Below are 72,089 nucleotides of genomic sequence, written 5' to 3'. Positions count from 1 at the left end.
GGCACTGTTGGCAAAACATTGGTGGGTGCAGTTGGTGGTGGTGTTGATTCCTGTTCTGCCATAGGAGTGGAAGGCATATAGTACAGATGATGCAGATCTATATGCTGCTGTGGTGGGTGCATCATCTGCTGTGGAGGATGATGTTGTGGGGGGGTGAATCATCTGCTGCGGTGGGTGCAGCTGTTGGGGGTGTGCTATTTGTTGCTGTGGAGGATGCATGAACTGCCAGTGTTGAGGAGGATGAGTCTGATGGAGTTTAGAACCCATAACATGGTATGTCGTCTCTGAGGTAAATGGAGAAGGGCCTGATACATCCTCCACCTCTTATGCCCTGGGCTGTTGCGTATCACCTTCTAGGAGGCTGATATAGGAGGTAGTGTTGCCATAGACATCCTTTTCCTCCCCAGTGAATGCATGAACATCCTGCTGTGGTGTTGGTGCAACTTCATACTCCTCCTGTTCGTATTCTACAAATAAATAGATGTATACATTATCTATCCAATAGAATATATTACTTTCTAGCATAACAATACAAACAATTATATGCAATATTTTTTGTATATATGTATATACATACACACTCACACACATACATATACACACACACATGCATACGCACACACATACATACACCCACACACATACACACACACACACATACATATACACACACATACATGCACACACACACACACATACATACACACACACACACATATATACATACACACACATACATACACACACACATACATACACACACACACACACACATATACACACATACACACATACATACATACATATAGTGTGTTTGGTATGACCATAACTGATGAATCTTTATAGATTGTGTCTTAAAAGAACATTGTTAATGACAGATTTATTTGAAATGTTTGATATTATTGGATATTATATTATCAATATCCTTGCTTGTCGGAGCAGATATACTATACAGAGTGCTTGCTGAACATATTAAATACAACTATGTAAATTGACATTTACAGCTAAAAACAGATGGATATTTATGATCTACAACATATATACATCATATATTTGGTTATATTTAATATAGACTATTCACCTTCATACACCTCTTCAGGTGGCACAGAGGTGTCTATTTTCCCCTTACATCCTAGGACAGCTTCACCAGAGATGACGTTGGACAGCATCTCCTCCTATGACTTTAGGTGAATCCTCTTACTAGGACCACCACCTGTCCCACGTGCGTATTTGGCCTGCTGTGCCATCTTTGCCTTTGTTTCCCTCCTGCAGTCATGATATCTATGACGATTGCAACCTAAACAGCTAACTGCCTCTCGAAACTCCTCCCACAGCTTATTCCAGAGACTTGCCCTCAGGTTAGGGTTCTCCAGCTGTGGAGCCCTATCCAAGTAGGCCTCAACTAGAGCCTCATTCTCCTCCTCGGAGTACCTCTCCTCTCTTAGCCTGCCCTTCACACCTGAAGGGCAAGGAGACACAGACTCTCCCTCCTGTGACTGGGAAACAGCCCTATCTCCCTCCTCTGTCCCTGCAGGCTGTGACAGGCTGCCACCAGCCCCATCCCCACTTGCCACAGTCTGCCCCACTCTCCCTTTTCTCTGTGTCCCTAGTTAAGGTTGACTCCTCCTCACTCCTCCCACCTCCACTTCTCTTCCACCCTCTCTTCTTCCCTCCTCTGCCAGGGTTTGAGGAAGGACAAATCCTCCACCCAAAGCTCAGCTCCTAGAGCTGCCCATACTATTCCCTCTACCCCCATCTCCACTGCCCTCCCCCTAGCCACCCCCTCCCCAACTCCACTAGGCCTATACAACCCTTTATCCTTCCTTCCTATCCTAAGAATAAAGTCCCTAGCTTACCTACCTACATTAATTAACCTAACTAAACCCTAAATTAAATATCATATAAACTCTTAAAAAAACCTAACACTAACCCCCGAAGATCCACTTACAGTTTTTGAAGACCCGACATCCATCCTCAATGAAGCGGCAGAAGTCTTCATCCAAGCAGCAAGAAGTCCTCAACGAAGCCGTGAGAAGTCTTCATCCAAGCGGGCCGAAGTCTTCATCCAAACAGGCCGAAGTCTTCATCCAGACGGCATCTTCTATCTTCATCCATCTGGCGCAGTGCTGCTCCATCTTCAAGACATCCTGTGCAGAGCATCCTCTTCTTATGACGGCAACTGAAGAATGAAGGTTCCTTTAAATTATGTCATCCAAGATGGCGTCCCTTGAATTCCGATTGGCTGATAGAATTCTATCAGCCAATCGGAATTAAAGGTGAAAAAATCCTATTGGCTGATCCAATAAGCCAATAGGATTAAGCTCGCATTCTATTGGCTGATTTATTTAGATTTATTTTAATTACATTAAAGTTAGTAGGTATTAGGGTTAGGGTTAGGTTTAGGGGTTAATATCTTTAGTATAGTGGCGGCGATGTTGGGGGCAGCAGATTAGGGGTTAATAATTGTAGGTAGGTGGCAGCGACATTGGCTGCGGCAGATTAGGGGTTAATAAGTGTAGGTAGGTGGCGGCGATGTCGGGGGCGGCAGATTAGGGGTTAATAACTGTAATGTAGGTTGCGGCGATGTTAGAGACAGCAGATTAGGGGTAAATAATATTTAACTAGTGCTTGCGATGCGGGATTATGGCGGTTTAGGGGTTAATATGTTTATTATAGTGGCGGCGATGTCCGGAGCGGCAGATTAGGGGTTATTAATTTTATTTTATTATTTGCGATGCAGGAGGGCCTCGGTTTAGAGGTTAATAGGTATGTTATGGTTGTTAGTGTACTTTGTAGCACTTTAGTTATGAGTTTTATGCTACAGCTTTGTAGCGTAAAACCCATAACTACTGACTTTTAGTTTACGGTATGGATATTGACGGTATTGGCTGTACCGCTCACTTTTTGGCCTCCCAGGCAAACTCGTAATACCGGCGCTATGGAAGTCCCATTGAAAAATGACTTTTTGAAATCTGCGGTAGTTACGTTGCGTTACGGCCAAAAAAGTGTGCAGTGCAGCTAAACCTGCAAAACTAGTAATACCAGCGGTAGTGAAAAAAGAGCCATATTGCTGATTTTTCACTCATACCACAAAACTCGTAATCTAGCCGTCTGATATTTATATTGTAGTTATGTGCAAGATCAAAAACTCATTGGAAAGTAGAGAAATCTTGCTGAATCCTTGAGAAATTTTTTTTTTAGCATTATTTTGCAATGTACATGTTTCTCCACATTCAGAACTCCACAAAGAGAGAGAGAAAAGATCTCTCAAGAAAAGAAAAACCTTACCTTTTTAAAAGTCTTTAAGGGACCTCAGAGTACTGACAAGACTTTACATTTGATAAGTGTCAAGCACCTATGAGACATAATAGTACATCTCAAATAAAGAAAAGAAAAATAATACCATAATATTAATAACATTAATAATAATACCATAACATTAATAAGGCAATATCATCCTCTCTAAAGAGCTTTCTCATGTGATTAAAATCTATAAATGAGCTCTATAGTGAATCATCATTGTCATAATTTAGGCTTATAACCAACTCACACCCGGTAATGTATTTTCAAATATCTTTTATTCAAAGTATAAAAACAACTCGTAGGTTATATATTGTTTAGAGCAATAAAGTCAATTTGCTATCTGTATAGATAGTTTGTAACGGTGTCTCCTGGTATCACAATAAAGTTTTAAACTGCAATCCACTCAACGTGCCTGTTATTCTATGTAGGCCTATAAGGTCTACAGACCTTACTTGTCTGATGCAAGATTCACTGTTATGCAAACTGACTTTTCAAAGGGTTTTAAGTAAGTCGTCAAGAATAATGACTTGAATTAAAAAATCATGCAAAAGTTCATTGGAAAAGTGTTTTTTTAAACACTGGAATACCATTACCAGGGTTCTACAGTGCATAGTATTAGAAGGGTTAAAAAGGCGAAGAAGTTCCTTGAAAATTATAGATTGAAACTATCTCAATTTAAGAAACACTTTGATGCTTTAGAGACAATTATTATATTATCATATATGTTATTAGCAAAAAAAAATCACTATGAAGGTTATGTTATTTCCTTATATTAATATAAGTAGGGTCTGTATAGGGCTGCTCATGCTTTTTATGCTATGGAAGTTGAATTTGAAAGGTGGTTACCTCTCAATACTAGAGAATTTCAATTTTCACCTTCAAAAGAAATAATAGGATTTTTGAATTTTCACAAAAAGAGCAAAATTATAGGGTCAGCTGCTTATAGTGGTTGTGATTGCATATTTAATAGATATAATTAACAATACAGATGCTTTTTATGGCTAAACATGACCTCCACTCCAATCTATGGACATTATTGTTCTTTGCATGCTAAAACATTAAATTCTAAGAGCCACAGTTTAACTTGGAAAATGTATATTGCAAGCTTTAGAGAATTTTCACTGACCTAATAGGCAAAACATAAAGGATTGATTATGGCTCCTTAATGTTTATGAATGCAGAATCTTAAATATCAATTCATGCAATCTGTGCAACATTTTGAGGATTTTTATAAGTACAACATAACATTTTATTGAACACCAAAACCACTATGTTTATTTATATGTGAACTAAGCATGAGCAAAAAGTTTAAAATTTAGATTTGTTTTTAAATAGCATAGATATATTGGAAACAAAATATATTTTTTAATAGGTCAAATCTAAAAATCTGCCGTAGAACTGTTTTCTGAGGGATTGGAATACTTTTGTTGTTTTGTCCCCGTAAGATTTATAGAAGGTTTATTCAAAGAACTTGAAAACCCTGTTAAAGGCTAGGAAAGGTACTTGTTGGAATTCTGAAAAAAACTTAAAGGGACATAATATTCATATGCTAAATCACTTGAAACTGATGCAGTATAACTGTAAAAAGCTGACAGGAAAAAATCACCTGAGCATCTCTATGTAAAAAAGGAAGATATTTTACCTCACAATCTCCTCAGCTCAGCAGAGTAAGTTCTGTGTAAAAAGTTATACTTCACCTGCTCCCAGCTGCAGGTAAAAATAAAAAAAAAATATAGAAATGAACAGCAGCCAATCAGCATCAGCAGTGCTGAGGTCATGAACTCTTACTGTGATCTCATGAGATTTGACTTAACTCTCATGAGATTTCATAGTAAGCTTCCTTTACCTGATTAGTGAAATAATATGAGAGTTCACGAGGCTCATCCCCTAAGCTGTCCTAGGACAGACACACTAAAATGCTGCTTAGAAATCCTTTACAATGGTAGGTGGCTACTGAGGAACTTTTGAGGTAAAATGTCTTTCTTTTTTACATAGAGATGTTCAGGAGATATTTTCTAGTCAGCTTTTTACAGCTATGCTGCATCACTTCCAAGTGTTTAAACATTTGGGTATTATGGCCCTTTAAAAAGTGACCATAGTGTCTATTGTTATGAAAAGTGCAAAAGGTTAATCACAGCAATTTCTGTTTTACTGATATATAAAAATTAAATATCGTTTGCATATGCATCTCTGGAGCCATTGCTTTGCAGGTGTTCTGTTGTGTTTGCCTACCGCGTTACGTTTGCCTACCTACGTAACGCTTACGGCCACGCCTACAATAAACTTGCTAATACCCTTTGCACGCATGCGCTCACTGCCGCAGTCGGCAAATATTAGAGCACAACACCTATAATAAACTTGCAACTACCCCTTACACGCATGCGCTTACTGCCGCAGTTGACTAATATTATAGTACACCATCCACAATGTTGGCACTAGCTGGGGACATCAAAATACTGTATCAGTGCCAAAAAAGCCTTCCTACAACTGTGTTCTTTTATTCTGAATATTGAATATTAGTATACTCATGTATTTGATTAAAGAAGTGAACGTATTTAAATAAAGCAGACATAATATAAATAGTTAAAAAATGGCATGTATTAGTGTTTCATCATGAAAGGGAATGTTTGTATTTATATTATGTCGGCTTTATTGAAATATGTTGACTCCTTTATTCAAATACATCAGTATAATAATATTCAATATACTGAATAAATGAACATTTTGCCTTTTTTGGCACTTATATTTTCATGTCCCTAGCTAGTGCCAAAATTGTGGACGGTGTTCTGTAATATTTGCCGACTGCGGCAGTGAGCACATTTGCAAGTTTATTGTAGGTGTGACAGTAGGTAGGCAAACGTAATTCGGTAGGTAAACATAACAGAACACAGGCTCACATGAGTAATTTAAGAAGCAAAGGTCATTAAACCACTGTTTCCTAACCTATCTGCTATGTCAGAAGTGGCAGAGTCAAATTTATCTTAACTTGTTTGACTGGGGTTATTGACAAATCCCTGCTATTACACAATATATTGCACAGGAAGATGGGTGGAGATGAAGCAGATGTTTCTACAATAATAAATACAGGAAGTGCATGCTGCGTGTCTACTATCTGCTCTGTCAGAATGCAGGTGGATAGGTTGCCTAGTATCAGTACACTAGTGTTTACTCTTTATTTTCAAACTATCTTTGCTTTACTCTGCTAAATGTGGGCCTTGGCTCTTGTTGTGCTCAAAGTAATCTGCAAACTAGAAGTTGCCAAATACTAAAAGTTAATTGAAGTACAGTTCATTTCCCAAACATATACATACAAGAAATTTTAATAGGCAAATTTGAAGATGCACAAGATATATATTCATATGAAAAATAGCTTTAATTAATCATCAGTGAATCACACTTGTTTGTAAATAAGGGGTTGCTAATGTATCATTATTTTCTATGGGTAGAAACAAACATACCCAATAATGGCTTACAGCTTAAAAACCAAGGCCTTTATGAATGGCAAGTAGAGAAAATCATTCAGCCAGAAAACCTCATTTTTTAAGACATACGTTATTTATTGATGACATACAGAATTAAATTATCAAAAACATCACTGATCACATAACATTATTTATGATATCAGTAAACTAATGTAAACCAGTGTAGATGCATTATCTCTATTGACAGTTTAGATTTTTATCAACCTAAAATAATTATACTCCAACTGCATGATATCCCATATCAGTCACCTCACATCTAAGCTCTGAAACTACAATCAAGCATGGGTAAGGTATTTATGCATATACTGCAGTTAAAAACAGATTTATATAGAAATATTTATTTAATGTAATATAAAGTGCGCACTAACTCGCACATGTTTAAAGTTTACTTGTAGCTGTGTTTTCACTGGAGCAAAATCACTAAATAGCACGCCACTTTTTATCTAGCCCTGTGTGTTTGAGAGTAGTTGTTTTTCAACAATAAAGACAACATACTATTTTTAGATGCTTGTTTTAGTATACATACTCATTAAAATATATGCTTATTCTAATAGCTATTATTAAAAAAAGAGAAAACTTGATTTAATTTCAAAAGAGAAAATCTTCTTTACACAATTAGATAATAATATCATGTGGATAATGAATACAGAAATAATCAACAATTAGAATGCTCAATTATTTATTATTTGAAAAAAAAAAACTAAGATAGACATGCAACAAAACATTTCTTATCCTATTTTAACATATGTAAAATGACACTATACATAACAAAATAATATTCTAATAACAAAGATACTTCTGGAGACTTAGTGAAATGCTTGGGAAGCCTATTATAGTTCTAATATTGGCAAATTGTAATTAGGTAGCAGAATATTTGTTTATCTTGAAACTCATTAAAGATCACCTTTGGGTTTCACCTAATTACAAGTTTACAACATTTCTCTTGTATAGTTCTGAATTTTAATCGAACCTAATTAAAGTGATGTGAGACTTGGACTTTTTTTGGACCATTCATTGGAAAATCAATCCTTCCCAAAACCTACTCAGCATTTCATTTTATTAAAGTGGCAACCTAAAATAATTATGTCTTTTAAAGTTTTTAGGTAGACAATTATTCCTAGATGATTGGTTGTTGTAGTAAAATATAGATTTGTAATCATATTGATGTACTTTTAAACAGCGTTTTATCAACTGAAGGTTAATAATTAGGTATTTCCACCCTGAATGGGTTTAAATGTTTTTGCCTATTTAAGTGCTGCTATTATTTAAAACTATTGCTAAATAACAAATAACTATGCTATACAATAAAAACATTCACTAGATAAACCTTGAAAACATTAAGATTTTTTTTTTTTAATATTTAACAACAATAATAATTTGGAGTATTGCTGGGATGTCACTTTATATAAAAAAAATCATCTATAATCAATACAGAAAATCTAAATTCTTCAAATAACTTGAATATTAGACTAAATTCTCACTTTACAAATAGGACATTATTAGTTGTTGCATTATTTTATAAATCAAAGAGCATTTCTATTGTGACCTTACCTGTTGTCCTGGAAAAAGCATTTCAAAGTCTTAATTTGTAGATTTTTTTTCCAAAATAATTATGCATATCTATATCGTACTAAAGGCCAGATTATGAATTGAGTGCAAAATATTGCTTGCAACCATGGAAGCATTGTGCTCATGCGAGCATGCTTCCATAGGAATATACATATATATTTACAGGGAACACGCAGTTCCCTCACAGTTTTTAGTGCCATTTTTTCTAACACCCCTCAGCCACCACTTGTAACCCCTAAAAATTGCTCTGTGCAGATTTTTTTATTGATATAAATCCATAAAACAATAAAAAATAAAAGACTCTTTATTTTGGGGCCAATTGGGGCACTTTTAGAAAAATAACCAGAGATCTAATCTCTGGTAATTTTTCTGAGCGCAATGTAATGGCTGGTTATTTATTGATCGATAAATTAGCGCTCCCCTTGTAATCTAGCCCTAAATAAAGTATTTCATAATTGACACTTGGTTCTAACAGACCTGGTATCATGCAGCTTCTACTGTTAAAACTGGAGCATTCCCTTAATCTAGGGAAAAACCAGCACCTGTTGTAGCAGATTGAAAAATAAAACATAAATTGAAATCAGTATGCCTTACTTCTTACATCCTACAGACTAACACTACAGCATTCTAAGGGCCAAATTACAAGTTGCGCAGCAAATCTAAATTTACCATTATTGAAAACACTGCTAGCAAAATGGTTCTTGCGATTCTCTGGATCCGCTGGTATTACAAGCTGATAAAAATATGTTTTTTCACTAGCAGTGGCCCGAGAATTGCAAGCATCGCTAGCAGAGTTTTGGCATCCTATTGGCTGATTTGAATTTAAAGAATCAAATCAGCCAATAGGAATGCAACCCCTGTATAAAAGGTGTACCTTGCATTCAATCTTCAGTGTGCGGCTGGAGACCACATGAAGTGGAGTTCCCTCTCGATGCTCTGAAGAGGAGGACCGGTGTCACAGCCAGTGGGATGAAGATAGATGATGGACCTCCACAACCGGGATGAAGATAGAAGATTGACTGCTGATGGAAGAAGTTGAAGAGCCACCGGAATGAAGATGAAGAGCCGTCCATCATCATTGGTGAGTACCAATTTTGGGGCTAGAGTTAGTTTTTTTTGTTGGGGGGTGTAATCTTCGCCATTAAACAAGTATATGTGTACCTTTTTTGTTTTTAATCCATATTTAAAAGGGTTAAATTAGTTCATATAGTAATGCTTCTATTGCAATGTTATCCAAATTATCTGTGAAAGAAGATCACAAAAGAAGGCTCCTCCTAATGTAATACTGCATACAATTTCACCAATATCAACGACAAGTAGTGAAAATATACTCACAAGTGGAGCAGCACCAAATGTGCTAAGTGGCGCAGGCTGAGACCTTAACAGTTTCCCAGCAAACTGATCCTCCAGAGAATGTAGTAGCCTAGGTGTGTCTGGGATAGGTCCAATAAAGCTCAGGCCTCCATGTTGTTAGGCATAATTTTTATTAAAAACAATATTAAAAACCATTGGTTATGTACATTACCCAAAAGTGATTTAAAATGATAAATGCAACAGATTGCAATGCGTTTCTCAGCTTAAACCTAGCTGTTTCATCAGGCATCTGTTGTTAACATGGATACACTGGCTTTTATACCTCTCCTATGAACTCCCTTAATTGGACCCTCCCATTCCTTCCATTCACATGTGTAATTATCAAAATCACCCTTGTCAAAACTATCTACCATATAATTTATACACATATGTATAATACACACATATCACATTGCATTATATTGTTAATCCACGAAATACCACAATAAAACAGATACATATCAGAATCAAAGTTGTATGTTTGGTCATACGGTATATGTATAATCCTTACATGGTTCTCAAAAGTGCTTTCTCTGTCACATCTCATATAACATAAACTTCAAAGGTAACTTACCCGCTCTATCCATTTCTCAAATAATGAAACTTTACATATAAAATACATCTTTTGATAATCCATACATTATGTCACTCCTTGATGATCTGTGTCAGTGTTATAACCCCAATGTTACTAATAATATCATTTTTAGGTACTCCTTTATTTAAGCTCCTTATTTGGATACCTGTGTATATACCTATCATAATATGCATTAGTGGTGTATAGTGACTGATAGTGTTCACCCAAATGTATTTACTAGTTTTAAAATGATGTTGGAACAACTAATAAAATAAAATAAATATTGGATCTCCTGTTATGAGTGTGTGTTTATCCCTTATTGTGATGACTAGAATGTAAATAAACTGTGTGTGGTGAAATAGGGGTGTGCATTCAGATTGTGGCTAATATGTAGATTACCTTAGGTGTATACCTGCTTACAAGTGGTGATAACACCTTGCGATCTGATACATCTAATCCTAAAAACGTATATACAACTGTACCTAAATGGCGAATAAATATGTTGTTCGGTCGTGATATCACAAAGGTGTGGTTGAAGAACAAACGCTCTATGATAGGGTAGAGTCATAGAGGGGGAGTGTGGGGTGGTGGGGGGGGTGACAAAAGTTTGTAAGCACTATACCGGATGATAATGTTTCAATATGTTTGCTAAAAAATAGGACATCTATAGGAGACTAAGAGGAAGTGATAAAAATAAATGTGTGCTTAAGAGGGAGATCATCATCCTACAATTGTATACTAATAATGTGTCTTGATAGCTACTTAATGTGCTATTGAATCGTAACTGCCAAAAGATATTGGGGTAATATAACAATGCTCTGTGGAGGTGTGAATGATGGTGGGGAAGTGGATAAGTGTAAAAAAAACCATAGAGGTGTGGTTGTGTAAAGAAGGTCTATGATAGGATAGAGACATAAAAGGAAATAAATGTGGGTTTGATCAAGTGACGTGGCACCAAGTCCTAACGCTCTATATGTAGCATATAGCTGTTGTATTTTAATCTTCTAGAGATGATATACTAGAATGTGCGGCAATGTGGTGTTACTAAAGTGCAGCTTTGGGGTGTTAACTGATGTGCTGTTAGATCGTGCTGCCATGAGAATATGTGGTAGAATGTCAGCACTCTGTGAAAGGGTACGTGATAATGCGGAAGTAGATATGTGTAATAATGCTTCAGAGGTGTAGTTATATATCAAAGCTCTATGATAGGATAGAGTCATAAGGGGGAGTGTAAGTGGGTGTGACCAACTAACGTGACTCTAAGCTATAGTACTATCACTCAATATGTAGTATATAGCTACTGCATTTATATCTGCTATAAATGCTGTACAAAAATGTGCGGCAATGGGTTGCTTGCTGGAGATTATATTTAATATAATTTTATATAAAGTGGGATTGGGGGAGTAGTGAAATGTGCTCTCAATGTAGAGAGGCTGGCAAACTAAAATTTCCCTAGCAATATATGAGATAGATGACAGGTGTATCACTACCTATCAAGAACATATGTAGATATCAGAATATGGGGATGAAAAATATATTATACATTAGAAACATGTTGTGAAAATTAGCGGCTAGTAAGTATATGGATGGGGATCATAACTGAGTCAGATGACTAAGGGCATATGTGAATATCATAATATGAGGATAGATGACATATTAAACCATGAAAACTTGTTATGAAAGAGAGCAACTAGTATGTATGTGGATAGGGATAACACTGAGTCAGATGACCATAGGGGGAGATTATAATAGTGAAGAATTCTAAAACTCATAGTGTTATAATGGGCCCTCCCAAAGATACCATTCAGAATGCATTAGGATGACCCTATTAAATTTAATTTTTTACTGGAATGCCGCCATATCTATATTCTCATTTAAACCATCTGGAAAGAGACTCCCAAATTTAAATATCCAAAATGTCTCTCTCTGACGGAGTCTAGTGTATCTGTTAGTCCCTTTCAGGAGTAGTGGAATACTTTCCAGAGGGGTTATCTGAAATTAGCAATGAGCTCCTGGTTGTCATACATTATGATGTCTGGAGACACTGTGCTTATTACTGTTTCTGGTGATATTCCTATGATGTTCCCCCCATTTCCTTCTGATCTTTCTAATGGTACGCCCTAAATATTGGATTCCACATTTGCAGGTTAATACATAAATTACAAATACAAGAAGAGATAGATGCGCCACATGGCCCAATATTGTTTGATCCAGAAAGGACAGATGAATATATAAGGGATAGACTCACATTTGATAAAGCACCTCAATCAGTACTATAGAGGCAGACTGGGATCTATTACAGTCACCCAGCAGACCGAACTCCCGCAAATGTGTGGTATCTGTATTTAAAACGATAAGAGAGACATAGGTGCCCACATGGCTTAGTACAGCAAGAACAATGGTGATATAGAACCAAATGATAAGAGAGGTACTCACAATATTTGTAGCATCTCCCTTGATGCTATAGGAGCAGGATGGGGTCAATTCAGTCACCCACCAGACTTACTTAGAGGCACTCGGGACAGGGTGGATCCAATAGTCAACCGATAACAGGATCCCTTGGCATAAGGGACAACTCACAAAGAAGAAGATAGTGGCAAGTGTTTCAGGATAAAAGTTGTATTAAAAAGTTAAAAATACAGGCGACGCATTTCTCAGCTCAAGGCTGTTTCATCAGGCTTCATAGGTGGAACTGCAATCTAGTCTCCCTCTAATGGGGAATCGATGTTCTGTAGCATAGGAAATTACCTCTTTTGCCCCATCTGAAAGGAACTTGCACATATTGCATCTTTTGATATTACACCTGTAGAATCCATCAATATGAATTTTTTTCTCTCTAAGTAATCTGCTAAAGTTGTTTTTTTGTTGTTTTGTTGAGGGTACCCCTTGTCTCTCCAAATCTTTCCTTAAGAATTGTTGCCTGTTGATCATATAAATTTAAAGTGGAACTGACTGTACGGAATATTCTTTTTCCAGCTCGTAAGATGATTGCTACTGTAATTTAGAAAATTATTTCTGTCCACAGTTTTAAAATACGTGTTTGAGACAATAGAGTTATTGGGGTCCCATGATAAGATTAATTCTAAATATTCAACCGTTTCTTTTTGGATATTACTAGTAAAAGATAATCCATATGTATTGTCATTCAAATGCATCACAAATTTCTCAGCTGATTCCACATTGACCCATTCCAGACAAAAATTAGATTGTCAATGTACCGACCATAGAAGACCAGGTGTTGCCCCCAGTTTTTATGCTATATATAGGTCTCTTCAAACCTACCCATCACCAAATTGGCAAAACGGGGGCAATCCTGGTCCCCATGGCAGTCCCTTTGACTTGTAGATAAAATTGGTCTTGGTATTTAAAATAGTTTTGTTGGAGGATAAACCAAATTAGTTCCAATATATATTCTTTTTGGCTAGCTGGCATATATATATCATTATCTAAATATTGTGTGATCTAATCTATTCCTATCTGGTGAGAAATATTAGAATACAGGGCACATACATCACAAGTCGGACCAGATACTAATGGATACAGACTATTATAGGTGTCTATCTGGGGATCCTACTGACATATTTAGAAATAAATTAATTAAACTAATTGAGGAAGGATATAAGGAGGGGATTATAAATTCCAAGGAAAAGTAATACCTCACTCCATTTAAACCTGATGTTCCGTTCTATTACCATTTACCCAAAATCCATAAACATAATAAGAAACCCCCTGGTAGGCCCATAATAGCTGGGACTAATAGTCTTACAGACAAACTATCGGCATATATTTACATATTTCTACAGAAATATGTCATACAGCTACCTTCATTTATTAAAGATACTACAGATCTTTTAAAAAAATTGGTCAATATCAAAAAAGAAGAAAGGTATATATGGATGACTTGCAATGTATGTGCCCTGTATTCTAATATATCTCACGAGATAGGATTAGATTCAATCACACAATATTTAGATAATGATATATATATGCCAGCTAGCCAAAAAGAATATATATTGGAACAAATTTGGTTTATCCTCCAACATAACTATTTTAAATACCAAGACCAATTTTATCTACAAGTCAAAGGGACCTCCATGGGGACCAGGTTTGCCCCCAGGTTTGCCAATTTGGTGATAGATAGGTTTGAAGAGACCTATATATACCATCAAAACTGGGGCAACACCTGGTCTTCTATGGTCGGTACATTGACAATCTCATTTTTGTCTGGAATGGGTCAATGGAATCAGCTGAGAAATTTGTGATGCATTTGAATGACAATACATATACATACGGTTGAATATTTAGATTTAATCTTATCATGGGACCCCAATAACTTTATTGTCTCAAACACGTATTTCAAAACTGTGGACAGTAATAATTTTCTAAATTACAGTAGCAATCATCTTATGAGCTGGCAAAAGAATATTCTGTACAGTCAGTTTAGTCAGATTAGAAGAAACTGTTCCACTTTAAATTCATATGATCAACAGGCAGCAATTCTTAAGGAAAGATTTGGAGACAAGGGGTACCCTCAACAACTTATTGAAGAGCGATATCTGAAGGCAAGGGCATTAAATAGGAAATCTATCCTCAATCCCCCATGTACAGATTCTTTTAATAAACAAAAGACAAATGAGAAACAAACCATGTCATTCATTACTAATTTCAACTCTAACCATAAATTAATTAAAATGATTATCAATAAACATTGGTACCTTTTACAAAAAGATCCAATTCTTAAGAAGATTATAGAAGATAAACCAAAAATAACATTTAGATGGGCACCCACTTTAAAACAAAAGCTTGCACCCAGCAAAATAGTAATGAACAAAAAAAAACAACTTTAGTAGATTACCTAAAGAGAAAAATTTCATATGAATGAAGTCTACAGGTGTAATATCAAAATATGCAATATGTGCAAGTTCATATCACATGGGGCAAAAGAGGTAATTTCCTATGCTACAGGACATTGATTTTCCATTAGAGGAAGACTAGATTGCAGTTCCACCTTTGTAATTCATGTATTAACCTGCAAATGTGGAATCCAATATTTAGGGCGGACCATTAGAAAGATCAGAAGGAGATGGGGGGAACATCATAGGAATATCACCAGAAACAGTAATAAGCACAGTGTCTCCAGGTATCATAATGTATGCCAACCAGGAGCTCATACTAGTTGCTCTCTTTCATAACAAGTTTTCAAGGTTTAATATGTCATCTATTCTCATATTATGATATTTACATATGCCCTTAGTCATCTGACTCAGTTTTAAATGTATAATATATTTTCATCCCCATATTCGGATATCCACATATGTTCTTGATAGGTAGTGATACACCTGTCATCTATCTCAAATATAGCTAGGGAAATTTTAGTTTGCCAGCCTCCCTACATCAAGAGCACATTTCACTACTCCCCCAATACCACTTTATATAAAATTATATTAAATATAATCTCCAGCAAACACCCCATTGCCGCACATTTTTGTACAGCATTTATAGCAGATATAAATGCAGTAGCTATATACTACATATTGAGTGATAGTACTATAGCTTAGAGTCACGTCAGTTGGTCACACCCACTTACACTCCCCCTTATGACTCTATCCTATCATAGAGCTTTGATATATAACTACACCTCTGAAGCATTATTACACATATCTACTTCCCCATTATCATGTACCCTTTCACAGAGTGCTGACATTCTACCACATATTCTCATGGCAGCACGATCTAACAGCACATCAGTTAACACCCCAAAGCTGCACATTAGTAAAACCACATTGCCGCACATTCTAGTATAGCATCTCTAGTAGATTAAAATACAACAGCTATATGCTACATATAGAGCGTTAGGACTCCAGCTTGGTGCCTCGTCACTTGATCACACCCACATTTATTTCCTTTTATGTCTCTATCCTATCATAGAGCTTTGTTACACAATCACACCTCTATGTTATTTTTACACTTATCCACTTCCCCACCATCATTCACCCCTCCACAGAGCGCTAATATATATTACCACAATATCTTTTTTATACGATTGTAGGATGATGATCTCCCTCTTAAGCACATATTTATTTTTATCACTTCCTCTTAGTCTCCTATAGATGTCCTATTTTTTAGCAAACATATTGTAACATTATCATTTGGTATAGTATCAGATCGCAAAGTGTTATCACCACTTGTAAGCAGGTATACATCTAAGGTAATCTACATATTAGCCACGATCTGAATGCACACCCCTATTTCACCACACGGTTTATTTACATTCTAGTCATCACAATAAGGGATAAACACACACTCATAACAGGAGATCCACTATTTACTTTATTTTATTAGTTGTTCCAACATCATTTTAAAACTAGTAAATACATTTGGGTGAACACTATCAGTCACTATACACCACTAATGCATATTATGATATGTATATAAACAGGTATCCAAATAAGGAGCTTAAATAAAGGAATACCTAAAAATTATATTATTAGTAACATTGAGGTTATACCACCGACACAGATCATCAAGGAGTGACATAATTTATGGATTATCAAAATATGTATTTTATATGTAAATTTTCATTATTTGCGAAATGGATAGAATTTACCTTTAAAAGTTTATGTTATATGAATGGTGACAGAGAAAGCACTTTTGAGAACCATGTAAGGATTATACATATACCGTATGACCAAACATACAACTTTGATTCTGATATGTATCTGTTTTATTGTGATATTTTATGGATTAACAATATAATGCAATGTGATATGTGTGTATTATACATATGTGTATTAATTATATGGTAGATAGTTTTGTTAAAGACAAGGGTGAATTTAATAATTACACATGTGAATGGAAGGAATGGGAGGGTCCAATTAAGGGAGTTCATAGGAGAGGTATAAAAGCCAGTGTATCCATGTTAACAACAGATGCCTGATGAAACAATTAGGTTTAAGATGAGTAACACATTGCAATCTGTTGCATTTATCATTTTAAATCACTTTTGGGTAATGTACATACCCAATGGTTTTTAATATTGTTTTTAATAAAAATTATGCCTAACAACATGGAGGCCTGAGCTTTATTAGACCTATCCCAGACACACCCAGGCTACTACATTCTCTGGAGGATCAGTTTGCTGGGAAACTGTTAAGGTCTCAGCCTGCGCCACTTAGCACATTTGGTGCTGCTCCACTTGTGAGTATATTTTCACTACTTGTCGTTGATGTCAGTGAAATTGTATGCAGTATTACACTAGGAGGTGCCTTCTTTTGTGACTTTCTTTCACAGATAATTTGGATTTGCAGTTTTTAAAGGAGAAGAGCTGCCGTGATTATAACACTCAAACATCAGCACAGAAGACTCTGTCAAGGACTGTGATCTTTTTTATAGGAATACACAGCAAAGACTCAGATAAGACTATATCCTATGTTGCACATTTATGGTTTATTGTGCTTTTTGTCACATCAATTGATGTTTATTACCATATTATGAAAGAAAAAAGGAAAAGAGTTAACTGCACAAATGATACCATATTAAGCCTGTGATTGACAAGAGGAACTCTCAACCTCTAATAAATATGTGAGAAAAAAAAAAAAAAAGAAAGAATAATATGGAATCTAGAAAGAAACCATAAGATTCAGACAACACAGACGCTATACAGCTTAAAATAGAAAAATAAAATAAAAATAATTTTAGTGCATATAACGCCAAATATAAGTGCGAGTGACATCACTTGGTGCAAACCAAACAACCCAAAAAGTGCTGGTAACAAAGGAAATTGTATAAAAAGATATATATTTATTACAAGTGTAGAATAAAATAAAAAACAAATTTGACAAACACAATAGCGCTGATCAGACGCAAGGATAAAGTGTAGTATACAGACAGCAACAATGTATCAGAGCATACAATACAAATGTAACAATGCAGGGAGCGAAGATGGAATATGAATGTAAACGATCTCCTGAAGTGATTCGATATGGCGGTCTTTACGTAAGCCCAGATTGAAGAGGGATTACAATCTTCAGTTGAAACTGGAACGAGACGAAGAAGACCGATAAAACGGCAAAAAAGGCAACAGCATAAGGTTATCACTTATACTTACAGCTTGAAAAAGACCCTGCTTACGGGTTGAAACGCGTTGCTCTGCTTTGTTTGTTTATTGTCCCTCTTCGGCCTCCGTAGGTGCAGTTTCCCAGTTACCTGTGTGTAAAGGTGTTTGCAAATATCCGTGCTGGGCTGAATTAGCTGCTTCCCGCGGTTTGGAGACTTGCACCATTGAGAGGAATTCACAGGATTGAATCACCGACCTCTGGTGTAAGTATAAGTGATAACCTTATGCTGCTGCCTTGTTTGCCGTTTTATCGGTCTTTTTCGTCTCGTTCCAGTTTCAACTGAAGATTGTAATCCCTCTTCAATCTGGGCTTATGTAAAGACCGCCATATCGAATCACTTCAGGAGATCGTTTACATTCATATTCCATCTTTGCTCCCTGCATTGTTACATTTGTATTGTATTCTCTGATACATTGTTGCTGTCTGTATACTACACTTTATCCTTTCGTCTGATCAGCGCTATTGAGTTTGTCAAATTTGTTTTTTATTTTATTCTACACTTGTAATAAATATATATCTTTTTATACAATTTCCTTTGTTGCCAGCACTTTTTGGGTTGTTTGGTTTGCACTTAGTGTTGTCACTCGCACTTATATTTGGCGTTATATGCACTAAAATTATTTTTATTTTATTTTTCTATTTTAAGCTGTATAGCGCTTGTGTTGTCTGAATCTTATGGTTTCTTTCTAGATTCCATATTATTCTTTCTTATTACCATATTATACCATACTCTTTTGTTAAGTATGACCCCATAGAATGCACTTTGGTAATTGAACGTTTACTAAGGGAATTTATTATATGGTTGATAACTACACTAGTCACTTTTTTGTCTTGTTGAGCGCCCCCTAGAGTTGGACACAATTGTGATACCAACAGTTTTTTCTTGTATTACAATGTTATGCAGGTCTATTTTGATTATGACAATATTATTGAACATCCAATCAACATGTGTGTCATTTGACAATCTTGAAGTCCAGCCCCTTTAAAGCCCTTAGAAAGTCTATGCAGAGAGCAGGTGGGACTGCTCTATATATCACAGCCCAGTCACAAGAGGAAATTAAGGGGGGGGCGGAAGAACAGACAATACCAATTAGGATTATAAATTGTGTATTATAAAATATATATTACACTAATAATTATGTGGTTTTACTTGTAAACTAATATAATTTTCATTGAAACATTCTTATAACAGCCAATAGGATTTAAGCAGCTCTCATTCTATTGTTTGATTCATCATCCAATAGAATTAAAGCTGCTTAAATCCTATTGGATGATTTGAACAGCCAAAATGATTTTAGCAGCTCTTATTCCTATAGGCTGATTAAAAATTTTCAGCCAATAGGAATGCAAGGGACGCCATCTTGGATCGCGTCCCTTGCATTGAAGATTTAGTGTATGGCGGTGACCATATGAAGAGGATGCTCCACGCCGGATGTCTTCAGGATGGACCCGCTCCGCACCTCCAGGATCAAGATAGAAGATGCCGCTTGGATAAAGATTGAAGAGGCCATCTGGATGAAGACTTCTCACCACTTGGATCAGGACTTCAACACCGGGATGAAGATCGTTCCATCTGGACTTTAAAAACTTTAAGTGGATTGTCAGGGGGTTAGTGTTAGGCTTTTTAAAGTTTTTTTTGGGTGTTTTTTTATTTTAGTTTAGGGTCTGGGCAGTAAAATAGCTAAATGCCCATTTAAGGGCAATGCCCAAACAAATGCCCTTTTCAGGGCAATGGGTTGCTTAGGTTTTTTTAGAATTAGGTTTTTTATTTTGGGGGTTTGGTTGGGTAGTGGGTTTTACTGTTGGGGGGGTCTTTGTGTTTTTTTTTAACAGGTAAAAGAGCTGATATCTTTTGGGCAATGCCCCACAAAAGGCCCTTTTAAGAGCCATTTGTAGTTTATTGTAGGCTAGGTTTTTTTTTATTTGGGGGGTGGGGCTTTTTTATTTTGATAGGGCTATTAGATTAGGTGTAATTCTTTTTTATTTTTGATAATTTCGTTTGTTATTTTCCGTAATTTAGTGTTTGTTATTTTTTGAAACTTAGTATTTTTTGTTTTTGTATTTAGATACTTTTTAATTTTGAGAGTAGTGATTTTTTTAATGTTTAGTTTAGTTTAATTTAATTTAATTGGTAGTTAGTTTAATTTTAGTTTAATTATTATATTAGTTTAATTGGTAGTTTTTTAATTTCACAGGTAAGTTTTAATTTAATTTAAGATAGGCAAATTATTATTTTAATATAAAGTTAGGGGGTTGTTAGTTTAATTTAATGTGGGGACTTTCGGTTTAGGGGTTAATAGTTTAGTTTAGTATATTTCGTTGGCAGATCAGGGTTAATACTATTTAAATAGTGTTTGTGATGCGGGAGTGCCTTGGTTTAGGGGTTAATAGGTAGTTTATAGGTGTTGTGAGAACAATACAGTAGAGGGGAACTCTAACTGAAAAGACTACATAAATAGAACTCAAAGGGTTAATATGGAGTAGATCATCATGTGTGAAAGGCACTATTAAATTAAGGCAACTTAGGTAACTGAATTAACTAAGTGAGCAGGTTTGCTCTACGTTAAAATATAACTTTTATTATTCAAATTGACATAAAAATACTGGAAAATGCAAAGTTAAAAACGCACCCAGGAGCTGCAAACTGGTCAAATGACCTATTTAGGGTTGGTTGAATGTGTGATTATAGTAGTTACATACCACCAACTAGTAATCTGCTCTTACTCAAGTATATCAAAGGGTTAAGTTGTATGTGTCATTTATACTAAGTTACACCATACTGTTAAATGTAATAAAATAAATATGTAAATATCAAAAAGAAAATACAACTTAATGTGGAGCTTTATTTATTCACAATACTTCAATACAGTTAAGACAAAGTATACTGTCAAATGCTGCTGAATGGCAAAGCTGTGTGAGTTAGGTTCACAGTATTTGACACTTGGTCAGCTTTATTTATCCACAATACTTTAATAAAAATAAGACATTGTATACTGTCGAATGCTGCTGAATGGCGAAGCTGTGTGAGTTTGGTTCACAATATTTAAGTGGTCAGCTTTATTTATCCACAAAACTTCAATAAAGATAAGCCATATTATACTATCAAGTGCTGCTGAATGGCGGAGCTGTGTGAGTTTGGTTCGCACCATTTAACAATTAGTTAACTTGTGTGCATATGTATAGCTAATTCCTCTCATAAGACATTCAGTAAATAGTTAAACAATCAGACACTACTAAAATATGTCTAAACTGCCGTACACCCTGATATGTGAACAGCAGAGAAAATTGAAAAATATATCTCTATTGTTGTGAATCTATTCGATTCAAATGTTATGAGTTATGGTCATAATGAGGCAAAAAACCCTGTGTCATAGAATGGAGTGTGTAATTTGACAGCCGGTGATTGCAAGAATTAGAGTTAGATATGTACACCGTATGGTTAGTATGAACCTGCTGGGCTAATATCAGAGGCTATAATGTTTCACTCTTGTCGGAATTGAAACAACTATATTTTCATCAATAATATGAATAACGTTATAGAAACAAGCTTGGCATGCTTATGACATAATGAGTACCTCTCTGGTCTAGTCTATTGCAATGTTCATATTACAGCTGGTAATGGATGGAGTTTATAATGTATCCAATGCTGGTTACGTGTATAATTTATACCTCCCAGTGTAATAAATTAAACTGCAACATTGTTTATAGGTGTTAGTGTACTTTTTAACACTTAAGTTATGAGTTTTATGCTACAGCTTTGCAGCGTAAAACTCATAACTACTGACTTTAGATGGCGTTAAAGATCTTGTTGTTTTAGGCTGTAACGCTCTCTTTTTAGCCAGAAAGCAAAACTCGTAATACCGGCGCTATGGGAATCCCATTAAAAAACATCATTTTTTAGAAGTGCGGTACTGATTTTGCATTACAGGCTAAAAGGCTTGCGGTACACCTATACCGACAAGACTTGCAATGGCTGCATTAGGGAAAATGGTGTGTTATGGGCCACAACGCTGTTATTTGACTCATAACTCAAAACTCGTAATCTAGGTGAATGTGAGACACAGATACATAAATTCACAAATGCATACAATGAGAGGCGCTGGGCACCCTATCCTGCTGCAAACAACAATAACAATCACATTGAATGGATGCATGAATGTGCATAGTTGTAGGGTCTAAAGGAATCACAGAACCACGACAACGACGGCACCTGCGGGGTGGCCTGCCTCTGCCTGTCATTTTTTTTTAAATGTACACTTACACTACTATTAAACAAGATATGAGTGGTGGCACTGGGTAAGTGGGCACAGTATACGCTGTGAGCCTGACACAAGAAAGCAGACTGATGTTTAACAGTCCAAAAAGTTTTTTTTTTTTTAAATGTACACTTACACTACTATTAAACAAGATATGAGTGGTGGCATTGGGCAATTGGGCACAGTATACGCTGTGAGCCTGACACAAAAAAAGCAGACTGATGTTTCAAAGTCAAAAAATTGTTTTTTTTAATATACACTTACACTACTATTAAACAAGATATGAGTGGTGGCACTGGGCAAGTGGGCACAGTATACACTGTGAGCCTGACACAAAAAAGCAGACTGATGTTTCACAGTCCAAAAAGTTATTTTTTTTAAATGTACACCTACACTAATATTAAACAAGATATGAGTGGTGCCACTGGGCAAGTGGGCACAGTATACACTGTGAGCCGGACACAAAAAAGCAGACTGATGTTTCACAGTCAAAAAAGTTTTTTTTTTTTAAATGTACACTTACACTACTATTAAACAAGATATGAGTGGTGGCACTGGGCAAGTGGGCACAGTATACGCTGTGAGCCTGACACAAAAAAGCAGACTGATGTTTAACAGTCAAAAAAGTTTTTTTTTTTTTAAATGTACACTTACACTACTATTAAACAAAATATGAGTGGTGCCACTGGGCAAGTGGGCACAGTATACGCTGTGAGCCTGACACAAAAAAGCAGACTGATGTTTCACAGTCCAAAAAAGTTTTTATTTTATTTTTTTTGTATAAAGATTTTTATTGAGAAAAATAAGTGCAAACAAATGTAAATGTAGACATATGCACAGTCAGCATCCACGCAGGGATGGCATTGGTTCCAGAAGATACAATTTCTCTTTCTTATTCTCAGATAACTTTAAGTTCATATAGTCCAACATAAAGAAAGAAAAATAATAAAAAAATAAGGAAAAGGAGTTTAGTCAATAATACATTGCGTCAAACCTTAACAGTAGGGTTCTGCTAACAAAAGACTATCTAGAAGAAAAAAAAAAGAAAAGATTGCAGGCCCAAAACAATTGACTGACAAGATATTGACAAATAAATGTCTCAAAAGTTTCATAAATGATTTCTCATTTTCTGAGGGTTATTACTTATGTGCAGGGACTTGTATTTTCATATTCATATGACTCTCGTAAGTTCTCATGGTTCTTGAAAGAAAAAAAAAAAAAAAAAAAAAAAAGGGAAAGAGGGGGGGGGGGGGGGATAGGAGGGGGGGAGGATAAGAAAACAGGAAAGGACCATATATGTAGAGGTAGGGATGTCCGAGAGGGAAATTAGGTTCCTAAGGGAGTAAATTTCTCTACCCATGGGCGCCATATTTCAAGGTAGGTGTCAGATAAATCTAAGGCCGCATATGCATAGGATTCCATTTTATGTATAAATGATACAGTGGCTATAACCTGTCTGATAGAAGGGGGGGATGTCTGTTTCCAGGCCTTCGCTATCTCTAATTTGGTGGACATAAGTAGGTATATCGTTAGGTATTTTTGTGCTGTAGTAAACGGTGGAAATTCTAAATGTAGAATACAAGTCTGGGGGCTTAGCGGGCAATTGATGCCTAATTGTCCGAGTATGTGAAAGAGTTGGGTCCAGAGGGGGGTGATAAGTGGGCAAAACCACCAAATGTGACTCTGTGTGCCCAGTTGACCACATCCCCTCCAACAGGTAGGTGGGTGGGTAGCATATATCTTATGTAGAGTAACTGGGACAAGATGCCATCTGACTGTTATTTTGAAATGTAATTCCCACAGAGTGGCACAGTGTAAATTTTTTCTGGCCAGTAAGATTTCTCTATGCCAAGTATCCGTCTCACAGGTGAAGTAGAGCTCTTTTTCCCAAGCGATATGTTGGGATAATTTATGACGTGAGTAAGGATCAATAAGTAGATTATAGTGATATGAGAGAGCTCCTCTAATCTTTATAGTGAGCGACCATCGCCTTTCCCAGTTTGTTATGTCCCTTAGAGCTGTGTTGGGGAATCCCCACGATTTGAGAATAGAGCAAAGATGAAAGGCCTCAAAAGTCAAAGAGCGGGGTACTTGAAGGTTTCTGCATAAGTTAGCGTGGGAGAGTGTATTAGACTGGCCATATAGGTCAGAAATGAATTTAACATCATAATTAGCCCATGTATGTATATGGGAATCCGGTAAACAAATGAGTGTGCTTGAAATTGTCTGCCGTGGGGAGGGGTGGGGGGCTATGTTAGTAGAGTGCCTGATCTGATCCCAGAACTGTAGGGTCTCAAAAATTACTGGATGAGTTAATTTAAGGTCTTTTCTATAGTGTGTGGGTACCCATGGTAGGTCTCTTAGCTGAAGACCATCAGGGAGTAGAGATAATTCTACTATTCGCCAGGAGGCTGGGTTGGATGAATAGCTCCAGCTCAATAAATGAGTAAGGCGAGCAGCTTGGTAGTATAATATAATATTGGGAAGACTTAAGCCACCATCTGATACATGTCTTTGGAGGGTATGTGAGGCTGTCCTGGGTTTTTTGCCTTTCCACACATAGGATGTGATAAGGCTCTGCATTTTGTTCAAAATGGATCTGGGGATGTTTATTGGGAAGGACCTGAAAAGATAGATTATTTTAGGAATGAATGACATCTTGATTGCTGCTATCCTACCGGTCCATGATATCTCCCGAAATTCCCAGGACTCTAAAAGCCTACGCCACTCCGGGAGCTTATCTGAGAAATTTTTGGAGATAACAATGGAAGTATCCATACTAAGGTGGACTCCTAATAGTTTGACGGACTGCACAGACCAATGAAAATTATATAATCTCTGTAAGCGGATGAGGTCAGAAGGCGGTATGTTGACGGATAGAGCTTCTGTCTTAGAGAGATTTAATTTGTAGTAGCTCAGAGTAGAGAAGTGTTGTAGTAAGTCAAATACTGCAGGAAGGGACCGGGAGGGTTGTGTTAGAAGTAATGTGATGTCATCAGCATATAATGAAATTTTATGCTGTGCTCCCTGGGAGGAAAATCCTTTAATATTTGGGTTTAGTCTAATCGCCTGTGCCATAGGTTCTATTGAGAGCGCAAAAAGCAAGGGTGATAGAGGGCACCCCTGCCTAGTGCCATTGGATATTTTGAAAGGGTCAGATTGAAATCCCACGCCCCTGACCACGGCTGAAGGGTTTGTGTAGAGCGCCTGTATGGCCCTAATGAAGGGGGCTGGGAATCGATAGACTTTCATGGTTTCCCATAGATAGACCCATCTCACCCTGTCAAAGGCCTTCTCGGCATCAAGTGACAGGGCGAGCATGGGCATCCCTGATTCCGCTGCTTGAACTAGAATGTCTAATACGTATCTGGTTGCGTCGGGTCCTTCTCTCATGGGAACAAATCCGACCTGATTGGGGTGTACCAAGGTAGGAAGTAGTTTGGATAAACGATTAGCTAAAATTTTAGCATATAGCTTTGTGTCGAGGTTCAACAAGGAGATGGGTCGGTAGCTCCCACAATCTAAAGGGTTTTTACCCGGCTTAAGAATAGTAGTAATAGATGCCATTAAATATTCAGAGCGAAAGGAACCTTTTCCCATCACCTCATTGAAAACTCTGCATAGAACAGGGGCTACTATGGCAGTATACGTCTTATAGAACTGGCCTGTAAATCCGTCTGGGCCTGGAGACTTAGAAATTTTAAGGTCTTTAATATTATCACTAATTTCTTTTAGGGTAATTTGAGCAGTAAGGTCTTGACGGAGCTCGGGATTAACCGAAGGGAGATTGAGAGATTCTAAAAATCGTTGGATCTCTTGGGTTTCAAGAAGAGGGGACAAATCCGAATCTGATAGATTATACAAATCTGAGTAGTATGTTTGGAAGGTCTCCCCGATGTCATTGGGTGAAGTGACCACTCCACCTCTTGAATTAATTCGTGTGATTTTGGTCTGTGCAGTTCTGTGCCTTAGTTTAGAGGCTAAAAGAGAGGAAGTCTTATTACTTTTGTAGTAGTAGATTTGTTTAAGTTTTTCCAAATTTGCCTGTGCCCTTTGTTATTCTAAATCCTTAATCTGGCTCTTAAGATCAGATATTTGAGAGTTTAAATCTATGGTATAAGAGGTAGCAAGATTACTTTTAAGTGACCTAAGATGACAATTTAGAGTGGCAAGGGATGAGTTTTGTGTCTGTTTGAGCTGAGCATCTTTAGTGATGTAATGTCCCCTCAAAAAAGCTTTTAGAGATGCCCATAATATTTCTGCAGAAACCTGAGGTATCATTGACTGCCAGGTAAGTTCTTATTAAGTCTAAGAATTCAAGTTTGAGGGTTGGGTGAGTGATTAAATAACTTTTAAGTCGCCAGGAATAAGGAGGAATGACTGTGGGGTGTAGACCTAACGCAAGCAGGACTGCGTCATGATCTGACCAAGAAATTGGGTGAATCGTAGCTAGAGTTACCTGTTTTAAAGCCCGCGAGCTCATGAAGAAAAAATCAATACGACTATAAGAACGATGAGGTGAAGAATAAAAGGTAAATTCCTTATCAAAAGGGTGTAATGCCCTCCAAACATTGTACAGATCAAATTTTGCAATCAGGTTCTGAAATGATACTGAGAGAGGGTGTGTAGATCTCTCACCTGATGAAATATTTGGGCCTAATCTATCTAACATGAGGTCCCATATTATATTCATATCACCGCCTAATATTAGCTCACCCTGTTGAATTGTCGACACCAAATCTAGTAAACGTCTGAGAAATCTGAGTTGTTTTGTGTTGGGTACATATGCGTTTACAATAGTGAAAAGTTTATCATTCAATCTACAAATTAACACAATGAACCTAGCCTGCGGATCAATTTCTATATAAAGTGGTTCATAATTTACCTGGGAGCTAATCAGTATAGCAACCCCCCTGGATTTAGTATTGAATGATGCTTCAATAATTACTGGGTATTTCTTATATCGGCGGGAGGTGACTGTGTTGGGTAGCCAATGTGTTTCCTGTAGTAGAGCGATATCTATCTTAGTGCGTTGTAGCATAGTTAACATAAGGCTGCTTTTGGTAGGGGAGTTGAGTCCTTGAGTGTTGAGGGTTAAAAAACGTAATTGGTCCATAATTGCTAAATGGGATGGATAGGGAAGGTGAGAAGGGTAGGGTATAGGGGAGGGAGGAAGGGGAGAGAAGAAAAAAAAAAAAAAAATTCTATTCTATTCAGCTATAAAACTCTAGAGAACCCACAAGAGCAATGAGTTGAACTATATGCACCGTAATACTGTTAACATTCAAAGTAAAGGGAGTGGATGGTCAGCGGACAAGAGCCGCTCAAAAATTATGGAGTTGGGAGGTAATGAGGGGTTTAGAATAATGCAAATCTAAAGTAACTATTAAATTAAGTGGGGTGGTTAGAGTAGTACTTTATTTTTGTAAAAGGAAGTGGGGGATGAGGTGTGAGGGGGTTAGAAAGAAACGTAATTATAAATATAACTAGGCCAGAAAAAAATAAAGATATAATAAAGAATTTTATTACGAATTCGTTAAATTATAGTGATATTCGTAAACCGAGTGCTATGGGGTAATAGAAGTGGAGGGAATTAATCAAGTTGAGGTGCTTGTAAATTCGAGCTACTAATATTGAATATTAGTATAAAGAGGAATAGGAAAATATGGCTATAAGGTGGGGGGAGTGCCGGAATCTAATATGGAGACACACTGGTCGTGAATTCTATGTGTACAATATCTAAACTATGTATTTTTCCCGAAAGAGACCAGATTAAGATTAAACAGGAGCGGGGGGGGGAAAGATATGTATATCAATCAAATTCAGATAACATATAGTGGATCAGATAGCATATATCAATGAAAGAATATAAGAAAACAAAGTACATAAACCACAATAGCTATTATGGCAATTTGATAATCACATAATAATCTTAAAAAAAAAACTTAAAATAAAAAGAAAAAGACTAACAAAGGGCATAAGAGACAAGAAAACATAGTAGTAAGAAGTGAATACAGCGCCAACAAGAGGCCAAGGGATAAATATACTCACAGAGAGATAAAAGAAGATTATTTAATGAACCATGTTAAAAAGCATCAGTAATAAAAGACTATATATAAAAAATGTAAAAAGCACATATAAATAAAATTACAAATACAGGAATATCTTACAGAAGCGGCTCGAAGGGCCAAAACTGATAATTACAATAAAAACAGAGGTAATAACAGGTGATCAGTGTGAGTGGTACACCAGAATAAGAGTGTATACTAATAAAACAGAATTAGCCTAAGTACAACTGTAGCAAGTGCATCAAGCAAAAAACTAATAAACAATAATACAAACAATAGTGTTCAAAATTAGTGTTACAAAAATAGTGTTCCAAAAAATAGAAAAATGCACAGCAGTGCAAAAAAAGGGGGGTAGCAAAATAATTGTATAGATACAATCAAATAGTGAGTGAGTGCAAATGGATATAAAAAAGCTAGCTACTTAATCCAGTGAGGTTAAGATATAATTAAATAAAATACACAATATGCAATAACATAAAAAATAAAATACACAATATGCAATAACATAAAAAATAAAATATAAAATATAATCAAAAAAAGTGTTCAAAAAGTTGATCAACAAATGTTAGTGAAGAACAAAAATAAGTCAATCAAAACTAAAAAATGGAAAAAATGGGTGATGAAAAGCAAGGTGAAAGTGAGGAAATTGATTCCTTCCAATGTTAGTTACTTTAACAGATCCAAATTCCTGAGTGTGGTTGCTGAAGTAGCTGATTGGATCCTAGCACCTGTCAGCTGCTCCTATGGTATCCTAAAAAGTGTCCCTGTAAAAAAAGAAATTCACAACATAGTGTATCCAATATGAGAATGAAGTAAAGATTAAAGTAATGCTTACCAATATGTCAACGCGTTTCTGCCCTCAAAAAAGGGCCTTTCTCAAGACTAGCCATAAGGTTAGGCTATAAGGTGGGGGGAGTGCCGGAATCTAATATGGAGACACACTGGTCGTGAATTCTATGTGTACAATATCTAAACTATGTATTTTTCCCGAAAGAGACCAGATTAAGATTAAACAGGAGCGGGGGGGGGGGGGGGGGGGGGGGAAAGATATGTATATCAATCAAATTCAGATAACATATAATGGATCAGATAGCATATATCAATGAAAGAATATAAGAAAACAAATTACATAAACCACAATAGCTATATTGGCAATTTGATAATCACATAATAATCTTAAAAAAAAAACTTAAAATAAAAATAAAAAGACTAACAAAGGGCATAAGAGACAAGAAAACATAGTAACCAACATTACAATACAATGTAGTCCCCAATGCGATGTCAACAGATGATTTCTTAGGTGAAGATTGATTAAGTTATATTTATTCAGCAAGAGAGAGGGGGGAAGTATTTAATATGCTGAGGGTTCTGTCTAATTTTTATCCATATCACTTAACTGACAATTCGTGTAATGTATATCTAGCTATGTGGGGACTCTGATAGGAATAGTAGTGTGGTCTTTAAGAGAGTATAATAGGTTAAGATCGTATGGGTCATAAAGCGATGCTGGGACATAGTCATAATTATGTAACTAGACAATATAAACATAACTGATAGTGCTTTAACCATATAACTAGTAAAAAGAAGAACAATAACAAATAAACATGAAAAAACATGGAAACAAAGTTAACTTCACTACGTTACCATCTTCAGTGTGGTGTAGTCATGTGGTCTCCGGGAAGACTGACTAACTAAACTAAGTTCACTTGTTAACAAAATAGAAGGAGGTAGTCAATGAGTGGGAAGGTCTGCAGATATTTGACCCACATCAAAAACCTCCTTACTGATTGTGAAGTTCTTTTCTTTTAGCTTGATAGCTGAATCGTTGTGGAAAAGGCCTCCACTCTGGAGCGGTGACATTAAGCTTCTCGGGAAGAGCTGTGGAATCTTTAGGTGTATTTGGAGAACGAAGAAGTCCTGCTGTATGTAGGATTTTTTAGCCTTGTTCGATAGTGGAAACAATTTATGATTGCTCTTCAATCTGAAAGAACAGCTTGACCGGGAAGCCCCATCTATATTTGATATTGTTTTGACGTAATGTCTGAGTTATTTGTTGAAAGGAGCGTCTTTTGTTCAGTGTGTGGGTGGATAAGTCTGGAAAAATCTGAATAGATTGGTATGGGTCATTTAGCTGTTTATTTTGAAAAGAGGCTCTGAGAAGTTTCTCTTTGAACGTAAAATAATGTAACCTAAGGATGACGTCTCTGGAGGAACCAGAAGGTGCTGTTCTCGGTCGAAGAGCACGGTGAGCTCTATCAATCAGAGCTTCTTGTTCCTGCACTGACCCTAGAAGCTCTTTGAACAGATCTATGAGATATTTGGGGAGGTCAGCAGTGCTCACTTCTTAAGGGATGCCACGTATTCTTATATTATTGCGGCGGGACCTATCTTCAAGGTCCGCCAATTTCGTTTCCAAGTCTGTAATCATTTCTGCAAGCGACTGCGTGTAAGTCAGAATGGTCTAGATGTAGATCCTCTTGTTTTTTTTCTAGGTTTTCAGTTCTTTCACCAAGAAGAGAGATGTCTCTTTTGAGTTCTGAGACTGAGGCTTTTAATTCTTGTTTTAGTGAGGAATGATGAGAGTCCATCTTGTCAGAAAGATCTCGTATAGATTCTAAGATAGAGGAGTGTTGGTTCATTAAACCAGCAGAGTGATGAGAAGTAGATCTATGAAGGTCTTTCGTGGCGGTAAGGGACTCCCTGGAATCTTCGTCTGACATGTCCTGTTCGTATGTTGACTTATGAACAAAATGATCAGAGAGGGTTCTTTTTGGGGGGTTAGCATGCTTTGTCTTCTTTTTTTGTGAATGAGACATGTTCAGTGTTCGGTATGTAAAAGGTAATGTTAGAGATTCAAGCTGATAGGTATGATCTCCAATGATAAATATTGAACGTATAATGTAGATTCGGCACTCCTCCCCTGCAGAGTGCTCTCAGCACATCATCATTTCAGGATAAAAGTTAGTGAAATAAAATGAAATGGGGAGGGTAAGGGTTATTATTCCTGTGGGCCTACAGGGAAGGGAGATGAGGAGGTAATTAGGTTATGGCCTTAGGACCTGTAACAGAGAGTTCTTATTCAGAAGTGTGACCCTTTAAGAGCTGTCAGAAGGAATATTCAGTAGGTCTCCTGAGCCTAAGTTGGTGGCTCAAGATTAAGTTAATCAATGACAGAATCATATGTAGATAGGTCAAACCAACAGCCTTTAATCACATACAAGGAAAAATTTCTTCTTCCTCTCTTTTCTTTCCCCCCTCTTTTCTCCTTCTTCCTTTTCTCCCTCTCCTAATTCTCTTTTCCTCAGCTCTTTTCTTCCTTTCTCTTCCTTCTTTAATTAGTAAAAGGACTGTAGCTGTGTGCTTTGATACTGCTGATTGTACAATAAAACGACTTTCTTCCTAAAATTGTAGCTCTCCTTATATCTAGGTTCATAAGATGCCTTTATCCATAAATGCAAAAATATCTCTATCCAGGATATAGTGATACCTCTATCAAGAGTACCAATTTAAGGGTTTCTGCTAATATAGTTAAGGGGTTAATGTCCAAGTAATTAGTGCCAATGAATTTAATATTAGTCCCAATTGCTTATAGAATTGCACTGCCCTGTGTGTTCAAATAAGGCCTTATTAAGCAGCCACGTGGGTATAGTTCAGGGGTTGAAGAAACAGGTGCGCCTCAGTGCTTATTGAGAGTTCTCCCCTTATGTAGTGTAAAAGTACCTGTATTTGTAAAAGGCAGCTGGGATCTTCAAGATCGGGTAGGTCACTGAGCTTCAGGCTGTTCAGCCAGAGCGGTCCAGGTTAGTTGTAACGGGAAGTATGCAGGCCCGTTTTCTGTTAGGCGGAGTGCTCTCAAGTAAAAGTTGGACGGAGCAAAGAAGATGTCGCAGCTCAGCAGAGCCAGGTAAGGAGTCCCGGGTTCGGGTGTTAGATGCTCCGGGCTGCGGTACTAGTTATTCCGGATTACTGGATGAGGAGACCGGGGGCCGCGGTAAAGTGAGTACTCCGTAGCAATCAGGAGTAGTAAGATGCGGCTGCGGCCTGACCTCCCGGTGCTTTGATGGTACTCGTAGCTAGTCCGCTGCGTGTTCTCAGACGGGCTAATTCAGGGTATAAATGTCTAAAGACTTAGGGTAATGAAGGAAACTGGGGTATTTAGGTAAATAAAAGGGGTTTGAAGGAAAAATTAGCACTCGGGATACGGAGACCACTAGAGATGCGTCTTCTCAGTAGCGTAGCTGGCTCCGCCCCCACCCAAAAAGTTTTTATTTTTTAAATGTACACTTATACTACTATTAAACAAGATATGAGTGGTGCCACTGGGCAAGTGGGCACAGTATACGCTGTGAGCCTGACACAAAAAAGCAGACTGATGTTTCACAGTCAAAAACGTTTTTTGTTTTTAAATGTACACTTACATTAAATGTACACTTACACTACTATTAAACAAGATATGAGTGGTGGCTCAATAACCTGTCCGAGCAGGCGGACACACATCGCCGGAAATCGAGTACGATCGGGTTGATTGACACTCCCCTGCTGGCGGAGTCTGCAGGAGGCGGCATTGCACCAGCAGCTCTTGTGAGCTGCTGGTGCAATGCTGAATACGCCGAGCGTATTGCTCGCCGTATTCAGCAAGGTCTATATATATATACACAGAGCCATGGGTATGACCATACTTCAATCTGATATTTACAATTTGAAGGAAAATAAACAGACAGTGTAGTAAGAATCTATCTAACAGATCCTAAGTGTTTTTGAACCTAACAAGTTAACTTATAAGTTAAAAATTAAATTCCTGAGACTTATGTGATTCTCCTTAAAGTCGTAGATCATATGGGAACTGAATAAGCTCAAACACAATAGAATTACTACAGAGAGAGTATATAAATTTCTCTTAAAGATACAGAGTATTTGGGAACTGAAATAGTCCCCTTAAGCTATACAGTAATTATCATGATAGAAATACGGGAATCAATGACTTCTAGGCAATTACTAATAGCTTCTGTGCTAATAACAGTTATGTTAACATTCATATTAGTTAATTTGAAGACTTATCTTCAACACAAAGCCTATATATATTAATGATCTGTTAACCCTTATATAAAGACTAACGTACATAGTCTGATTTAGACTGACATAAACACCCATGACCTCCTTTTTATAGAGTATTAGTGCCCACATCACTCTTTATCTATATGATAAGAATTGATATGTATGTATCCTAACTATGAATTAATATCAATGTCCTAGGTGGCAGAGATCATACTCATTTTCATAGTACTTACTAGTTGGTTATATAGTGCATTGGAACTTATTACCAGACAATCCCCCTGTGTTTTTAGAATCTGTATGTGTTTGTATGTGGAAATTATGTTTGTAATTGCCAAATAAAGGTTTCTATTTTTACCCCACAACATTTCCCTTCTTCCCCTAAACCATCAATAAATGTTGTCTAATATATAGCCCCCTCTTCATCTTAGAAAAGTAAATGCTATATAAGTGTACATTCTATCAATCCTAGGATTGATTTTCTTTGTGCTAAATATATAAGGGTGTGGATTAGTATACACTATCAACATCTATATGGGAGTGCCCTTATCTAGGCCAAAAAACCCTTATCAACACAGTAAAGGTGCATCTGGGTGAATTAAATAGGACTGGTGTTTAACACAGTTTGCATTAAAGAATTGAAAATATGAATATACTATGGATAAATTCTCTTGCCAATGTTTTGACACCACATCTTAAACTAGCAACCCTTCATTAAACAAAAAGTGGATGGCATCTTGGAATAATAGTAAGTTGTGTAATAAGCCATATAGAATAAAAACATAACAAACGAACATGTTGCTGTGCTTGTCGTTCTGCTACTGCTTTGCTTTCACTGGCTTTGTTTGTTTTGAAAGCACCAACATGTGTGCTCCATTCTGACACTTGTGTTAAGTCATTTTGCCTGTATCTTAGAATTTCTGTTTGACTATCTGTTAACGTATCTGCTCCTGACCTTGTACCTATATTTTTTTTTATTATGGCCTATTGTCTGACAATTGACCTTGATAGTTTGGCCTATTGATTTTGTGCTTTTATCGTCACCTTGATAATATATTTATTTTTAAGCAGCTCTTAAAGGGATACTAAACCCAAATTTTTTTTTCTTTCGTGATAGAGCATGCAATTTTAAGCAACTTTCTAATTTACTTCTATTATCATTTTTTCTTAATTTTCTTGATATCTGTATTTGAAAAGCAGGAAAGCAAGGGCTTTCCAGGGTGCTGACCCAAAAATGGTCCGGCACCTTAGCGTAGATTCCTGCTTATTCAAATAACGATCGCAAGAGAACAAACTAAAATTGATAATATGGAGTAATTAGAAAGTTGCTTAAATTGCATGCTCTATCTGAATCATGAAAGAAAAAATTGGGTTTAGCATCCCTATATATATATATATATATCCAAATAACAAGAGTATTGCATTGAGCAATGATACTTTTTTATTGGACTAACTATAAATTCATAGTTAACAAGCTTTCGGAAGAGTACCTTCCTTTATCAAGTCTAAAGCAATACTTTAGACTTGATAAAGTAAGGAACTCTTCCGAAAGCTTGTCAACTTGTAGTTAGTACAATAAAAAAAGTATCATTGCTCAATGCAATACTCTTGTTATTTTGATATCTAAATCTCTGGACTAACACGGCTACTCCAATCAATGTATATATATATATATATATATATATATATATATAATATATATATATATTATATATATATATATAGTGAACAAGGTTTGTTCTAATAGTGCTTGCAGAAAATGTTCCTCATAAGCATGTGATGGGGAAAAACAAGATGAGAAATATCCCAAAATGAGTGATGAATAAATAAGATCAAAATGAATGATAATAAATGCTCACCTGTTGGATCACAGGGACCAGCAATCAGCGACGAATGAATACTAGTGGTTTGTGTAGACACCAAACAGGAACACCACATATGATGAAGAGAGGAGTAGAAGGAGTATATACACCAAGTGGTATAGGTGAGTGTATATAGATTAATATAAATTAATATAAATAATCTGGACCGAGAGGCAACCACTAGGCAACAGTGGGACAACAGAGAATATATGTGGGACTCTCCTATTCTTACCACACTGTATTTGTGGACAGAGGGTAAAAGTGAAGAAAAATTCCTGTTTGATATAAGCTGATATCCAGGGCAAGATAGAAAAATATATGCATATATAGAACAATTAGATGTGAAAAATTCATGAGCCCAAAAAAGAAATTATTATTTACATTAAAAAACAATTTTTGTTGGTACTGAAATTTAAAAGGATATATAATATAAAATTGATATAAAAAAATGGTATGAAAAAGGTGGGAGAGGTAAAAGGGGTGTGAGGTATATGATACAAAAAGCTGTATAATGTATACAAAAATGTTAAAACAAGTACGGAAAAATATATAACAAGTAAATAAAATGTAAGTGGCCAGGCAGCACGGCAAAAAGTGTGGAGCGTGCAGGTGGCTGCAACTTACTGTTGAGTGCTGTGCGATTTTAACTCGGGTATGATCCAAGGTCTCAAAAAAGCTAGTAAAACAGCTGAGAGATAGGGTAGCTGCACGGAGCCACTAGCGATCAAGCTCAGTGGGTGAATCGGAATTCCGGATGTGACATCACAAATGTGCGTCACGTGCCTTACGCGCTTTCATGAGCGTATCAGCTCACTTCATCAGAGGCTAATGGATCTGGACACTTTTTTCATGGAATTCCTCAAAATCGGTCCCAATGCCATACTCTGGTTGGTCACTGGTGATGTTCTTTACATGTTCAAGTAGTTTAGTCATAAGGGTTCTTTTCGTTCTACTTATATATATTTTATTACAACTACAAGTTAATTGGTAAAATGACGAATTCAGATTTGCAGATAATCAAACTATTGATTTCATACTTGTTGTTTTCATTATCTCTAATCCATTTATTATCTTCCTTATTCTTACTGACATGTTCGCAACACACACAGTTTTTCTGGTTACATTTATGGAAACCTTTTGTTTTTGTTTTTAGTCAATTTCCCTGTGTGGGTGCCTTCTTGCTTTTTAGTTTAGTAGGAGCTAGTATGTTTTTTAAGATTTGTGTTTTTCTTGTAAGTGATTTTTGGTTTCTCAGGTAGTGTCTCCTTTAGGGAAGGGTCCTTTCTGAGCAAATGCCAGTGTTTATTCAGTATTTTTTCAATGTTTTTGGCCCCACTATTGTATGTGGTGATGAACATGGGACAAGCGGTATAGTCCATCCCTGTGTTGTTTGTATTTACTTGTTTTTTTGCGTTTAGTAGATTATCTTGATCTATTTTGCTTACTCTCTCATAAGCCTTATCTACTGTTTTCCTGTTATACTTTTTATTATAGAATTTTTGTTTGAGGACTGTTGCTGTTTCTTCAAAATCTGTTTTCTAGAGCAATTTCTTTTTATCCGCTGAAATTGGCCATATGGAATATTACTGATCCATTTCATGTGGTGGTTGCTCATGGCGTGCAAATAGCCATTTATGTCAGTGTCTTTGGTGTAAATTTTTGTTTCTATCTGTTTATTTTCAATAAAGATAGTGATATCTAGAACATTTATTTATCTAATACTCCATGTATTAGTACATTTCAGATTCCAATCATTCTGATTGATATGGTGGACAAATTCTTCAAATTTTCTTCTCATCCCCGTTCTTGGCCCATATTAGATCCATTGAGGATCCTGAATCCGACACCCCCATTGCTAGACACTTCAGGGAATTCCATAATGCAGACCCTAATTTATTAAATGTACAGGCCATTCACCATGTGCCATTATGGAAAAGAGGAGGAGATAGAGAGGCAAAACTGAATAACCAGAGAGATTTATTGGATATTCACTCTCAATACAAGTATCCCCCATGGCCTTTAATTTCAGAAGGGACATAGATTTATGTGTTAATGACCCTTTAACAACTACTTGTATATATGTACCTTTTTACTATTACTATTACTACTATTGTTAAATATACTATTATGAAGTATGATAGGTGTAATTCTTAGCAAAGAGATCAAACTACAAAAGGATTAAATACATAAGGATATTTGAGTTATTTCAGAAAGGTGGTAGACCTGAACTGTGAATTAGTTTCACTACAGAAATTGAATAGTTAAAGGTGGTAGACCTGAACTGTGAATTAGTTTCACTACAGAAATTGAATAGTTAAAGGTGGTAGACCTGAACTGTGAATTAGTTTCACTACAGAAATTGAATAGTTAAAGGTTTGAGTTAATTTACATTCTTTTGTATTCTGGTTTTTAGTATTGCAATTAGATAACAATTAGATTGTTTGCATAGGTGAGCAATTAGGAGGGACCCCACCCTATCTTTCTGAGGGTATTTAAAGAGATCTGTTTAGCTCTGCTAAACATTTAGCTCTGCTTCTTAGCAAAGAGATCAAACTACAAAAGGATTAAATACATAAGGATATTTGAGTTATTTCAGGAGTTATTCAGGGTTATTCAGGCTTATTCAGTAGAAAAATAATACTTATATTTTTCTTTTTGTTAAAGTGTTGCATAGTTTAAAATGTCTCAGATACAGTGCAATGGGTGTTTTGCACTTTTTAATCGTTCTACTTTTTGGAGATTTAGGGGCTGTCCTGTTTGTAAGCAGTTTTCCCTGTTAAGGGAGGAAATAGCTAAACTTCAAGCTAAGGTAAGTAACATACCTGTTACCTCTACAAAGCTGCCTCAGAAAGAAGCCCCTCTACCCCAGAGATCAGCAAGGAGAGGCAGATGGATCACTGTAGGCTCTGGAAGAATTAGAACAGTAGACCAGAAGCATTGCCCACAACCTCTGCCATTGCAAAACTCCTATGCTGCTCTTGCCGAATACACTTGTGATGAGGAGATTGCTGTTTCTGAGCCCTCTGAAGCTGTAACAGGTAATTTAAATCTATTGGCACCTGATTCTCCAGGTAACATAACACAGGAAAGAACTGCAGATGTGTTTTTGAGAAAAAGACTGTTAGTGGGTGACTCTATTTTGAGGAATGTGTATTTAGGTGAAAGTAAAGGAGAAACAAGGGAGGTTAGATGTCTTCCAGGAGCTACTGCTCACAGGGATAGGAATCGTATTCTGAGAATTGTTAAGGCAGCAGGAAAGGGAAGTGAGTTAGATGTGATTGTACATTTAGGAACAAATGATCTGGCTAGTAATCATGTTGCTGCTGTTCAGAAAGAGTTTTGTGACCTAGGTAATCATTTAGAGACTGTGGCATCAACTCTATCATTTTCTGCTATTTTACCTGTGTATGACCAGGAAGCAGGAAAGATGGAGCGGATAACAACATTTAATTCTTGGTTAGATAAGTGGTGCAGGGAACGAGGATTTGGTTTTATTGGCCATTATAGCTCTGTTTGGAAAGATACTAGGTTATTTAGGAGAGATGGCTTGCATTTGGATGCTAAAGGAACAGAGTATCTGGGAGAGGAGTTCAAATACTTTATTAGAAATCATTTAAACTAATAAAGGGGGGTAGCATTAATATATCCACCTGCCCCCCCACAGCATGCCAAAACTGTTAGTCCAAGTAACAATTCTAGAAATTCTAGTAGAAAAATTCTTCGTGCCATGAGCACAAATGCTCGCAGCTTAGGAAATAAATTACCTGAACTCATTTCAATAATGACTAGGGACAACTTGGATTTAGTAGCTATAACAGAAACATGGTACAATGATTTGCATGACTGGGACATAGTCATACCTGGATACAGGTTATTTAAAAAGAACAGAGTAGGAAAGAAAGGTGGAGGAGTTGCTTTGTATGTAAATGAAAATATAAAGGTTACTGAAATTGTAGGAACAAATGATGAGGTGGAAAGTATTTGGGTGACTTTGGAAATTGGAGATAAAAATGTTTTTTAGAATAGGGGTTGTATATAGGCCTCCATTGCAGGATGAAAAACTGGACAATCTGTTATTAGATGAAATAACCAAAATGACCATGAAGGGTAAGGTTATAGTACTGGGGGACTTTAATTTGCCAGATATAGACTGGAAGATTCCTTCTGCTAGATCGGCTAGAAGCAGGTATATTCTTGAATCTCTGCTAGGGGAATCACTTGAACAATTAGTCAAGGAACCAACTCGTAAGGAAGCTATATTAGATCTAATACTTACAAACAGTGATACAGTTTCAGATGTGTCTGTAGGTGAGAACTTAGGATCCAGTGATCATCAATCTGTTTGGTTTAGTATTCATGTTCAGGAACTGTACACCCAGACTAAAACAAAAGTTTTAGACTTTAGGACGGCAGATTTTTCATTAATGGGAGAATACCTAAAAAACTATTTAAAGGGGAAAAATCTTATTACAGGGGTTCAAGAACAGTGGGAATTTGTGAAAGGTGCCATTTTAGATGCAACCGCACACTGTATTAGACATGTCTGTAAAAGTAAAAGAAAGCGGAAACCAATTTGGTTTTCCAAAGAAGTAGCACATGCTGTAAAGACAAAAAAGATAGCTTATAAAAATTACAGACACACACAAGCAGATGATGATATGAAAATATGGAGACTCCAACAAAAAAAGACTAAGCAGTTAATTAGGAAGGTTAAAGCTCATGCAGAAGAGAAGATAGCACAGTCAGTAAAACATGGGGACAAAACATTCTTTAGATATATCAGTGAAAGAAGAAAAAATAAGGTAGGAATAGTAAAATTGAAATCAGTTGATGGTAGAATAATAGAAGGAGATAAGCAGATTGCAGACTGTCTCAATGATTACTTCTGTTCTGTTTTTCACTAAAGATTGTGAAGATACAATGTCTACATTAAGGGATGCTATGCAAAATAGAAACAAGCTTAACAGTAATCTTTTTACAGAGGATGAGGTTTTGTTAGCATTATCAAAAATAAATGTTACAAAGGCAGTGGGTCCTGATAATATTCATCCAAGGGTTTTAAAAGAACTTCGTTCAGTGCTAACTGTCCCATTAACTGATCTGTTTAATCAGTCACTATTAACAGGAGCTGTCCCAGATGATTGGAGAATAGCAAATGTAATACCTCTTCATAAAAAGGGCAGTAGAGAAGAATCTGGCAACTACAGGCCAGTTAGTTTAACTTCAGTAGTAGGGAAATTAATGGAAAGCCTCTTAAAGGAAAGAATTATGACTTACATAAAGACAAACAATTTAGAGGACCAAAATCAGCATGGTTTTACTTCAGGGAGATCATGTCAGACTAATCTAATTGACTTCTTTGATTATGTAACAAAAGTATTAGACAAGGGAGGAGCAGTTGATGTAGCATATCTAGATTTCAGCAAAGCATTTGACACCGTCCCACACAATAAACTTATTCACAAACTATATCTCCTTGGTCTAGATTCAAAAATTGTGAACTGGGTGGAATGCTGGCTTAAGGACAGAAAACAAAGTGTCTTAGTAAATGGAGTTCATTCAGCAGAGGGGGCTGTTACTAGTGGTGTTCCTCAGGGGTCAGTTCTGGGGCCTGTTTTGTTTAACATATTTATCTGCGATATCAGCAAAGGGCTACAGGGGAAAGTATGTCTCTTTGCAGATGATACAAAAATTTGCAACAGAGTGGATGTTCCAGGGGGGGTAGACAAAATGAGAAGTGATATACAACAATTGGAGGATTGGACAAACGACTGGGATCTAAAGTTTAACACAGCAAAGTGTAAAATAATGCATTTAGGGAAGAAAAATCCAAATGTTAATTACAGACTCAATGACACTTTACTGACTGTTACAGACGAGGAACAGGACTTGGGAATTATTATTTCAGATGATTTAAAACTTAGTAAACAATGTAGTAAGGCAGCGAGTAAGGCTAGCAGAATGCTTGGATGTATTGGTAGAGGTATTTGCAGCAGAAATAGTAAGGTTCTTATGCCACTTTATAGATCATTAGTTAGGCCTCATCTTGAGTATTGTGTGCAGTTCTGGAGGCCATATCTTCAGAAGGATATTAACAAACTTGAATCTGTGCAAAGGAGGGCTACCAAAATGGTACATGGTCTAAAAAATAAAACTTACCAGGATAGGCTCAATGACCTAAATATGTATAGCTTAGAGGAGAGAAGGGAAAGAGGTGATATGATAGCAACTTTCAAGTACATTAAAGGGTTTAGTAAAACTGAGGCTGTGGGTATTTTACATAAAATGGAAAATTCAAGAACAAGGGGTCATGAGCTCAAGCTAAAGGGTAGTAGATTCAGGAGTAATTTGAGGAAGCACTTCTTTACAGAAAGAGTGATTGATTTATGGAATAAACTTCCTCAAGAGGTAGTAGCAACAAACACTGTGGGGGACTTTAAAAATGCATGGGACAAGCATAGGGCTATCCTACGAACTAGATAAGTTTATACTGTTAGGTAAGGTGGGGCAGACTTGCTGGGCCTATGGCTCTTATCTGCCGTCAATATCTATGTTTCTATGTTTCTATGTTTCTAGTGACATAAGTAGTGTTAAATAAGATTGACAGTAAGCAAGACATTTCTGTATTGGCTTATATGGAGATTGTAATTACAAGTGTATACACCTTTAATTGAATTGCCTATTTAAGGTGAGATGTCTCGGTCACCTGTGAGCAGTGAACAAGTGCCGGATGGCACGAAACATGTCTGCTGCAAGCTGACCCAGCTATCTCCATTGCCTGTCTGCTGAAGGAGCTGCTATTGATGTACTGACAAGTGCATATTTGTTTTTACTGTGGATTGCTTCAATAAAGTTACGTTTTATGGATAAACTGGAGCCATGACAATCCTTCTTTTATCTGCATGCATTTACAGCATTTAGGACGATAACGCTGAGTTGAGGCTGGTGTTACCATAACAACCGACGTGTGACGTCATCCCACGCTCCATAGTGCCGCGAAAACCGGAAGTGGGTAAGGCAGAGCACTACGCTCAAATCTGTGTACTTGTATATAGAAATTTGGATGGGAAAAATTCATGAGCCCAAAAAAGAAATTATTATTTACATTAAAAACAATTTTTGTTGGTACTGAAATTAAAAGGATATATAATATAAATTGATATAAAAAATGGTATAAAAAAGGTGGGAGAGGTAAAAGGGGTGTGAGGTATATGATACAAAAAGCTGTATAATGTATACAAAAATGTTAAAACAAGTACGAAAAATATATAACAAGTAAATAAAATGTAAATGGCCAGGCAGCACGGCAAAAGTGTGGAGCGTGCGGGTGGCTGCAAACTTACTGTTGAGCGCTGTGCGATTTTAACGCGGGTATGATCCAAGGTCTCAAAAAAGCTAGTAAAACAGCTGAGAGATAGGTAGCTTCACGGAGCCGCTAGCGATCAAGATCAGTGAGTGAATCAGAATTCCGGATGTGACGTCACGAATGTGCGTCACGTGCCTTACGCGTTTCGTGAGCGTATCAGCTCACTTCATCAGAGGCTAATGGATCTGTTAGCATCCTGGTAGCCCTTAAATAGCAAGAAGCTATTTCATCAAGGGAAAATGGGAGTGTGTTGATATCTAATTAATTTGATGTATATTGTTTGCGCAAAGAAATTCGGAAAAAAAAAACAAATTTATATAATTGACGGTGTTTTAGTATGTTTTGATTTTTTTGTTGGGTGTTTCATGCTTCAAAGGAAACCATATGGCTTAAATACAGATATAGATCTGGCAGCCTTCCTTTGAAGCATCAAACACCCAACAAAAAAATCAAAACATACTAAAACACCGTCAAATATATAAATTTGTTTTTTAGCAGACCCATCTACTTACATATATATATATATATATATATATATATATATATATATATATATATATATATATATATATATATATATATATATATATATATATATATATATATTTATGTACATATATATGCATCTTATTTACTACTTTCCCCAAAAAAAACTTTAACGTGTAAGCTTATTAATAATATATTGTGCTTATATATATTTTTAATACGTGTTGACCATTTTTAAATACATGTGTTAACTATTTTCTAAAACAAGTGATAACCATTTATTATATGTTATATTTTTTATATTATTTTACCCCAATTTCTATGGGTATTTTAATGTACTGTATTCTATCAGAGGAAACTTATCCTTGGTCAGATAATTAGATATTTTATTTGTTTAGTTTCCTATATATATACTTTATCCCTTTTAAAATCGTATCAGTGAATATTTCACTAGCAGCATTCATCATTATTTGTTTTTATGGACCCGTGCCTGTTTTTGTCTTAAGTGACATCCTCTCAAATTTAAATACACAAATCACTAAATTGTATCTTTTTATCCTCCTGATATTCTTTGCTTTACTTGTTTTAATGGGATCCAACCATATATTTCTTTTTTAAACAATTTTTTTAAAAAAAAAATTCGATTTTCTTTGCGCAAACAATATACATCTAATTAATTAGATATCAACACACTCCCATTTTCCCTTGATGAAATAGCTTCTTGCTATTTAAGGGCTACCAGGATGCTAACAGATCCATTAGCCTCTGATGAAGTGAGCTGATACGCTCACAAAACGCACGTTCGTGACGTCACATCCGGAATTCCGATTCACCCACTGAGCTTGATCGCTAGCGGGCTCCGTGCAGCTACCTATCTCTCAGCTGTTTTACTAGCTTTTTTGAGACCTTGGATCATACCCCCGCGTTAAAATCGCACAGCACTCAACAGTAAGTTTGCAGCCACCTGCACGCTCCACACTTTTGCCGTGCTGCCTGGCCACTTACATTTTATTTACTTGTTATATATTTTTCGTACTTGTTTTAACATTTTTATATACATTATACAGCTTTTTGTATCATATACCTCACACCCCTTTTACCTCTCCCACCTTTTTTATACCATTTTTTATATCAATTTATATTATATATCCTTTTAAATTTCAGTACCAACAAAAATTGTTTTTAATGTAAATAATAATTTCCTTTTGGGCTCATGAATTTTTCCCATCCAATGGTTTTATATATGCATATATTTTTTCTATCTTGCCCTGGATATCGGCTTATATCAAACAGGAATTTCCTTCACTTTTACCCTCTATCCACAAATACACTGTGGTAAGAATAGGAGAGTGCCACATATATTCTCTGTTGTCCCACTGTTGCCTAGTGGTTGCCTCTCGGTCCAGATTATTTATATTAATTTATATTAATCTATATACACTCACCTATACACTTGGTGTATATACTCCTTCTACTCCTCTCTTCATCATATGTGGTGTTCCTGTTTGGTGTCTACACACACCACTAGTATTCATTCGTCGCTGATTGCTGGTCCCTGTGATCCAACAGGTGAGCATTTATTATCATTCATTTTGATCTTATTTATTCATCACTCATTTTGGGATATTTCTCATCTTGTTTTTCCCCATCACATGCTTATGAGGAACATCTTCTGCAAGCGCTATTAGAACAAACCCTGTTCACCATTTTTCCACTTTTAGTCTCACCAAGGAGCATACATTAGACTTTTTCATTGAGCATTTTACTGCAAAACAACTACTTCTCTTATTTTTTGCGCAACTACCTACTCCCCTTTTTTCATATATATATATATATATATATATATATATATATTGCCTCGTGCCCAGATTTGAACCCGGAACCTGGCCTGTGTCTCTGTTGTTGTGCCACTGGAGGGTTTTGTATTTTGTGGAAGTCTTTGGTGACCTGTTACCTGCAGTGGATAGCTTTCCTCGCTCCACCTGCAATCAGCTCTCCTATAAAAGGATGCTTCACAGACCACTCCTGTCCCTGACATTGTGGTTCATCTTCTTCCTGTTGTTAGTGCCTCTGACCTTGCCTGAATTCCCTGTTTGATTCCTGAATCTGGCTTGTCCTCTGACTACTCTTTTGTATCTCGCTTGGATTTGATGTAAAATTTGACTGCTTTTCTATTTTTTTCTGTACATTTGCATAAATAATTATACAGCATAACTCAGAAATCAAAGTTGCTCAAGTTGTCTACCTATATTTCTATATTTATATTCTACATTGACCTGAGCATTAACAATACTGGTCATGTTGGTAAAATACTGCCTGGCTGCAAAATCTAGAGGTTGGGAGAGAAGGAGGGAGGTGGGTGAGCAGTTCATCATAGGAGGGGGAAGTGAGCGAGGGATCCCTACACTATGAAAATGTTTTTGGAAGGGGAGAGGGAGATATTGGTCCATACACATTGAAAGGGGACAATTAGAGAGGCAGTGGCTTTCTACAGTACGATCATTTGAAGGTGTGGTGGGGTGAGTGAGGGGGATCACTACATTACATTAAAAAATATATTAAAAACAATATCCCTCCCCTCTAGATTTCACACTAGCATATTGCCAGTAATAAATATGGTGAAAAAAAAACTTGGCTGCCAGCTTACCTAGCTCGGATTGATTGTCTATCTAACAGTTGCCACATAACCAAGTGTGATTTGACACTCTAGAAGGTGTGGCCCGACATCAGTCTCTGATTGGTAAGCTGTTTTTATATATTCTGAGCAAGTATTTGGTATTTTATACAGCCTGATGAAACAGCACTAGAAGCTGAGAAACGCGTTGCTGACTCTCTGTGTAATATAATTAATACATTTATACATTTTATTATCTAAAACTTGCTCCTGGTCATATTTGACTTTTTGGGCCCCCTACACATCATTGTTCCTGCCAAACCACGGCTCTCTGGATTGGACCATCTGGTCACCTGACTCCACGCCTGTCGCTCCTGACGCCTGTGTGAGTCTTAACGGTGATTCCTGAGGTCCTGTGCTGCTCTGTCTGTCACTCCAGATGTGCCGTTACTCTTGTGAGTTGCCATTTTAGGGGTTTTACTTGGTGCATATTGGGTGGCTCGTTTCCGAATATTCTACACCATGTGGTGCCTCTCTTTCTATTTTTTCTAATAAATATGGTAGTGCAGTGGGGAGGGGGGGGTGACAAGAGAGCTATTTCTGAGGGATCATAGAGGTGGGAGGGATCCATACACTACAAATAAATAAATACATAACTAAATATTAAAAAAATTAGCAAAAATACATAACTGCATACAGGCAAACCGGCTACCAGTACCTAAGATGGATGTAATTGTAATGACACGGGTGAAAAGCACATTGCAAAGTATCACACACTATAGGGGAACCTCCTATCTGATATAACCAACATTGCAATAGTAGGTTGTTGAGACACAGACAATGAGAACTGGCAGTGGATTCACATATTGCTTGAAACTACAGGTCCCTGTATGTACCTGATTTGCAACACAGCATATCTAGCAAGGTAGGTGAATGCTATAGATGCCTGTTAACCATGTATATAACCAGTTTGTAACACATTATATCTGGCAAGGTAGGCGAAAGATATCTATTCCTAATAACCTTGGATGAGAAAAGCAATATGGGATAAAAGTTGTTTAAGGCTTCTGGAATTGGATGTTTAAGTAACCTGATAGGGACACAAATGCATATGGTTATTTACAACATTGTCAATAACTGCAGTATTGAATTGAAGCCATTTTTTTGCTAATTAACGCCTATCTAACTTTAACTGCAAAACTCCTCCTTACAGAGAGCTGCCTCAGCAAGAGGTATTTCCCACCATACTCGTCCTTAATGGGACCCTTTTACAAGTTATATGTATTTTTTTTCTAACTGTTATTATTATCCCTTGATGAATGGATATATAGCATATTATCTTAAAGGACTGTTTAAGGAATTCTGGACATTATGTTTAGATCATAAATGATCTTACGAGGGGGCGGAGCTAGCTGCTGAAGCAGATGGTCGCAAATTTTTAGACTCCCGACTCTGATCATACTAAAGGAACTTTTACACCTTATTTGATGGCTTTAATTATGCTTAAAGAAGGTTCCTATCCTATATACTTCTAAAGTACGAGTCTGGGAGCTTACTGAGCCTTGTTATTTCATCCCTACTAGACAAAGATTGGTGTAAGCTAGACTCTTGAGAATTACAAGATGGCGCTGACCACATGGGGAATAGAAGTCGCAGCCCTAATAGATAACCACTTCAGCAGCTTAACACAGGTGCTTGCAAGGGCTTTTGAACAGGCTTTGCCAGCCTCCACATTTTTAGACCACTCAGAGAGGTCATGCAGCCTGCGTGAAGATAATGCCGGCATTTTCCCTGCAACATCTGCGTCCAAGACTAAGTCCAACCACTCAATCCAGGATGAAAGGGCTCTCCCTATGCAAGACACCCTGCTACTGGATACCACTGTGGATAATGTCTCTAACCCCGACATGCCTAAAAGTGCACAACAAATCTCACAGCCGCTGATCCCCAACAGAGTTGCACCGCGGTCGGATCATGGCTCCGGTTTGCAGCGTGATGATTCCTGCTTGATGGCTTCCTCATCGGTCTGGGAGGTGTGTAGTCCAGAGGCCTTGATGAGCCCATATGCCACTGTGGCTGTGCTAACAAGCGTGATCATGGAGCCGGAGGATGGTCCTCAATTGAGACTGCAATCCAGAGCGTATAACCTTAGCTCTATAGCTGATTTGAAAGAGCCTTGGAGTCCTAGGAATCCTGCTACTGTTGGGGCTGCTATCGGAGACAGCTATGTTCTGCAAGTGCAGCTTGTTTCCTCGGACTTTAAAACCGGAGTAGGTTAGTTTGGCTAACGCTTCACCATAAACAGTGGGGGAAACTTTTGCAGAGATTGTGACACTTGGGGTTTCTCTGAATTACACAATGTCCCATATTTCTATGTTTGCGGAGCGAGCCATTCCTTATTATTATATTTGTTTTTTAAAACGTTACCTATGCACTCCTAATACTAGCTAGTAGTACTATATTTGAATATATCTTTATTTGTTATCACAGACCATTTATGTGTAGTTTTTTATCCATGCTGATAATCGTAAGAGTAGCCTTTCCAGGATATATCCTATTTACAGTCTAATCCTGCTTGTGTACCATATTTCTGCTAATTGAGATAGGAGGCCCTAACCCTCATACACCTGTGTTTATACCATGCTACACTATACTAATATATAATGAAGTGTAACTACTGCCTTATTCATACAGATATCTTGGTGCCCCTGCACTGTTATTACGACTGAGGACACTGTTTGTTATTTACCATTGACGTTAGTATTCATTAGGTGTTGAGTTACTTTTAAATAGCCATATCATTAGTCAGACTAAATAAGCATGCTTTCATTATCAGTGCATTTCTTGTAACGCAATGTGACTATCATTTTCTGATCACATGTTTAGTGTGTCTTTATCTGCCCTCTCTTATTTAAACTTCTGATTTATGCCATGTGGCACGCCTCCAGCTGCCGGGGCGGCGTGCATATATAACATATTTCCTTTTCTAGTTGTAGGACCGCATATATTAGAAGTTACATTATATTATGACTTTGAAATGAGATCTGGCAAATGTTTATGCATTTGTGTATATACAAAGGGAGGCACATACTAACATAGGGTCATATGGTCCCAGCAATCCTGTTTATACACACATAGTTTTTTCTCTTGGCACAGAACAAGTTTGAGCGTGCGTAAGCTCAACCCCTGGAATTTAGCACCAGGCGCCACCTAATTACAGCCCCTCGCAGGGCACACTTTCTGTATATACGAACCCTTTGCTCCTTTTAAAAGGGGCGAAAATAGCTACACCTCTAGTGTTAACCCTTAACTAGCACTGTAAGAATCATATAAATTGCCCCATAACGGATGGTTAGACCCTATACATGAGAGATATTTTATTTTATTTTATCTACGTGTATGATTCGCTGCTATGGAGTCCTCAAGTGTCAGCACCTTAACCTTCTAATCTGTTCTACATATTGGCCTCACCAGGCGACCCAAAAGTTTACTAGTTTACTATATCATTCTTTCCCCTCCTCATTAGTTATTATATGGCTGTTAGGATTTCACTGTAGGCTTGTATGTTTCTCATAACAACACTCTCCATACCTAGCCTACTGACATCTCATAAGCTTCAATTCTCCCAAGTATACCTATTATCTAGTTAGGTCAGCAGGACTGACCATCATTATTAGCCAGATGAGTCTATAATCCCCATACACACCCTATTTTTTACAGCCCCACTAGTTCTTCTTCTATTTAACAGGGCAATATCATAATTGATACCCCGTATCCTAAAAGTTTACTTTGGCATATATTCCATATATCGCATTTATTTTACCACCTCCCCCCCTCTCTGTAATGCATCTCCTAGTCTTAGGAGAACTAACCAAGCGGTTTCTCTTAATTATACCGCACCTTCCTTTACTCCATTAGTATTCTCTCCTTCTTCACATAACACCACAACACGGATCCCACTTATTTCATTCAGACCAGTAGGTCTCCTTAAATAGTTCTTCTAAGTTTTTCTCCCTACAATATATTATGGAGACCTTTGTGAGTCCAGATCAAAAGTAGCAAATGCCTTGATGTACTGGTTGAAAGGCTTCATTGTGGATCCTATTTTCTACTAAGGGAGTTTAGAACATATTATAGTATACTATTGTACCTTGATACTGATATTGTACATATAAAAAGAAAAAATAGAGGTTTTTCAATAGGGACCCATAAGTGGTCCTCTTTAATCCATGACTACCTACTCTATACTCTGATTATGATAATTCTGGGTGGCCCAACAGTGGTCGCTTGCATTAGGTAGTAGGTGATCAGTTAATATGACATTTATCGTATCCTATGTGAAAGTAATTTGTCATTCAATTCTTATGTTTCTTCATTTGACATATGTTAACAGTTTACCCTGTGTTAATCTTTGTTTCTCATGATGTGTATTGGCAAGTACTAATTATTTGTTTTGACAAAAAAACCTCAATAAAATTATTATTTAAAAAAAAAAAAAAAAAAATTATCTTACTATCCATTATAATTCTATTTATTGTATTAGCTTTTTAGGATATTAGAATAAATTGGTTTATACCAGTGGTTATTATACATACATTGTTCGATATGCACTATTATGAATAATAGTATCAGTTTTTTCATGCACTAATAAAGAATATGACCTGTACTCACCTATCTAACATACGGCTAGATTATGAGTCTTGTATTATGAGTAAAAAAACAGTGTTAAGCCTCATAATGCTGCTTTTTTTTACTAACGCTGCTATTACAAGTCTTGCAGATTTAGGGGCACCGCACACTTTTTTGGCCTTACCGCAAATCAAATTACGCAAATTGCGTATAGTGTTTTTTCAATGGGACTTCCATAGCGCCGGTATTACAAGCTTGTCCTGGGAGGCCAAAAAGTGAGCGGTACACCCTATCCCGTCAAGATTTGTACCGCATTCTAAAGTCAGTAGTTATAAGTTTTATGTTACAAAGCTGTAGCATAAAACTCATAACTAAAGTGCTAAAAAGTACACTAACACCCATAAACTATCTATTAACCCCTAAACCAAGGCCCTCCCGCATTGCAAACACTAAAAGAAAATGATTAACCCCTAATCTGCTCCTGACATCGTCGGCACTAAAATAAACATATTAACCCCTAAACCGCCACACTCCCGCCTCGCAAACACTAGTTAAATATTATTAAACCCTAATCTGCTGCCTCTAACATCGCCGCCACCTACCTACATTTATTAACCCCAATCTGCCACCCCCAATGTCGCCGCCACTATACTAAATTTATTAACCCCTAAATCTAAGTCTAACACTAACCCTAAAACCCCCTAACTTAAATATAATTAAAATAAATATAAATTACTATCATTACCTAAATAATTCCTATTTAAAATTAAATACTTACCTGTAAAATAAACCCTAAGCTTGCTACAATATAACTAATAGTTACATTGTATCTAGGTTAGGTTTTATTTTTATTTTACAGGCAAGTTTGTATTTATTTTAACTGGGTAGAATAGTTACTAAATAGTTATTATCTATTTAATAACTACCTAGCTAAAATAAAAACAAATTGACCTGTAAAATAAAACCTAACCTGTCTTACACAAACACCTAACCTAACCCTACAATTAAATAAATTCCCATAATTAAATACAATTAACTAAATTCAATATGATTAGCTAAATTACAAAAAAAAAAAACTAACACTTAATTACAGAAAATAAAAAACAAATTACAAGATCTTTAAACTAATTACACCTAATCTAATAGCCCTATCAAAATAAAAAAGCCCACCCAAAAATAAGAAAAACCCTAGCCTAAACTAAACTAAACTTTGCATTGCCCCAAAGAAATCAGCTCTTTTACCTGTAAAAAAAAAATACAAACAACCACCCCAACAGTAAAACCCACCACCCACACAACCAACCCCCCAAATAAAAGCCTAACTAAAAAAAACCTAAGCTCCCCATCACCCTGAAAAGGGCATTTGGATGGGCATTGCCTTTAAAAGGGCATTTAGCTCTATTGCAGCCCAAACCGCTAATCTAAAAATAAAACCCACCCAATACACCCTTAAAAAATTCTAACACTAACCCCCGAAGATCCACTTACAGTTTTGAGCATCCTCTATGAAGCCGGGAGAAGTCTTCATCCAAGTGGCAAGATGTCCTCAACGAAGCTGGCAGAAGTGGTCCTCCAGACGGGCAGAAGTCTTCACCCAGACAGCATCTTCTATCTTCATCCTTCCGACGTGGAGCGGCTCCATCTTCAAAACATCCAGCGTGGATCATCCTCTTCAATCGACGGCTTCTTCTACAATGAAGGTTCCTTTAAATGATGTCATCCAAGATGGCATCCTTTAGATTGGAATTAAGGTTGAAAATATCCTATTGAAGAGGATGCTCCGCGCCGGATGTCTTGAAGTTGGAGCCGATCCACGTCGGAAGGATGAATATAGAAGATGCCATCTGGGTGAAGACTTCTGCCCGTCTGGAGGACCACTTCTGTCGGCTTCATGGAGGACATCTTGCCGCTTGGATAAAGACTTCTCCCGGGTTAGTTAAGGATGGATGTCAGCTCTTCAAAACTGTAAGTGGATCTTTCGGGGTTAGTGTAGGATTTTTTAAGGGTGTATTGGGTGGGTTTTATTTTTAGATTAGGGGTTTGGGCTGCAATAGAGTTAAATGCCCTTTTAAGGGCAATGCCCATCAAAATGCCCTTTTCAAGGCAATGGGGAGCTTAGTTTTTTTTTAGTTAGGGTTTTATTTGGGGGGTTGGTTGTGTGGGTGGTGGGTTTTACTGTTGGGGTGGTTGTTTGTATTTTTTTGACAGGTAAAAGAGCTGATTTCTTTGGGGCAATGCCCTGCAAAAGGCCCTTTTAAGGGCTATTGGTAGTTTAGTTTAGGCTAGGTTTTTTTATTTTGGGTGGGCTTTTTTATTTTGATAGGGCTATTAGATTAGCTGTAATTAGTTTAAAGATCTTGTAATTTGTTTTTTATTTTCTGTAATTTAGTATTTGTTTGTTTTTGTAATTTAGCTAATTGTATTGCATTTAGTTAATTGTATTTAATTTAGGGAATTTATTTAATTGTAGGGTTAGGTTAGGAGTTAGTGTAAGACAAGTTAGGTTTTATTTTACAGGTCAGTTTTAACTGGGTAATTATTAAATAGTTAAAATAAATACAAACTTGCCTGTAAAATAAAAATAAAACCTAAGTTAGATACAATGTAACTATTAGTTATATTGTAGCTAGCTTAGGGTTTATTTTATAGGTAAGTATTTAGTTTTAAATAGTAATTATCTAGTTATTAATAGTAGGTTTGATTTAGATTTAATTTAATTATATTTAAGTTAGGGGGTGTTAGGGTTAGACTTAAATTTAGGGGTTAATAAATATAGTATAGTGGTGGCGACATTGAGGGCGGCAGATTAGGGGTTAATAATATTTAACTAGTGTTTGCGATGCAGAAGTGTGGCGGTTTAGGGGTCAATATGTTTATTATAGTGGCGGCGGCGTTGGGGGTGGCAGATTAGGGTTTAATAAGTATAATGTAGTTGTCGGCAGGCGATGTCCGGAGCAGCAGATTAGGGGTTAATAAATATAATGTAGGTGTTGGCGATGTAGGGGACGGCAGATTAGGGGTTAATAAGTGTAATATTAGGGGTGTTTAGACTCGGGGTTCATGTTAGGGTGTTAGGTGTAAAAATAAAATGTGTTTCCCCATAGGAATAAATGGGGCTGCGTTACAGAGCTTTACGCTGCTTTTTTTCAGGTGTTAGACTTTTTCTCAGCCGGCTCTCCCCATTGGTGTCTATGGGGAAATCGTTCATGAGCACGTACAACCAGCTCACCGCTGACTTAAGCAGCACTGGTATTGGAGTGCGGTATGGAGCACAAATTTGCTCTACGCTCACTTCTTGCCTTTTAACGCCGGGTTTCTGAAAACCTGTAATACCAGCGCTGTAGGTAAGTGAGTGGTGACAATAACATGCAAGTTAGTACCACACCCCTCATAAAGCAAAACTCGTAATCTAGCCGTAAATTAGCACTAACTGCTAAATAGGCAAGCTAGCAATTTCAGCAACTAGCTAGCTGCTCCTCAGCAGCAAAACAACACCGTCTCCCTCCATAGACGTGAGCACACAGGTACAAAAATGTTAAAATAAATCTAATTTTGGTTAGGGAAAAGTGATATAAAAGTAATTAAAATAAAAGTAAAATACTCTTCTCCAAGAGTGCTACAGCCCTCGTCAGGATCTCCGCTCCTTTAAAAGGGAGTCATTTGATTGTCGAGCTGCTGTTACTTTTTTACTCCTATAAGTACTTTCCTTTTACTTTTTTATCCAATATTTTACGGTTTAAACTATCTTGGTGCTCCATTTTCTCTGAGGTGGATATTCATGCCTGTGTGAGACTCAAGGGAAAAATCTAGGCGCTGAACCTTCTCTCAGGAGAAGAGTGCACTCAGTAGAAAGAAGAATATATATTTCCCTCTTTCTTTTTCTCCTTTTCTTTTCTTTTGCTATATCCTTCCCTCTCTTTATATCTTTCCTTCTTTTATACTTCTCTTTATATATTTGTACCTCCTCTCCTTCTTCCTAAAGAAAGCAAAACTCAGCTTCTTCTTGGTCAACACTTTTTAGGCAAAAGATCCCAGCTCCTTATAGTCACAGGTAAAACAAAATTAAATTAATAAAATTGTACCTTATTCTCCTCCATCTTCTACAACAGGATTTTGTTTTTAAAGTAGCCGTTTCGTGAACGGCCTTCATAATATATTTTTTCTAGAGATGAAATAAAAATATAACAAGGCCTTGTCAATAGAAGCCACCATTCCAAACAATCAGAATTCCCCATGAAAAGTTCATCACGTGTCTTTTTACAGGGTTTTCTTATTTGTTCTATGAAAACAACTATACATTTTTTGGGACAATACGATACTGGTATTCCAATTAGTTAAAACATTTTCAGTAGTTTTGGAAATTCTACTTCTTGGACCTGCAGAAAACAAATTCTAGCCTGTTTCAAGTTGAATTTCTTGGCTGACAATATTATCATTATTATTTTTAATTCTGGCACATGCTTAATTCACATGTTCATAAGCACCATCATTTTTAATGAGAAGGTAAAATATACTTCATATCCAACTTTTAAATTATAATTGTATATATTAATTAAATATAATCATGTAAATAGACCGTACCCAAAAGATAGCTTGCTGTATACCAATAGATGATCTGTTTGCTGTATACCAATAGATGATCTGATATACAATTTGTTCTGCCACCATAGAAAAATAAGTATTTTGCATTAATAAGGGACATTGAACAGTAAATACATTTTATAAGCATAGTAAGAATGCTATTCCCCACCTCCCTCAAATCTTGGGTGCTGCCATGTGGAAATCTACCTTTTGCTACTTTCTGATCTGGCCTGATTGCTTATGTGCAGTAACTCTCCTTCAGATACCCATGATAAGAGGGACAATGAAGTTACTTTTTTATAGATACCTCAGAGATTAATTACTGAATACAAAAATGTTTTAAAAGAATATAAAACTGTAATTTTATTAGATCAGTTTGCATCGTTTTACATTTTAGGGATAGATCCCATGAAAAGCCTATTGAGTGAATTTATGTTCTCATTTGCAGTTGCCAATTAGGAATAGAAATACCTAAGATTCTGCATATATCAGTCACTTATTGGGAAAAAAGTAATAGGTCATCGTTCTGAAATACAATCCCAGCCTCTCTATGGTAGTGAGAAAAGCAATGAAAGTACATTGCAAAGTTAATTGTTTTACACTGTTGTAAAAGCTGCTATCATATAAAGCTCAAGACATGTGCACGCTCCTGAGACTACCTTGTTCAAGGATACACAGAGAACTATGCAATTTTGCTAATAGAAGTACTTTTTTGAATCATAAATGTTTAATGTTTATTGAGGAAAAAAAAAACAAATATGTAATCGCAATCATTGTCATTATTGAAATAATTTGCTGACTATTTATTTTGCTTTGGGCAAATACCTTTTGCTTTGAAGGAAAATTGTATCCCAGGAGGGGAAACAAAAAGGCACGCTTAACAATATTCAATATTATAAGTTCTGATATGCTCAAAAAAAGTAAGAGCCAATGTATGATATTTCAAAATAATATTTCTTAGTGAATATTTCAAATTAGCCTTGAATGTTATAATCCTAAGCAACAGTTGTAGCTGATGTTTTGGGTCAGGGCTGCTCCTCTTGATCCTGGTGTGTGGGATAAACTGTTAGAAAATAAAAACAAGAAGAGGGCGCCTCATAGCGTAATTCTGCTTTGCAGATAGAAGTATAAGATAAGAATTGCGCTTACCAGAATGGGTGGCACTGTACTGTGACCAGTGCAAATCAGCAGGCAAGCATTTAACAGTGGCTAGTACACTGGGACCGGTTCCACTCGTAGTGGGCGCCTCTTGGTTCAGCTGCTGCACCGCTGTTGAAAAAGTCAGTTAACTTTCTGTATCAGTTATACACTTTTGCTTCTAAGGTTTGTTAACATTTTTACAAAAACTCAGGTACCTTAGACGCCCTCCTTCCCACTCACTCAACAGTCAGTTTGTACACTCTTCCAAAGGCAGTAAACCAACAGCTGTTATGATTGCTTCTATTTAGGTTGAAGTCCTATGCTCACCCTGCTTTTAATTTAGTCCCTGCACGATGGTGTATCCAGCAGATCAGACGTGCTGACTGAGGGTTGGGGAAGGCAGCATGAATGTGCAATTTTAGTGTTGTTCAGCTATTTTAGTCTCTAGATTTTTAAGGGCTGCAAATCAGTAGGAACATATCTAAAATAAGGTTAAAGGGACAGTGAAGTGAAAACTAAACTTTCATGATTCAGATAGGGCATGCAATTTTAAACAACTTTCCAATTTACTTTTATCATCAAATTTGCTTTGTTCCCTTGGTGGTATTTTTGAAAAGCTGAACCTAGCTAGGCTCAAACTGATTTCTAAACAGTTGAAAACCGCCTCCTAGCTCAGAGCATTTTGAAAGTTTTTCACAGTTAAACTGTGCTAGTTCAGATGTGTCATATAGATAACATTGTGCTCACTCCCGTGAAGTTATTTAGGAGTCTTCACTGATTGACTACACTGCATGTCTGTCAAAGGCACTTAGATAAGGCAGCTGTCTGCAAAGGCTTAGATACAAGGTAATCACAGAGGTAAAAAGTATATTAATACCGAGTTGGTTATGCAAAAACGGGGAATGGGTAATAAAGGGATTATCTATCTTTTTAAATAAGAACATTTTTGGTGTAGACTGTCCCTTTAAATGGGGGGGCTTTTGAAAATATTTCATTAACATTACATTATTTTTTTCAGGAATATAAAGGTATGTCAATAAAGACCAGTTTTGTGTTTTTCAGAATTTAATATAGTTTTAATTTTATTTTTATTTTACTTTCAAATTAAAACATTTTCTTACTCACATGCATATTATTATTGATTTCTATGGCTTAGAAAACAAAGCAATATCACCCCAAGCTGATGCAAGGGGCAAGATTACAAGGGAGTGCAATCAATAGCACAGGGTGCATTATCTTGAGTGTAGTCTTGTACAAAGAATACTGCACAATCTGGAATTAATGTTGCTGATAGACATGTGCGGTTCGTTTCGGATTAATTCGGAAATTCGGTAAATTCGGTAAATTCGGAGATTCGGATCGATTCGGATTTCCGTATTAAAATACTTCCGAATCTACCGAATGAATCCGAAATAGCTGCCGTATCTCCGAATAAATCCGAATTAGCTCGTTAAGATTCGGCATTTCCCCATAGGAAACAATGGGAGTTTCGGCTGAAAAAAAACTAACACCGCAGCCCCATTGTTTCCTATGGGGAAACACTAAGTCTGCACCTAACACCCTAACATGTACCCCGAGTCTCTAAACACCCCTAATCTGACACTTATTAACCCCTAATCTGCTGCCTCCGCTATCGCTGACACCTGCATTATTTTATTAACCCCTAATCTGCCGACCCGATATCGCCGCCGCCTACATTATAACTATTAACCCCTAATCTGCTGTCCTTAACACCGCCGACCCCTACATTATAGTTATTAACCCCTAATCTGCCTCCCCCAACGTCGCCGCAATCTAACTATAAGTATTAACCCCTAATCTGCCGACCCGATATCGCCGCCGCATACATTATAGCTATTAACCCCTAATCTGGTGTCCCTAACACCGCCGACCCCTACATTATAGTTATTAACCCCTAATCTGCCTCCCCCAACGTCGCCGCAATCTAACTACAAGTATTAACCCCTAATCTGCCGACCCGATATCGCCGCCGCCTATATTATAGCTATTAACCCCTAATCTGCTGTCCCTAACACCGCCGACCCCTACATTATAGTTATTAACCCCTAATCTGCCTCCCCCCAACGTCGCCGCAATCTAACTACAAGTATTAACCCCTAATCTGCCGACCGCAAATCGCCGCCACTATAATAAATGTATTAACCCCTAAACCGCCGCACTCCCGGCTCGCAAACACTATAATACATTTTATTAACCCCTAATCTGCCCTCCCTAACATCGCCGCCACCTACCTACAATTATTAACCCCTAATCTCCCGCCCCCATCGTCACCGCTACTATAATAAGGTTATTAACCCCTAAACCTAAGTCTAACCCTAACCCTAACACCCCCTAACTTAAATATAATTTAAATAAAACAAAATAAGTTTACTATAGTTAAATAAATGAATCCTATTTAAAACTAAAGACTTACCTGTAAAATAAACCCTAAGATAGCTGCAATATAACTAATAGTTACTTTGTAGCTATTTTAGGATTTATTTTTATTTTACAGGCAACTTTGTATTTATTTTAACTAGGTACAATAGTTATTAAATAGTTAATAACTATTTAATAACTACCTAGCTAAAATAAATACAAATTTACCTGTAAAATAAATCCTAACCTAAGTTACACTAACACCTAACACTACACTATCATTACATTAACTAAATAAATGAATCATATTTAAAACAAAATACTTACCTGTAAAATAAACCCTAATATAGCTGCAATATAACTAATAGTTACATTGTAGCTATTTTAGCATTTATATTTATTTTACAGACAACTTTGTATTTATTTTAACTAGGTACAATAGCTATTACATAGTTATTGACTAATTAATAGCTACCTAGTTAAAATAATTACAAAATTACCTGTAAAATAAATCCTAACCTAAGTTACAATTAAACCTAACACTACACTGTCATTAAATAAATTAACTACAAGTACCTACAATTATCTACAATTAAATAAACTAAAGTACAAAACCCCCCCACTAAATTACAAAAAAAAACAAACACTAAATTACAAAAAATAAAAAAATATTACAAGAATTTTAAACTAATTACACCTAATCTAAGCCCCCTAATAAAATAACAAAGCCCCCCAAAATAAAAAAAAATGCCCTACCCTATACTAAATTACAAAAGTTAACAGCTCTATTACCTTACCAGCCCTGAACAGGGCCCTTTGCGGGGCATGCCCCAAAGAAAACAGCTCTTTTGCCTGTAAAAAAAAAACACAATCCCCCCCCCACATTACAACCCACCACCCACATACCCCTACTCTAACCCAAACCCCCCTTAAATAAACCTAACACTACCCCCCTGAAGATCTCCCTACCTTGAGTCGTGTTCACCCAGCCGGGCCGAAGTCTTCATCCGATGGGGCAGAAGAGGACATCCAGACCGGCAGAAGTCTTCATCCAAGCGGGGCAAGAAGAGGTCTTCCATCCATCATACAAGTACCAAAATACAAACAAACACTAAATTACCAAAAATAATAAAATATTACAATAATTTTAAACTAATTACACCTAATCTAAGCCCCCTACTAGCTATTAATATAGCTTCAATATAACTAATAGTTACATTGTAGCTATTTTAGGATTTATATGTATTTTACAGGCAACTTTGTATTTATTTTAACTAGGTACAATAGCTATTAAATAGTTAATAACTATTTAATAACTACCTAGCTAAAATAAATACAAATTTACCTGTAAAATAAATCATAACCTAAGTTACACTAACACCTAACACTACACTATCATTAAATTAACTAAATAAATGAATCATATTTAAAACAAAATACTTACCTGTAAAATAAACCCTAATATAGCTGCAATATAACTAATAGTTACATTGTAGCTATTTTAGCATTTATATTTATTGTACAGGCAACTTTGTATTCATTTTAACTAGGTTCAATAGCTATTAAATAGATATTGACTATTTAATAGCTACCTAGTTAAAATAATTACAAAATTACCTGTAAAATAAATCCTAACCTAAGTTACAATTAAACCTAACACTACACTATCATTAAATAAATTAACTACAAGTACCTACAATTAAATGCAATTAAAAAAACTAAACTAAAGTACAAACCCCCCCCACTAAATTACAAAAAATAAAAAAATATTACAAGAATTTTAAACTAATTACACCTAATCTAAGCCCCCTAATAAAATAACAAAGCCCCCCAAAATAAAAAAAATGCCCTAACCTATACTAAATTACAAAAGTTAACAGCTCTATTACCTTACCAGCCCTGAACAGGGCCCTTTGCGGGGCATGCCCCAAAGAAAACAGCTCTTTTGCCTGTAAAAAAAAAACACAATCCCTCCCCCCACATTACAACCCACCACCCACATACCCCTACTCTAACCCAAACCCCCCTTAAATAAACCTAACACTACCCCCCTGAAGATCTCCCTACCTTGAGTCGTGTTCACCCAGCCGGGCCGAAGTCTTCATCCGATGGGGCAGAAGAGGACATCCAGACTGGCAGAAGTCTTCATCCAAGCGGGGCAAGAAGAGGTCTTCCATCCATCAGAAAAGTACAAAAAAACAAACAAACACTAAATTAGCAAAAATAATAAAATATTACAATAATTTTAAACTAATTACACCTAATCTAAGCCCCCTACTAGCTATTAATATAGCTACAATATAACTAATAGTTACATTGTAGCTATTTTAGGATTTATATTTATTTTACAGGCAACTTTGTATTTATTTTAACTAGGTACAATAGCTATTAAATAGTTAATAACTACCTAGCTAAAATAAATACAAATTTACCTGTAAAATAAACCCTAACCTAAGTTACAATTACACCTAACACTACACTGTCATTAAATTAACTAAATAAATTAATCCTATATAAAACTAAATACTTACCTGTAAAATAAACCCTAATATAGCTACAATATAACTAATAGTTACATTGTAGCTATTTTAGCATTTATATTTATTTTACAGGCACCTTTGTATTTATTTTAACTAGGTACAATAGCTATTAAATAGTTATTGACTAATTAATAGCTACCTAGTTAAAATAATTACAAAATTACCTGTAAAATAAATCCTAACCTAAGTTACTATTAAACCTAACTCTACACTATCATTAAATAAATTAACTACAAGTACCTACAATTAAATACAATGAAATAAACTAAACTAAAGTACAAAAAAAACAAACACTAAATTACAAAAAATAAAAAAAATTACAAGAATTTTAAACTAATTACACCTAATCTAAGCCCCCTAATAAAATAACAAAGCCCCCCAAAATAAAAAAATGCCCTACCCTATACTAAATTACAAAAGTAATCAGCTCTATTACCTTACCAGCCCTGAACAGGGCCTTTTGCGGGGGCATGCCCCAAAGAAAACAGCTCTTTTGCCTGTAAAAAAAAACACAATACCCCCCCCCCACATTACAACCCACCACCCACATACCCCTACTCTAACCCAAACCCCCCTTAAATAAACCTAACACTACCCCCCTGAAGATCTCTCTACCGTGTCTTCACCCAGCGGGCCGAAGTCTTCATCCGATCGGGCAGAAGAGGACATCCAGACCGGCAGAAGTCTTCATCCAAGTGGGGCAAGAAGAGGTCTTCCATCCATCAGAAGTCTTGATCCAGGCGGCATCTTCTCTGTTCATCCATCCGGAGCGGAGCGGCAGCATCCTGAAGACATCCCACGCAGAGCATCCTCTTCTTTCTTGATCCGACGACTAGGTGACTGTACCTTTAAGTGACGTCATCCAAGATGGCGTCCCTTGAATTCCGATTGGCTGATAGGATTCTATCAGCCAATCGGAATTAAGGTAGGAAAAATCTGATTGGCTGATTTAATCAGCCAATCAGATTCAAGTTCAATCCGATTGGCTGATGGAATCAGCCAATCAGATTGACCTCGCATTCTATTGGCTGTTCCGATCAGCCAATAGAATGCAAGCTCAATCTGATTGGCTGATTGGATCAGCCAATCGGATTGAACTTGAATCTGATTGGCTCATTGAATCAGCCAATCAGATATGTCCTACCTTAATTCCGATTGGCTGATAGAATCCTATCAGCCAATCGGAATTCAAGGGACGCCATCTTGGATGACGTCACTTAAAGGTACAGTCACCTAGTCGTCGGATCAAGAAAGAAGAGGATGCTCTGCGTGGGATGTCTTCAGGATGCTGCCGCTCCGCTCCGGATGGATGAACAGAGAAGATGCCGCCTGGATCAAGACTTCTGATGGATGGAAGACCTCTTCTTGCCCCACTTGGATGAAGACTTCTGCCGGTCTGGATGTCCTCTTCTGCCCGATCGGATGAAGACTTCGGCCCGCTGGGTGAAGACACGGTAGAGAGATCTTCAGGGGGGTAGTGTTAGGTTTATTTAAGGGGGGTTTGGGTTAGAGTAGGGGTATGTGGGTGGTGGGTTGTAATGTGGGGGGGGGTATTGTGTTTTTTTTTACAGGCAAAAGAGCTGTTTTCTTTGGGGCATGCCCCCGCAAAAGGCCCTGTTCAGGGCTGGTAAGGTAATAGAGCTGATTACTTTTGTAATTTAGTATAGGGTAGGGCATTTTTTTATTTTGGGGGGCTTTGTTATTTTATTAGGGGGCTTAGATTAGGTGTAATTAGTTTAAAATTCTTGTAATATTTTTTTATTTTTTGTAATTTAGTGTTTGTTTTTTTTTGTAATTTAGTGGGGGGGTTTTGTACTTTAGTTTATTTAATTGTAGATAATTGTAGGTACTTGTAGTTAATTTATTTAATGATAGTGTAGTGTTAGGTTTAATAGTAACTTAGGTTAGGATTTATTTTACAGGTAATTTTGTAATTATTTTAACTAGGTAGCTATTAATTAGTCAATAACTATTTAATAGCTATTGTACCTAGTTAAAATAAATACAAAGTTGCCTGTAAAATAAATATAAATGCTAAAATAGCTACAATGTAACTATTAGTTATATTGTAGCTATATTAGGGTTTATTTTACAGGTAAGTATTTAGTTTTATATAGGATTAATTTATTTAGTTAATTTAATGACAGTGTAGTGTTAGGTGTAATTGTAACTTAGGTTAGGGTTTATTTTACAGGTAAATTTGTATTTATTTTAGCTAGGTAGTTATTAACTATTTAATAGCTATTGTACCTAGTTAAAATAAATACAAAGTTGCCTGTAAAATAAATATAAATCCTAAAATAGCTACAATGTAACTATTAGTTATATTGAAGCTATATTAATAGCTAATAGGGGGCTTAGATTAGGTGTAATTAGTTTAAAATTATTGCAATATTTTATTATTTTTGCTAATTTTGTGTTTGTTTGTTTTTTTGTACTTTTCTGATGGATGGAAGACCTCTTCTTGCCCCGCTTGGATGAAGACTTCTGCCAGTCTGGATGTCCTCTTCTGCCCCATCGGATGAAGACTTCGGCCCGGCTGGGTGAACACGACTCAAGGTAGGGAGATCTTCAGGGGGGTAGTGTTAGGTTTATTTAAGGGGGGTTTGGGTTAGAGTAGGGGTATGTGGGTGGTGGGTTGTAATGTGGGGGGGGGGTTGTGTTTTTTTTTACAGGCAAAAGAGCTGTTTTCTTTGGGGCATGCCCCGCAAAAGGCCCTGTTCAGGGCTGGTAAGGTAATAGAGCTGTTAACTTTTGTAATTTAGTATAGGGTAGGGCATTTTTTTTATTTTGGGGGGCTTTGTTATTTTATTAGGGGGCTTAGATTAGGTGTAATTAGTTTAAAATTCTTGTAATATTTTTTTATTTTTTGTAATTTAGTGGGGGGGGGTTGTACTTTAGTTTAGTTTTTTAATTGTATTTAATTGTAGGTACTTGTAGTTAATTTATTTAATGATAGTGTAGTGTTAGGTTTAATTGTAACTTAGGTTAGGATTTATTTTACAGGTAATTTTGTAATTATTTTAACTAGGTAGCTATTAAACAGTAAATATCTATTTAATAGCTATTGTACCTAGTTAAAATAAATACAAAGTTGCCTGTACAATAAATATAAATGCTAAAATAGCTACAATGTAACTATTAGTTATATTGCAGCTATATTAGGGTTTATTTTACAGGTAAGTCTTTAGTTTTATATAGGATTCATTTATTTAGTTAATTTAATGATAGTGTAGTGTTAGGTGTAATTGTAACTTAGGTTATGATTTATTTTACAGGTAAATTTGTATTTATTTTAGCTAGGTAGTTATTAAATAGTTATTAACTATTTAATAGCTATTGTACCTAGTTAAAATAAATACAAAGTTGCCTGTAAAATAAATATAAATCCTAAAATAGCTACAATGTAACTATTAGTTATATTGAAGCTATATTAATAGCTAGTAGGGGGCTTAGATTAGGTGTAATTAGTTTAAAATTATTGTAATATTTTATTATTTTTTGTAATTTAGTGTTTGTTTGTATTTTGGTACTTGTATGATGGATGGAAGACCTCTTCTTGCCCCGCTTGGATGAAGACTTCTGCCGGTCTGGATGTCCTCTTCTGCCCCATCGGATGAAGACTTCGGCCCGGCTGGGTGAACACGACTCAAGGTAGGGAGATCTTCAGGGGGGTAGTGTTAGGTTTATTTAAGGGGGGTTTGGGTTAGAGTAGGGGTATGTGGGTGGTGGGTTGTAATGTGGGGGGGGGATTGTGTTTTTTTTTTTACAGGCAAAAGAGCTGTTTTCTTTGGGGCATGCCCCGCAAAGGGCCCTGTTCAGGGCTGGTAAGGTAATATAGCTGTTAACTTTTGTAATTTAGTATAGGGTAGGGCATTTTTTTTATTTTGGGGGGCTTTGTTATTTTATTAGGGGGCTTAGATTAGGTGTAATTAGTTTAAAATTCTTGTAATATTTTTTTATTTTTTGTAATTTAGTGTTTGTTTTTTTTTGTAATTTAGTGGGGGGGTTTTGTACTTTAGTTTATTTAATTGTAGATAATTGTAGGTACTTGTAGTTAATTTATTTAATGACAGTGTAGTGTTAGGTTTTATTGTAACTTAGGTTAGGATTTATTTTACAGGTAATTTTGTAATTATTTTAACTAGGTAGCTATTAATTAGTCAATAACTATGTAATAGCTATTGTACCTAGTTAAAATAAATACAAAGTTGCCTGTAAAATAAATATAAATGCTAAAATAGCTACAATGTAACTATTAGTTATATTGCAGCTATATTAGGGTTTATTTTACAGGTAAGTATTTTGTTTTAAATATGATTCATTTATTTAGTTAATTTAATGATAGTGTAGTGTTAGGTGTTAGTGTAACTTAGGTTAGGATTTATTTTACAGGTAAATTTGTATTTATTTTAGCTAGGTAGTTATTAAATAGTTATTAACTATTTAATAACTATTGTACCTAGTTAAAATAAATACAAAGTTGCCTGTAAAATAAAAATAAATCCTAAAATAGCTACAAAGTAACTATTAGTTATATTGCAGCTATCTTAGGGTTTATTTTACAGGTAAGTCTTTAGTTTTAAATAGGATTCATTTATTTAACTATAGTAAACTTATTTCGTTTTATTTAAATTATATTTAAGTTAGGGGGTGTTAGGGTTAGGGTTAGACTTAGGTTTAGGGGTTAATAACCTTATTATAGTAGCGGCGACGATGGGGGCGGGAGATTAGGGGTTAATAATTGTAGGTAGGTGGCGGCGATGTTAGGGAGGGCAGATTAGGGGTTAATAAAATGTATTATAGTGTTTGCGAGGCGGGAGTGCGGCGGTTTAGGGGTTAATACATTTATTATAGTGGCGGCGATTTGCGGTCGGCAGATTAGGGGTTAATACTTGTAGTTAGATTGCGGCGACGTTGGGGGGAGGCAGATTAGGGGTTAATAACTATAATGTAGGGGTCGGCGGTGTTAGGGACAGCAGATTAGGGGTTAATAGCTATAATGTAGGCGGCGGCGATATCGGGTCGGCAGATTAGGGGTTAATACTTGTAGTTAGATTGCGGCGACTTGGGGGGGGCAGATTAGGGGTTAATAACTATAATGTAGGGGTCGGCGGTGTTAGGGACAGCAGATTAGGGGTTAATAGCTATAATGTAGGCGGCGGCGATATCGGGTCGGCAGATTAGGGGTTAATACTTATAGTTAGATTGCGGCGACGTTGGGGGAGGCAGATTAGGGGTTAATAACTATAATGTAGGGGTCGGCGGTGTTAGGGACAGCAGATTAGGGGTTAATAGCTATAATGTAGGCGGCGGCGATATCGGGTCGGCAGATTAGGGGTTAATACTTATAGTTAGATTGCGGCGACGTTGGGGGAGGCAGATTAGGGGTTAATAACTATAATGTAGGGGTCGGCGGTGTTAGGGACAGCAGATTAGGGGTTAATAGCTATAATGTAGGCGGCGGCGATATCCGATCGGCAGATTAGGGGTTAAATAATGTTATTATAGGGTTTGCAATGTGGGGGGGCCTCGGTTTAGTGGTTCATAGGTAGTTTATGGGTGTTAGTGACTTAGTGTACTAAATGGGTGTTAGTGTAGTAAAAACATACCGAATTTCGGAACGGAATAGAACCGAATTCAGCCGAATCCGAATAAATCCGAAACGAATTTATTCGGATCCGAATAAATCCGAAACGAATTTATTCAAATTTTGCCGAATCAGATTCGATCCGAAACGAAATTCTAAAAGTCCGAATCGATCCGAACCGAAAACGAACCGAATTTTTTAGCGGTGCACATGTCTAGTTGCTGAAACTTTTTAGTGCACCCTATACCTATAATGGATAGATCAGGAAATGATATTAGAGCACTTATTGTGTTTCACTCAAGCACAATCAGAAATATCACTGTAAAATGTTGTTATTTTTAAGACCTGAAGTAATCCATTGTTATTAATAATATAGCACAGAACAACATAAAGAAATCCACATCTTGCTCCCCTTCGACTTAGTTCACCATTAGTTTAGAGATATCTGACATTAATTTGACAGTGTGCCCCATAGAAATCTATTATGTACGTTATTTAAAGCACCTACTTTATCCAACATGCAGATGTTAGTGTGCCCTAGACTATTGCTCGAGCAATAAAAAATTAACTTTGTGCTCCTTCCTGTCATCCCTTTCCCTCTGTCACCCTTTAGGGTATTTATCCCTTTTTCATCCATGATCTCTATTCTCAATCTCTGCAGATTTCCCTTTGCACTATTATCCTGAGAATTAGATATAAAGATGTGCAAAACAGTACATCTAAGTGAATTACTTCTGAAAGTAGTGAGCACTTACAAAGTGTATGGACTATTATTTATGGAATGTAAGGTATGTTTAGCTTAGTGAAGCATTTTGCAGTTCCCTGAAATTATTTGATTATTAACTTTCAATTAACAGTTGTCTGTGTAACTTCTAATTTTTTTCCCTTCTTTTTCTCCTTTTAATTCCACTTTTTTTATTATTATTATTATTTTTTAATTTTACGTATATTTCCAGTGTTGAATATCATGGGGCCGAGTTATCAAGCTTCGAATGGAGCTTGATGCCCCTGTTTCCACGCAAGCCTTCAGGCTCGTCAGAAACAGCAGTTATGAAGCAGAGACAGCTGCTCCATAACTGGTCTGCTGCCTCTGAGGCTGTGGTCTGCAATCCGACCGATCCTATACAATCGGGCTGATTGACACCCCCTGCTAGCGGCTGATTGGAATCTGGTGAACTGCTTGTGCAATGTTAAATGCTACAGCATAGCATGTCGGATAGACATTGATAAATTGGCCCCCATGTATCATTCTTATTAAAGATAAATAAATGAGAAAAAAAAATAATAACTTTGGACATGTAATATGAGCTCAAAAATAAAAGTGCTTGATTGTGCGTGAGTGATTTTAATGCTAATATTTTTGCACTCAGCCAATAGGATTGAGCTCGCATTCTATAAGCTGTTCCAATCAGCCAATGGAATGCGAGCTCAATCCTATTGGCTGATCCAATAAGCCAATAGGATTTTTTCTTCCTTAATTCCGATTGGCTGATAGAATTCTATCTGCCAATCGGAATCTAAGGGACGCCATCTTGGATGAAGTCATTTAAAGGTACCTTCATTCGTCGTTATTCCCCCGGAAGAAGAGGATGCTCCACGTCGGATGTCTTGAAGATGGACCCGCTCCGCGCCGGAAGGATAAAGATAGAAGATGCCGTCTGGATGAAGACTTCTCCCCATCTGGAGTACCACTTCTGCCGGCTTCGTTGAGGACATCTTGCCACTTGGATGAAGACTTTGTCCGGTAAGTGAATCTTTGGGGGTTAGTATTAGGATTTATTTAAGGCTGTATTGGGTGGGTTTATTTTTTAGGTTAGGGCTTTGGGCCTGCAATAGAGCTAAATGCCCTTTTAAGGGCAATGCCCATCCAAATGGAGGTTTTTTTATTTTGGAGGGGCTTTTTTTATTTTTATAGGGCTATTAGATTAGGTGTAATTAGTTTAAATATCTTGTAATTTGTTTTTTATTTTCTGTAATTTAGTGTTTTTTTGTGATTTAGCTAATTTAGGCCTAGATTTGGAGTTTGGCGGTAGATGGGTTGTTAACGCTACGCGGGCTTTTTTCTGGCCGCACCATAAATTTAACTCTGGTATCGAGAGTCCAAAAAAATGCTGCGTTAGGCTCCAAAAAAGGAGCGTAGAGCATTTTTACCGCAAATGCAACTCTCGATACCAGAGTTGCTTACGGACGCGGCCAGCCTCAAAAACGTGCTCGTGCACGATTCTCCCATAGGAAACAATGGGGCTGTTTGAGCTGAAAAAAAACCTAACACCTGCAAAAAAGCCGCGTTCAGCTCCTAACGCAGCCCCATTGTTTCCTATGGGGAAACACTTCCTACGTCTGCACAACACCCTAACATGTACCCCGAGTCTAAACACCCCTAACCTTACACTTATTAATCCCTAATCTGCCACTCCCGCTATCGCTGACCCCTGCATATTATTATTAACCCCTAATCTTCCGCTCCGTAAACCGCCGCAACTTACATTATCCCTATGTACCCCTAATCTGCTGCCCCTAACACCGCCGACCCCTATATTATATTTATTAACCCCTAACCTGCCCCCCACAACGTCGCCGCCAGCTACTTACAATAATTAACCCCTAATCTGCCGACCGCAAAGCACCTACACCTACGTTATCCTTATGTACCCCTAATCTACTGCCCCTAACACCGCCGACCCCTATATTATATTTATTAACCCCTAATCTGCCGCCCTCAACGTCGCCGACACCTGCCTACACTTATTAACCCCTAATCTGCCGAGCAGACCTGAGCGCTACTATAATAAAGTTATTAACCCGTAATCCGCCTCACTAACCCTATCATAAATAGTATTAACCCCTAATCTGCCCTCCCTAACATCGCCGACACCTAACTTCAATTATTAACCCCTAATCTGCCGACTGGAGCTCACCGCTACTATAATAAATGGATTAACCCCTAAAGCTAAGTCTAACCCTAACACTAACACCCCCCTAACTTAAATATAATTTACATCTAACAAAATTAATTAACTCTTATTAAATAAATTATTCCTATTTAAAGATAAATACTTACCTGTAAAATAAATCCTAATATAGCTACAATATAAATTATAATTACATTGTAGCTATTTTAGGATTCATATTTATTTTACAGGCAACTTTGTAATTATTTTAACCAGGTACAATAGATATTAAATAGTTAAGAACTATTTAATAGTTACCTAGTTAAAATAATAACAAAATTACCTGTAAAATAAATCCTAACCTAAGTTATAATTAAACCTAACACTACCCTATCAATAAATTAATTAAATAAAATACCTACAATTACCTACAATTAACCTAACACTACACTATCAATAAATAAATTAAATACAATTCCTACAAATAACTACAATTACATAAACTATCTAAAGTACAAAAAATAAAAAAGAACTAAGTTACAAAAAATAAAAAAATATTTACAAACATAAGAAAAATATTACAACAATTTTAAACTAATTACACCTACTCTAAGCCCCCTAATAAAATAACAAAGACCCCCAAAATAAAAAAATGCCCTACCCTATTCTAAATTAATAGAGTTAAAAGCTCTTTTACCTTACCAGCCCTGAACAGGGCCCTTTGCGGGGCATGCCCCAAGAAAATCAGCTCTTTTGCCTGTAAAAAAAAACATACAATACCCCCCCCAACATTACAACCCACCACCCACATACCCCTAATCTAACCCAAACCCCCCTTAAATAAACCTAACACTAATCCCCTGAAGATCTTCCTACCTTATCTTCACCTCACCAGGTATCACCGATCCGTCCTGGCATCCGGTGCTGAAGAGGTCCAGAAGAGGCTCCAAAGTCTTCCTCCTATCCGGCAAGAAGAGGACATCCGGACCGGCAAACATCTTCATCCAAGCGGCATCTTCGATCTTCTTCCATCCGGTGCGGAGCGGGTCCATGTTGAAGCAGCCGACGCGGATCCATCCTCTTCTTTCTGCGTCTCCCAACGAATGACGGTTCCTTTAAAGGACGTCATCCAAGATGGCGTCCCTCGAATTCCGATTGGCTGATAGGATTCTATCAGCCAATCGGAATTAAGGTAGGAATATTCTGATTGGCTGATGGAATCAGCCAATCAGAATCAAGTTCAATCCGATTGGCTGATCCAATCAGCCAATCAGATTGAGCTCGCATTCTATTGGCTGATCGGAACAGCCAATAGAATGCAAGCTCAATCTGATTGGCTGATTGGATCAGCCAATCGGATTGAACTTGATTCTGATTGGCTGATTCCATCAGCCAATCAGAATATTCCTACCTTAATTCCGATTGGCTGATAGAATCCTATCAGCCAATCGGAATTCGAGGGACGCCATCTTGGATGACGTCCCTTAAAGGAACCGTCATTCGTCGGGAGACGCAGAAAGAAGAGGATGGATCCGTGTCGGCTGCTTCAACATGGACCCGCTCCGCACCGGATGGAAGAAGATCGAAGATGCCGCTTGGATGAAGATGTTTGCCGGTCCGGATGTCCTCTTCTTGCCGGATAGGAGGAAGACTTTGGAGCCTCTTCTGGACCTCTTCAGCACCGGATGCCAGGACGGATCGGTGATACCTGGTGAGGTGAAGACAAGGTAGGAAGATCTTCAGGGGCTTAGTGTTAGGTTTATTTAAGGGGGGTTTGGGTTAGATTAGGGGTATGTGGGTGGTGGGTTGTAATGTTGGGGGGGGGGTATTGTATGTTTTTTTTTACAGGCAAAAGAGCTGATTTTCTTGGGGCATGCCCCGCAAAGGGCCCTGTTCAGGGCTGGTAAGGTAAAAGAGCTTTTAACTCTATTAATTTAGAATAGGGTAGGGCATTTTTTTATTTTGGGGGTCTTTGTTATTTTATTAGGGGGCTTAGAGTAGGTGTAATTAGTTTAAAATTGTTGTAATATTTTTCTTATGTTTGTAAATATTTTTTTATTTTTTGTAACTTAGTTCTTTTTTATTTTTTGTACTTTAGTTAGTTTATGTAATTGTAGTTATTTGTAGGAATTGTATTTAATTTATTTATTGATAGTGTAGTGTTAGGTTTTATTGTAGGTAATTGTAGGTATTTTATTTAATTAATTTATTGATAGGATTTATTTTACAGGTAATTT

The sequence above is a fragment of the Bombina bombina genome, chromosome 3, assembly GCF_027579735.1.
Source record: "Bombina bombina isolate aBomBom1 chromosome 3, aBomBom1.pri, whole genome shotgun sequence".
NCBI lineage: Eukaryota > Metazoa > Chordata > Amphibia > Anura > Bombinatoridae > Bombina > Bombina bombina.
This window is presented reverse-complemented; position numbering follows the sequence as displayed.